Source organism: Rana temporaria, chromosome 12 (genome assembly GCF_905171775.1).
Source record: "Rana temporaria chromosome 12, aRanTem1.1, whole genome shotgun sequence".
Taxonomy (NCBI): Eukaryota; Metazoa; Chordata; class Amphibia; order Anura; family Ranidae; genus Rana; species Rana temporaria.
In genome coordinates, this window is record NC_053500.1 from 47,353,884 (window position 1) to 47,407,237 (window position 53,354).

The 53,354-nt window shown below is 44.4% G+C and overlaps 1 protein-coding gene across 1 annotated transcript; it reads right to left on the reverse strand.

Moving 5' to 3' along the window:
* Positions 1 to 17,962: 17,962 nt before the first annotated feature.
* Positions 17,963 to 52,797, reverse strand: LOC120919504 (membrane primary amine oxidase-like). The gene is made up of 4 exons (XM_040331702.1): positions 51,101 to 52,797; positions 41,612 to 41,897; positions 34,754 to 34,883; positions 17,963 to 19,308 (listed from the first exon to the last, which is right to left on the reverse strand). Exons 1-4 carry the CDS (start codon positions 52,758 to 52,760, stop codon positions 19,021 to 19,023), a joined length of 2,364 nt encoding a protein of 787 aa, XP_040187636.1. The 5' UTR covers positions 52,761 to 52,797; the 3' UTR covers positions 17,963 to 19,020.
* Between the last annotated feature and the right edge of the window lie 557 nt (positions 52,798 to 53,354).

The window sequence follows — 53,354 nt, forward strand, 5'->3', positions numbered from 1 at the left end:
AATTTATCCATGTATTCCCCTCCAAAAAGTCAACCACTTGGGACTCCTCAATTTCAAGTATTTCCATTCCTCTAGGTGGTTCCTTGGTTTTTCCAAAGAACATGAGTTTGAAATTGACTCGTCGTAGAAACAGACATATATCTTTATATATCTCAATTACCGTCTTACAAAAGCTTTTGAGGTTGGATTGTTGACCCAAAAGGAATTTTCTTTCCTTAAAGTTATCAACTTTAACACACCCACTTTTTATATCACACCCAAAGTACATAAAAATCTGAATAAACCTCCTGGTAGGCCGATTGTATCAGGGATGGGTGGACCTCTAGAAAGAATTGGCAAATATATTGACAAGAGAATTAAACATCTTAATCAAGAATTACCATCATATGTACAGGATTCGGCAGACATTCTGCGGAAATTAAAGGACCTGGAAATACCAGAGGACTGTCTATTAGCAGGCATTGATGTGGAATCTCTTTACTCATCCATCCCTCATACAATCGGAATTGATGCAGTGTCACAGTTTTTGGATATTAAACACCCTTTGGCGGGCCCACACAATGAATTTTTAATAGAACTCTTGGATTTTGTGTTAAATAACAACTACTTTGTTTTTGATAGTAAATACTATCGTCAAAAACGAGGTGTAGCAATGGGAGCCTCATGTGCACCCTCCTATGCTTGCTTACATTTGGGATGGTGGGAACGACAAGAAGTCTACCACCACCCTGCCTTTGAGAAACACGTAGCCCTCTGGGTTAGATTTATTGATGATGTCCTGGTGGTGTGGAGAGGTACTACAGCTGAATTTGAGAAATTTATGAGTGAACTAAATAACAATACTAGAAATATCTTTATCACTTTTAAAGTCGATAGGGAACAGATTGAATTTTTGGATCTAATGATCCGTAAAGAAGGAAGAACAATTGTGACCAATACCTTCAGAAAACCAACAGCTGGAAATACCCTCCTCCACGCCACCAGCCATCATCCATGGGCACTCATCAGAGGAATTCCCATTGGTCAATTCCTCAGAATTCGGAGAAACTGTACACAAATTAAAGAATTCCATAAAGAAAGCAAGGAGCTAGGTCAGAGATTCAGGAAAAGAGGCTACCCTAATTCTACAATTAGACAAGCAAAATTAAGGGCAGTGAAACAAACACGTGAAAAAATCCTGGGTCTAGAACCGGATGATGAAAGAAAAGGAAAAATGGACAGAGAGAGGGTAGGCCTAGTGACTACATATGGTACTCACTGGGACTACCTAAGACAAATTTTGGGTAAACATTGGCATTTGCTAATGTTAGACAACAAACTGAAACAAATATTGGGTCCTCGTCCCAATATGATAGCAAAACGTGCACCTACTATAGGTGATACACTAGTTCACAGTGAATACACTCGAGGAAGCATAAAGGGCCAAACAACACTATCTTTTGCTAAACATATTGGAGGGATGCACCCATGTGGACATTGCTCAATATGTAAATACGTTATGAAAACTAACTCTTTTAAAAATTCTTCAGGCAAAAATATATATAAAGTTAAACCCTTTGTCAATTGCTCTACAACTTTTGTGGTCTACCAAATAATTTGCCCTTGTGGCAAGATCTATGTAGGAAAAACTATCAGGGAATTTAGGAAGAGAATAGGCCAACACATATCAAGCATAATAGGCAAAGATGATACATCACCGGTAGCAATGCATTTTATGGACCACCATGAATCAGTGGCCACTGGAATGCAATGCATGGTGATCTACAAACTGGAACTATCAAATAGAAGGGGAGATTGGGACAAAATCCTACAACAAAAGGAAGCTAAATGGATATTTCTTTTGGATTGTATGATGCCTAAGGGGTTAAACAGCGACTCATCTTTGCAATGTTTTTTGTAATTCATGCATAACTGATAGAGACACGTCTTTTACTACACTTTGAACACCGATCCTGAAGGTGAGGTGCTGTCTGTGACCATTGCGATCTAATGCTCTATGTACTATATAAGTCTGACTGTGAAATAAAAATCGGAAGACTTGGGGACAGACCATGCGATATGGACAAGCATGGAACATAGAAAAGCCGGAAAGCCGGATGTAAAATGTGATTATTCGATCGGTATTATATGGACGCTTGAGTGTATGTATTATGCGCACACATGTAGTGAGTATGTTGAATGTCATGTTTGTGCGACCACGATCCATTTTTTCAATAAATACTATATGTGAAGAGTATATCGCATGCATATGCATTGTGTAGAATTGATAGTGATACGCCCTATGCTTTTGTAGGGAATATTGATCTACTATGGGATATGATATGCATAGCTATAGAAACTGACCGGGTGTTCCAGTCGCACTGGGTATGTATATACCCCTCACCTCTCTATCTGTGCTCCATCCATATCCCTTTTCTGGTTCCATAGAGATTCCAAGCAGTGTATTGCCTGGTGGTTAAATGCACTTGCCAGAGAATATGGAAAAGAATTTCCTCTGCGATTTGGATATATTTGTGAAATAGGAATCGGATGGTATGTGGATGGATCTTTTTGGATACGATATGTTTCAAATTTTCAAAAAATATTATTTGGACATGTACTATATGGATGCATGGATGCAGTGTGTATGAATGCGTTTTTCCTATTGGGAATAAATTGTATGTGACAGCGCACACCAACATAGGTTTTTTGGCTATGGGTTTCTTTTTAATTGTATATTTAAAATTGATATGTAGAGCACCAGGTAAACCTAATGGTTAAATGAGATAATGGGTTGATTACACCTGATTGACATCTAGGTTAATTATGGATAGCTCTGAATTCCCTTTTTATAGGAGGTAAAGATCAATAGCCCCCCAGTTCTGACGAAGTTCCTAGTTCTAAAGGAACGAAACATGTAAACTCTTGGGGTACAGGGACCCCCCGATGCACATTTTGAACCTCAGTGCTTTTTCTTCTTTTGGAGCTCGGTAACATGGTTACCTTGAGCCACTAAGCAGCTTAAGGAAAAGTATCACATGGAGACATGAACAGTGCAATCTGAACATTACTTGCACGCTCAAATTGGAGAGACTGACCCCATGGAGACCTAATACATCCTTTATTCTCAACTTTGGAGATTGGTATTTGCCTAACATCATTGAAGACACTGTATAATTGCAGTTCTATACTGGACATTACTATATCATTCACCTATCATTACTGCACTGATGAGGAGTGCTTCAGGCTCTGTGTGCTACACATGGATGGATGGCTCAGCTGCAAATCTCTCTGGCAGCACGTGAGTACAGATTTGATGTGGTAGCTACAACTCTGAGCTACACATAACAGCCCAACAGTGAGTACAACTTCAGCCGTTTATTTTCTGTGGAATGCTGATCAATTATCTGCTCACCAACAGTGTATATATCAACACATCCAATATTCATGTAAGCCTAATTGCCACTAGCAGTTCAACAAGATTTCAATATCTGATGGACATATCTACTTGATATATTAGAATGGACACTACCCATAAGTAATGGGAACCCGTCAATTAATTGTGGCTACATTGTTGCATAGTCCTCTCAAGTGCAGCATAGGTGAACTCTGATACTTAATGATCACTACTACAGTGTCTCAAATATATATTCTTGTTGAATGCCTCCTTATCAGTTACTATCTGATGGAAATTGAACAACTGTTTACGCCAGATGCGGCGACCCATCTGAAGAGCAGAGACATATATATATATACCACTTTTTTTTTTTTTTTTTTTTTTTTTTTTCTTTTCTCCAGCCTAGTAGAATTGTCTGCGGTCCCTGGGACTATATATCTCTCTCATCTGATTTATCACTTGCCATTTATCTCCAATTGAGCAGTATTACTATACCACTATATAGTGGATCCCTCTCATGTCCCCATTTTTGAGCTTTTTCTTTTTTGCAACTTTTCCCACTTAGACGGTGGTACTTTCACCTGTAGTTACAGGGAACCACCGCATGGTGTGGAAATCTTTAGGATTATTGATAGCAGTGAGGGTTTTATATGTGCTTGGGGTGGGGGGTCTCTTTGTGTTGTGTGGAGGGTGAATGGGTGAGTTATGGACTTAGATCTCCTTATTGGATGATCAAGCTCCAGTTTTCAATTTGTCACTGATTTTTGCCGTCTCGCTTTTGTGAGTGTATTCTCAGGTCACTTCTAGGGTACTATACCATTATTGGTTACCTGTGTGTTTTTAATGCCTTTTATGCTCTATTTTCTGATATTTAATAAAACGTAGTAATAACTCTTAAGGGTGTGCAGCAGTCATTTTTCTTTTTTGTTTTTTTTCTCTCTTGGTACATTATATTTTTGATTGCACCCCCCGAAAATATCGGTGAGTACTACATATTTGATAAATAGGTGGGATTCCCATATCCTTCTCTCCTTTGTTTATAGCCGTGGAGATTGGGATATCAAGTAGTAAATAGGTGGCGGGATTTCCTCCAAGTTCCACGTCTATAATTTCTTTTACCGTGTCCGTGACCATTTTCCAAAATTCATTTAACTTTGGACATGTCCAGAATACATGTAGCATAGTACCCTCCTCTTCTCCACACCGCCAGCACCGATCCGATACTTCAGGAAATATCCGATTTAATGCGGCAGGGGTTTTGTACCATCTAGTTAAGATCTTATATCCTCCTTCCTGATATCTGGTAGCTAAAGAGGCTTTGGGCCAGATTCACAAAGAGATACGACGGTGTATCTACAGATACACCATTGTATCTCTGACGTAAACTGGTCCTATCTATGCGCCTGATTCATAGAATCAGTTACGCATAGATAGGGCTAGATCCGACAGTGTTACAATGTGTTACACTGTCGGATCTTTTTTTCAATTTAAAAATGGCGCCGGGGGCGTTCCCGCTGATTTACGATAAATAATATGTAAATCAGCGAGATACGCAAATTCACGAACGTACGCGGACCCGTCGCAGTGTTCTTACGTCGTTTCCGGTGGGGTTTTCTGTCGTATACTTACCCCTTCTTTTATCAGGCGCAGCCAATGTTAAGTATAGCCGACGTTCCCGCGTCAAATTAAAAATTTTTAACGTCGTTTGCGTAAGTCGTTCTAGAATACGGATGGACGTCAGTGGGAGCAATGCACGCCGGGAAATTCCCCGGACGGCGCATGCGCATTTAAATCGGCGCGGGAACGCGCCTGATTTAAATAGTACACTCCCCTAGCCGCGGAATTTGAATTCCGCCGGGGGATTTAGGATCCGCCGTCGCAAGTTTGGAGGTAAGTGGTTTGTGAATTAGCCACTTGCCTCCTAAACTTGCGGGAGCGGATCTTAATTCACGTAGAACGAGCGGATCTATAGATCCGCTGCGCTACGTGAATCTGGCCCTCTATGTGTAAAGTTAAAAAATTGTGTTTTCTGAGTCTCTGAGAATTCAACCTCCAACTCTCTTTCCCAAGCTTGTATGAATGGTAATTCCTTCGGGGCTTCCGAGTCCACCCATAGACTGTACATTAAAGAAAGACCATGTCTCATCTCTTCTCCCTTCAAACATATTTCCTCAAATCCTGAAAGGTCTCTAAACGGTCCCCCTTTTGGGTTCATCGCTCTAATAGCAGCTTTTAGTTGGATTTGTCTCATTGGGTCCAATTCTTTTCTCAGTACCTCTTCCCTTTCTCCCCCCTTCGTGCTATGGTTATCACCATCAAGGTGTATTAATCTACTCCATCCTAGTCGTCTTACAGTGTTAAAAAATGGATCTGCAAGCCCTATCTGAAACTTAGGATTTCCCAGGACCGGGGTAAGTGGGCTTGGGTATGTCAAGATTTTAGTTTTCCTAAATAGTTTTTTCATAACTCGTAGAGTTGCTCCTATTGTTGGATGTTTTTTTACCCCCGGTGGTATATCTACCTCTTGAATCCACGCCATTCCCTCCAGGGGAATGTTCGTGATTTTTTGCTCCATAAGGATCCATGGTTTTACCTTCTGAATTTTTTTTTACCTGGCAATTTTGACAACTTTTTTTTTGGTGCTGAACAGGTTAAAAAAAAAACAAGAGGAGGTGATACTCATCGTATTTTGCCTAAATGTGAAGTGTGGTGAATCCATATCCTGAATACTAGAAAACAATATGGCTTGAATGATAGGATGGACATAAATCTTTTCTTAACATAATTACATTGTTTTGTTATATTCGTTTGAGTAATGGCAGAACATGTTTTATTTGTTCATGATGTGTCCTTCATAGGCTTGCTGTGTCCCCTTTCCCTTTTTCCCCGTGTGTTTTTAATTGATTTAATTGTTTCTAATCAGGATGTACACGCCCTTTTTAAGGGCTTGTTTTCTTATAAATATAATTTTTTTAATCAAATATGTATGCTCTGATGAAGGCTTCATAGCCAAAACACGTCGGCATTTAGACTTTACCCGTGTATCCATGTAACAAATAAAATACTTTTTTATTTAAGAGCATCCGAGTTGCCAGCTTTCCCGATTTAAGCATTGTATTTGTGGGGTCTGAACGCGCTGGCTAGCACTGGATCACAGTTCGTTGACTCTTATATTGGCAGTGGAGGCGGAGCTGGGGTAACATTTTGGTTCTTTCTCCTATTGTCTATCTCCCTGGTAGTTCAGGGAAAATTATGGAAAAGAGATAGCCAGAGGAAGGAAAAGGGAGAGGAAAAGGAGGAGAAAAAAGTAAGATAAGAAAGAGAGTGCATTCCGCAACTTTATACCTGTCTCATGATGACCAATACTTTACAAGGGTGCTGATAAGTATTTAATCCAGGGTTCCCAGATTTTTGTCAAATATGTTTTTTTTGCCAAGTAAGGTTGCCGAGAGGCATTTATTAACCATGACCCATGACAGCTTTGTTTTCACCAGTCAAAGGGTATCGTGGACAGAGACGGCTCTAGGCTTTGCGAGGCCTTAGACAAAACCTAGACATGAGGCCCCACTCGCGCCCATAAGGGAGAAAGAAAGACGAAGGAAAAAAAAGAAAGACGAAGGGAGAAAGAGAAAGAAAGGAAGGAATGAAGAAGGGAAGGAAAGGCATCCATACATCAGTGTACTCACTTGGAGGCAGGAGGGACTGGATGGATGGTTGGATGGATCAGGCTCCGTATTTCTTTTCCATTTACTGGGCTTGAGCTTGAATCTTCCCGCCCACACATCCCCTTATTGTAGGCAGCAGAACACTGTTGGGGAGATTGGGTGGGGCAGACACAGGAGGAGAGGACGGGAGGAGTAGAAGCAGCTCTCTCCTGTGTCTGGCTGTGCGGGCAGCAGGGGGAGGGGGAAGTGTCAGCGTCGGCTCTGAGCGTCCCTCTCTGGCTGCGATCTGGAGCTCTTAGTGAGCGCCGATCCCCCAGTGATTTGTCCCACTTGCAGCCTGTTTTCTCTATGTGTAGCAGTGAGTGGACTCTGTGCTGATGGCGGGATCTCTGCTGCTAGAAGAGGCGACTCTGCACTAAGGTAAACTAGGCGGCCGCTAGGGCCCTGTGCGTGCAAGGCCTAGGGCGATGCCTAATTTGCCTTATTAGAGAGCCACCTCTGATCGTGGAAGACCTCCAGGACCTGGCTATAGCAATCCTAGCTGCTGTAAAAATAAACGCTATGGGGCAGATCCACAAAGAAAGTACGCCAGCGTATCTTTGTTTTGAATCCTCAAAACAAGATATGACGGCATCTGAGTTAGATCCGACAGGCGTACGTCTTCGTACGCCTTCGGATCTTAGATGCAATTCTTCGGCGTCCGCAGGGTGGCGTTCCCGTCGTATTCCGCGTTGAGTATGCAAATTAGCTATTTCCGACGATCCACGAACGTACGAGCAGCCGTCGCATTCTTTTATGTTGTTTCCGTTCGGCTTTTTTCGACGTATAGTTAAAGCTGCTATCTGGTGGCGTACGCAATGTTAAGTATGGCCGTCGTTCCCGCGTCGAATTTTATATTTTTTACTCTAAAGCCTCGTACACACAGTTTGATTGTTGGACGATCGAGCATCTGATTTTTGTCAAAAGGGCGTTGTAACGGTATGGCCCGTGGGACCCAGAGGCTCTTGAAGGATGTGGGGTACTCCTGTGTTAGCTTCACCAATGACTCTTGTGTCTAGGGTCATCCTATGTCCTCTAGGGGCATAGGATGACTGAGAACTGATATCATGGATTACATGAGATGGGACAGTAGTGATAATTCATGTATTGCAGGATATCTTGAAATATTACAAGTTGTTCATTCTGAACACAACAGGTCAATAGAATGTCTCCTTCAATGTGGAACATAGACTGTTGAGATGTTAATTGATGTTAATCACCTCCAGCTACCTGGCTGTAGTGATGAAAGCTTGCTGTGATTGCATTCTATTGTCTATTGTGTTAATTAAGCCTGGCTCCTAAGATATTTCATGGTGCTATGCTAACTAACCCTGTATTGTGTGAAAGTTCTATTGATGATAATATGTGTTGTGAGTTAACACACTCTAAAGGTCAGACGTCTGACTTACGTTCACTAAAGGAATGTGTATTGTGTAGCAGGTGAGAATAGCTTATCGAGGAGTCAGACAGTCTGTCTAAGATGTGGATTGAGGGGGACTCGTTAGCACCCATTGTGTGATGTTGTGGGTGGAGTGTGTCATTGTCCCTTTGATTCCTGCAGCATGCTTTCTAACTGTATATAAGAAACCTGAGTTTATTAAAGTGTCATTCTGTTTGGAACCAGAGAACAGAGCTGTGTGTCTCGTTTGTCTGGGGAATTCTTATGGATCCTGTCTGCCGGATAGTGGAGTGTCGGAAGTTGTTGTGGGTTGGTGGAATGGAATATCGTAACGGCGTTAACCCCTGACCATTACAGGCATGTGCAGGATTTTGTCTAGCATACTAAGTATCCGCAAATTGTCGCTTGACAAACACGAACGTAGTGACGTACTACGAGAGTATAAAGAGGAAGTTAATTTCTCAAGCGCCACCCTTTGGGCCCCTTCTGTTAATTTTGTATTAGTATAAGTTTGGTGAGCGTCGATTCGCGATTTACAGATCGTACAAAACAAATGCCTTTTAAAATACGTTTGGCATAACTACATACAAAGCAGCTTCATTATTATCCCATTAAAGAAGATGAGAATTGTGACATTTCATCAATTGCCGCGTCACAAATGTTAATTCTAGATTACAAAAACAGTTGTTTACAAGACCGAACTCTTCCCAGTCGTTCCTTGATTCCGATCATGCATGTTTGTACTTTCGACTTTTGTGTGACGGATTTCTGTACTGTTCGAAAATCAGATGTTGAGTTCACATCAGACAAAAATTGTATAGCCTGCACATCCAACTTTTGTCTGATGTAAAAGAGAAATCGTCTGTCTAAGGCTGGGTTCACACTGATATTACACGACAGTCATTCGACTTTCATCCTACTTTGCTCTGCGACATCAGTCCTACATTGGTCCTACATCCATCCGAATTGAATGAACAGGATACTACTTTGATCCAACTTTGTGATAGTCTGACTTGTCCTTTGACCAATCAAAACAATCCCACTGTGAGATAAATTCCTTTTACTGCTGCTGTAATCACCATGTCGGATGTCAAAAGTCGGATGGTAAGGACAAGGATCCTACTTTGATCTGACTTCAATGATATTCAATGGGCTGAAGTAGGATCAAAGTCAGACCAAAGTAGTACAGGGACCATTTTCAAAGTCGGACCGACGTGTGTCGGACCAGTTAAGACGTCGCTCATAGGGAAACATTGATTTTCACTTGTCATGCGACATGAACTCCCAATGTCGGAGCGTTTGTCGTACCAGTGTGAACCCAGCCTAATACACCGTAGTAACAATCCGATAATCCACAGATAGCTCGTCTTCAGACTTTTCCCTTCTGATTTTCGTACCGTTTGTACGAGGCCTTAGGCCGGGTTCACACTGGTACGACACGACAGTCATACAACTTTCATCCTACTTTGCTCTGCGACATCAGTCCTACATCAGTCCTACATTGGTCCGACATCCATCCAACTTTCATGAACAGGATACTACTTTGATCCGACTTTGTGATAGTCTGACTTGTTCTTTGACCAATCAAATTAATCCCAGTGTGAGATAAATTCCTTTTACTGCTTCTGAAATCACCATGTCGGATGCCACAAGTCGGATGGTTAGGACAAGGATCCTACTTTGATCCGACTTCAATGATTTTCAATAGGCTGAAGTAGGACCACAGTCGGACCAAAGTAATACAGGGAGCATTTTCAAAGTCGGAACCGACTTGTGTCGGACCAGTTAAGACGGCTCTCATAGGAAAACATTGATTTTCACACGTCATGCGACATGAGCTCCCAATGTCAGAGCGTTTGTTGGACAAGTGTGAACCCAGCCTAATGCTACACAAGAAAGGATCTTCCTGGATCTAAAAAGCTGCAGATTGACATTGCATGCTTTTAATAAATCTATGATGTATCAAGACACACAGATCCTTCTCAATCATTAACTCACCCAACTTTATTTCCCCTCATTTTTATGAAGCACGATCAGCCCGGGTTCACACTGGTCCGAAAAACGCTCCGACATTGGGAGCTCATGTCGCATGACGTGTGAAAATCAATGATTCCCTAAGGGAGCCGTCTTAACTGGTCCGACACATGTCGGACCGACTTTGAAAATGGTCCCTGTACTACTTTGGTCTGACTTTGATCCTACTTCACTCCATTGAATATCATTGAAGTCGGATCAAAGTCGAAATGCCGTCTTGCATGATCCAACTTTGGCATGCGACTTGTGCTCTGCTGATCTTGAGGGGGAACTCCACGTCAAATTTTAAATAAAAAAACGGCATGGGTTCCCCCTCCAGGAGCATACCAGGCCCTTGGGTCTGGTACGAATTTAAAGGGGAACCCCTACGCCTAAAAAACGGCGTGTGGGTCCCCCCAAAATCCACACCAGACCCTTATCCGAGCACGCAGCCCGGCCGGTCAGGAAAGGGGGTGGGGACGAGCGCCCCCTCCTGAACCGTACCAGGCCGCATGCCCTCAACATGGGGGGGTGAGTGCTTTGGGGCAGGGGGGTGACCTGCAGCCCTCCCCCACCCCAAAGCACCCTGTCTCCATGTTGATGAGGACAGGGCCTCTTCCCGACAGACCTGGTTATTGGTTGTTGGGGTCAGCGGGCGGGGGCTTATCGGAATCTGGGAGCCACCTTTAATAAGGGGGCCTCCAGATACCGGCCCCCCACCCTATGTGAATGAGTATGGGGTACATCGTACCCCTACCCATTCACCTGGGGGAAAAGTGTCAAGAAAAAAAACACACTACACAGGTTTTTATAGTAATTTAATAGTCAGCTCCGGGGGTCTTCTTCCGACTTCAGGGGTCTCTTTTGACTTCGGGGGTCTTCTTCCAACTTCGGGGGTCTCTTCCGACTTCCGAGTGCTTTGGGGCGCCCCCCTGCCCCAAAGCACTCACCCCCCATGTTGAGGGCATGCGGCCTGGTACGGTTTAGAAGGGGGGGCGCTCGTCCCCACCCCCTTTCCTGACCGGTTGGGCTGCGTGCTCGGATAAGGGTCTGGTGTGGATTTTGGGGGGACCCCCACACGGTTTTTTAGGCGTAGGGGTTCCCTTTTAAATTTGTACCAGACCCAAGGGCCTGGTATGCTTCTGGAGGGGGAACCCATGCCGTTTTTTTATTTAAAATTTGGCGTGGAATTCCCCCTTAAGATTCATATCAAACACAATACCTGGTTTGGCAGGGATCCAAGTCGGATCCCCGTTCATTGAAAGTCGGACGTATGTCGGCTTCAAGTCGCAGGGCAAAGTCGGATCCAAAGTAGTACTAGTGTCGTGTCGCACCAGTGTGAACCCGGCCTCATGTATACAAAGAATAACCTAATTTTCTTTATTCAGACTCAGCACGGAATACGAGATAAAGTTCTTAGTGCTTGCATCCTGTACTGATTGGGAAGGAAGGAAAAAAGTTAGATAGACCTTTATCTTGTATCCTGTACTGATTTGAAATAAATGAAAGAATTTAGAGGTCTATAATAGATATTGTGCTGGCTTAAAATAAAGAAAATAAGTTGCAATCTTCACACTGATACTACATGACATTCATACAACTTTCATCCTACTTTGCTCTGCGACATCAGTCCTACATGGATCCTACATTGGTCCTACATCCATCTGACTTGAATAAACAGGATACTACTTTGATCCGACTTTGTGATAGTCTGACTTGTCCTTTGACCAATCAAAACAATCCCAGTGTGATATAAATTCCTGCTGCTGCTGCTGCTGTAATCACATGTTGGATGTCAAAAGTCGGATGACAAGGACAAGGATCCTACTTTGGTCCGACTTCAGTGATATTCAATGAGCTGAAGTAGGATCAAAGTCGGACCAAAGTAGTTCCACAAGCATTTTCAAAGTCTGACCGACTTGTGTGGGACCAGTTAAGACGGCTCCCATAGGGAAACATTGATTTTCACACATCATGTGACATGAGCTCTCAATGTCGGAGCGTTTGTTGGACAAGTGTGAACCCGACCTACTTCTCCACCTCTGAGCTGGCTCAGCTGGCTATGTATGAGCAGACACAGAGCAGGTGTTATATCACATACTTATTAGCAATGTGGCTGCCCACTCAATAGGTTTACTAAAACCAGGTGATAGAGACATCTTGCAAGGATTGTACTCACATAGATATCTTTCTTTATCGTACATCACGGGACACAGAGCACCATAGTGATTACTATTAGCCAGATTAAGGGAGACGTGCCTAACGTTAGGCAGGCGTAGCGTATCTCATATACGCTACGCCGCCGTAAGTTAGAGAGGCAAGTGCTGTATTCACAAAGCACTGGCATCCTAAGTTACGGCGGCATAGCGTAAATGTGCCAGCGTAAGCGCGCCTAATTCAAATTGTGAAGAGGTGAGCGTGTTTTATGCTAATGAATCGTGACCCGACGTGATTAATGTTTTGAAAAAACGGCGCATGCGCCGTCCATGGACGTATCCCAGTGTGCATGCTCCAAATTACGCCGCAAAGACTCATTGGTGTCGACGTGAACGTAAATTACGCCCAGCCCCATTCACGGACGACTTACGCAAACAACGTAAAAATTTAAAAATTCAACGCGGTACCGACGTCCATACTTAACATTGGCTGCGCCATCTTTTTGGTGGTTTATCTTTACGCCTGAAAACGCCTTACGTAAACGGCGTATCTTTACTGCGATGGGCAAGCGTACGTTCGTGAATAGGCGTATCTCGCTGATTTACGCATTCTAGGCGTAAATCAGTGTACACTCCCCTAGCGGCCAGCGTAAACAGACAGCTAAGATACGACGGCGCCGGTGGTCGTATCTTAGCTACATTTAAGTGTATCTCAATTTGAGAATACACTTAAATATACGTCGGCGCAGATTCGGAGTTACGACGGCGTATCTACTGATACGCCATCGTATCTCTACGTGAATCTGGCTATATGTGGGTTATACGCCACCTATAGGTGAATGGACACTCAAAACAGGAAGTGCCCCTTATATAACCCCTCCCCTACAGGGAGTACCTCAGTTTTTTCACAAGTGTCTAAGGTGTTGTCATGGATAATGTTGTGCTAAGAAGAGCTCCACTAGATAATCCCTGTCAGGATCAAGGGTCTATGCTACCGGATCCACTCAAATCGCAAAAAAAGGGCCAAAGTGAATGGTACCCGAGCCTCGAGAAAGAAGATCGAGGTCCAGCCTGTAACGCTTCTCTCTTGAGGGCTGGACCCTGGAATCCAGCTCCTTAGGTCACATATTCTATACCAAAAGGTTGCTCTGGCAGGGTGCTGTACAGGTCCAAGGGAGAGGACTCTCTATACAAGGGGACCAGGTCCTTGAAGGTCTATCATGGCATGGTCCGCCATGATGGGTGAAGATTGGGTCTGTCTGTTTCACCAGCAGTATGCTGCGGCGAGAATGGTAAGTTAGGAAGATCCAAAAGGGATCTAGGTTCACTTTTTGGACTTCCTATTTTGAGTAGACTGTGTCTTGCCTGTTGTCTCCACTTGACGGGGTAAAAGTGCATATGTGTGAATGTACATTACCATGCTTCTTCAGTTTCAGCTTGTAAAACGACCTGGCTCTGGTGGCAGCCATCAAAGGTATAAGGGGACTTTCCTGCTGGGTTCCCCCTGTATGAGCTTTGAATTTCCCGCAAGCTCCGTGACTGTGCCCGCGGGACCTGCAGACTCGATGTCCACCGTTGTCCCGTGATCGTGTCACGGAGCTGCAGAATGGGGGGATGCCTGTGTAAACAAGGCATCTTCTTGTTCTGCCTTGTGACAGGACACTGATCTTCTGCTTCCTGTCATCTGGAGAGGTAATCAGTGTTGTGTCACCTGTAGCCGGTGGTGCTTTAGATGTTTTTGCACTCATTCCTTAGTGTCGTGTCTAACACTTGAACATATAAGTGTAGCTGCTGTTTTTTTTTTTTTTTATATATATATAAAGACGTAAAACATATGAAAGAATCAAAATGACAACATCACAGGGTGTACACAATTTACTATTAAAATGAGAAATTCACATGAACTGGATTATTACAAATAATATATGATTTTTTGTTTTTTAAGTAATCAGTTCTATGACCACGCTTAATACTAACTAATCATGAGTTGTTGCAGATAATAAAAAAATAACATAAAAGCCACTTCCATTTTGTTGATCACAATGTAATACAATTGAAAGAAATTCTTAAGTGATATATTCTACAGCACAAGATAGACACCTTTGGGTAATTAAACTTTGGTTTCTTTTTCAGCAAAGGCACCCAGGGGGCTTGGAATGCCCAAGCGCACGGATACGCACTTTCTTTCTCAGTTGATAGGTCAGACTGTTACGCTAGCCCTTCCTGTCTCGCTATTAACCAAGGGAAGTGTCCATCACTGTCATGGGCCAATAAAGAAGCTTAGGAAGGTACGAGGCCTGGTTTTTGACCTATCAATCCAGGAGAATACCTGCATATTAGAACACTTGAGCATTTCGAGCAGCCAAGGTTCTTACACTGACATTAAAGGGGTTGTAAAGGTTTGTTTTTTAATTTTCTAAATAGGTTCCTTTTAACAACTTAAGCCCCGGACCATTATGCAGGTAAAGGACCGGGCCCCTTTTTGCGATTCGGCACTGCGTCGCTTTAACTGACAATAACGCGGTCGTGCGACGTAGCTCCCAAACAAAATTGGCGTCCTTTTTTCTCCACAAATAGAGCTTTCTTCTGGTGGTATTTGATCACCTCTGCGTTTTTATTTTTTTGCACTATAAACAAAAATAGAGCGACAATTTGAATGAAAAATTCAATATTTTTTACTATAATAAATATTCACCGGCGGCGATCTGGTCCTCGGGTCCCGCGGGTGCGGTCCTGGAGGACAGGACCGGGTCGTGAGTGCGCCGCCGGAGCGGTGCGCTCGCGACCCTCGGCTGGACATATTAAAGGCGAAGTACCTGTACGTCCATATGCCCAGCCGTGACATTTTGCTGATGTAAATAGTCGTGCGGCGGTCCTTAAGGGGTTAAGCTAGTGCATGGTTGGTTCACTTACCTTTTCCTTCGATCTCCCTTCTAAATGTTTTTTTTCTTTGTCTGAATTTCTCACCTTCTGTTCCTCCTCAGTAAGCTTGCCCCCATCAACCAAACCGTTCTGGCTGGGGGTTAGTCAGCGTGCTGGCCCCCTCCCTTGGGACTACATCCCTGCAGGGAGACGCTGTGAACACAGGGACTACAAACGCAGGGATGTAGTCCCATGGGAGGGAGCGAGCACACTGACTAACCCCCAGCCAGAACGGCTCAGATGATGAGGGCAAGCTTACTGAGGAGGAACAGGAAGTGAGAAATTCAGACAAAGAAAAAAAAAATTAGAAGGGAAATCGAAGGAAAAGGTTAGTGAACCAACAATGCACTAGCTTAATGGAACCTATTTAGAAAATAAAAAAACGAACCTTTACAACCCCTTTAAGTGCAGGCATTCAGAGGGGGCTGCTATGTGCTGGTAGCACTAGATTAGGTGGCTATATCACTTTAGATTTGCTGTAAATCTGTGCCCATTTTGCCTGCTTGTGCTCATGAAAAAGGGTGTACAGTATAGGACTCCCCAAAAATTACCTTTCTGGTTCATCATAAATACAATGAGGGCACTTAATAGTGTTGATAAATGACCCATACTTTCCAACCCCGAAACTTCCTATTGGATCTTACAGACCAATAGGCAGGAACAGGAGGGGTGAGTAAGATAAAAACATTGCTAGGAAGTGCCGAACTGTGCATATGAAGGTGTCTCAAAAAGTTATATAGAGAGCATAACACAATTTTGTATGACAGTAACAACATTTCCAGGAACAAAGCTAGAACATTCTTGGAAAGGAGGGCCTTTAGCAACTATGGATTGTTGGGCATAGGTGACATTCTGGTGGACTACAAGATGCCTGAGAGACATCTAGATGAAAAGGTTATTGTTACAGTGAGTGGTCACCAGTGGCGGCTGGTGCTCAAAAATGTTGGGGGGGGCGCAAACAAATGAAAAAAAAAAAAGACAATTGCAGCCTCACTGTGCCCATCAAAGGTAGCCACTGTGCCCATCAAATGCAGCCACTGTGCCATGCCATCAATTGTCGCCACTGTGCCATCAATTGTCGCCACTGTGCCATGCCAAACGCAGCCACTGTGCCATCAAACGCAGCCACTGTGCCATGCCATCAATTGTTACCACTGTGCCCACATCAATTGTCGCCACTGTGCCCACATCAATTGTCGCCACTGTACCCACATCAATTGTGCCCAATGTGCCCACATTAATTGTAGCCACTGTGCCCACATCAATTTTCCCCACTATGCCCACATCAATTGTAGCCACTGTGCCCACATCAATTGTCCCCACTGTGCCCACATCAATTGTCCCCACTGTGCCCACATCAATTGTCCCCACTGTGCCCACATCAATTGTCCCCCACTGTGCCCACATCAATTGTCCCCACGGTGCCCACATCAATTGTCCCCACTGTGCCCACATCAATTGTCCCCCACTGTGCCCACATCAATTGTCCCCACTGTGCCCACATCAATTGTCCCCACTGTGCCCTGTAAAATGCTGCCAGTCAGATTGCCCCCCCCCCCTGACCGGCACTTACCTTTCTGGGGTTCGCCATCCTCCTTCCACGGTCCCTCGATGTCCTCTGCCACCCTCGATGACGCTTTAGCCAATCAGGTTACTGATAACCAGAATCAGTGAACCCGATTGGCTGAGACGGCCGTCAGTCTTATCCAAGGGACATAGTCAGCCTACGTTCCGAAGATAAGACATCCGGGAGCTGAAGAGCTGAAGGGCTGTACTCTGGCTCTGATAGGCACTTCCGCACAGCCAACCAGCTGCCGTTATTCAGATAGCCGGCGCCCTATGTCCGGTTATCTATGTCCGGTTATCTGAATAGGCTGGCCACAATAACATACACTCATGCAATGCATGAGTGTATGTTATTTGCGCGGCGCTGCAGAACAAAATCTTAAAAGCCTTAAAGGGCCCGTTTTTTTTTTTAATGACTACAGGAGGGGGGGGGGGGGTGGCGCCCGGGCACCCCCTATGGACGGGCCGCTACTGGTCACTAACTGCAATAGGTCTCAACATTAGATTTATTTTATTACTTCGCATTGCCTTATTTCTATCTGGGTCCAAAGGCTCTAGCAGCCCGTGTATATCCACTTTGTCCCCAACCTCACGAAATATCTCTTGCTCTGTGTCCAGGAGCTGTGGAAAGGAATGGCACTAAGCCAGGTGTAAACCCTGACTACCTAAAAGTCATGAAACCTTTCAAAGTGTCAAAGTACTTGCTTTACCCTTCAGTCCTGAGCTGTCCCAACCTTGCAAACCTCCCATCCACGGTAATAAGTGGCATCAGCTTCAATAAGTGCCAGTGTTACTTAGATAAAAATAACAATTCATGGGAACTGCATTTACACTTTAGTTTTTTTAACATGTAATGCATTTTGTGGTGTTAAAATACATGTAAAACATGACAAAATGCATTCAAATAGGCATCCATGTGGATTATGGGTAGGCATCCATGTGTAAATGCATTCAAATAGGCATCCTTGTTGATTATGCAGGGCTGTCTTAATGCCTGGGCACACTTGGGCACTGCCCAGGGGCCCCAGGTGCATGGGGGCCCCATGATAGTCTTGCATTACATCATATTTGCCAACTGTCCCATATCTACTAGGATAGTCATGCATTTTACTAAGTTTTCCCAGGATAATGGCCCTGTCCTGAGCAGAATCCCAGAACTTGCACTTTGCCCTCCTGATGCCCTTCTGCCTCCCCCCTGTGCTCTTTGTGCTGAATCAGTCTTTTGATTTATTAACATGTTTTCTTATTGTTTAAAATCAATTTAATTGAAAGTACTAATATATATATACTGTATGTTTAATTCTATCAACTATTGATACTTTAATTCTTAAATAGGTGCGTAAATTTGGGGACGGCCCTGGGATTATGGATGGGCATCCATGTGGAAATGCATTCAAAAAGGCATCCATGTGGACTGCACTAAAATACACAGTTTTTTTTAACAAAGGGTTTTTATATTTTAACTTTTACAGTACATGTTAAAAATACACGTAGAGTTATACAATGTAACAAAATGCAGCAGTATTAGGCTCCGTTCACATCTTGGCGTTCCGAATCACAGGCGGAATCGGCACGATTCGAGATCGTGGCAAATATTGGGGCGCTCGTGCGATCCCTGTCACTTCCAATGCCCCCCCCCACCCCGCCGATCGTGAAGCGATTTTGCCACAATTGTCGCCTGACGAATCGTGGTAAAATCACACAAACAGAATCGTGGGGCACCTGGCGCCCAAAAGAAGTACAATTTTGTTTGCGTGATTTTACCACGATTGTCGCTCGACCAATCGTGGCAAAATCGCACCGCGATCGGGGTGCCAATGCCATTAGCTAAAAGAGATAAATCTAAAACCACATGTCACAGTTTCTGAGCATATAACAATTCAGTTATAATATAATGTAGGTGTTATCGAATCCATTATAGGTAAATGGTGGTGCTTTGGGAGCACACGATGCTTTTTCGGGTATACAGGCTAAAGGATTGACACTACAAGAACTGAGGTCTTCTTCGGGTAAGAAATAGGCAGCATCCTCTGAGTGAACCGATGGGTCTTCATCAAAGTAGTTATAAGGTCGGAGGAAGAATCCAACTGCATTTCCAGCTGTCACGGTGTTTGGGATGTCTTCTGAATGTGGAATGTGTAGGAACCCAGCTGTAATCCAAGCAACCAAATCCTGTGTATAAAAAAATAGAAGTTTATGCTTGAAATATAAATGTATCCTGTGTATTGCTGTACAGTATGTAATAGGAAAGATGTAGATGTTGTAATTTCAGCAGGCAGTAAGCAAACACTTACTACTGAGGTCTTAGGATTGGTCATGCCTAGGGATGAGCGCAAGTGTGTTCAGATCCAATCCAAACCCACCTGATCAAGCCCACAAGGAAGTTGTCACCATATTGGACCAATCAATCCCAAGTGGAGTTGAGCGGACACCTGGATGTTCGGGTTTGACGGGTTCGACCGAACTTCGGAAAAAAGTCCGGGTTCGGGACCCGAACTTGACCCCGAACCCGAACCCCATTGAAGTCAATGGGGACCCGAACTTTTCAGTACAAAAATGTCTCTAAAACACTAAGGGAAAGGGCTAGAGGGCTCCAAATGGCAGCAAAATGTCGGTAAGGGCATGGCAAGTACTCTGAAAATAAATGTGGATAGGGAAATTACTTAAAATAACATAAACAAATTAAAATAAATAACCTAGGAGGACGAGGTCCATGTGGAGTAGGAGGTTGAGGTGGCGGTGGATGTGGCGGTGTAGGTGGAAGCGGCGGTGGAGGAGGACGAGGTAGCCAACACAGCAGGTTTTGGTTTTTAATTGATTTATTTTTTAAATTAGGGTACACCCCAAAAGAGTGAGAAAGATCTAGGGTTGCCACCTCATCCCTTTAAATCCGAACACATAGTAATTACACACGTCCTGGGGCTAATTTAATGTCGATAATCAGCCAGAGAATCTGTGTAATTATTATGTTTTCGCTTTTAAAGGGATGAGGTGGCAACCCTAGAAAGATCAGAAAACAAGAATGGCTGGGTAAGGCCGGTCCGGTGTTTATTCTGCACAAGGTACAGACAAGTCCTGTGGTATCCATGCCTGGTTCATTTTAATGAACGTGAGCTTGTCCACATTGTCTCTGGACAGGCGGCTGCGCTTGTCTGTGATAACGCCCCCTGCCGTGCTAAATACACTTTAAGATAATACACTGGCTGCAGGGCAGGCCAGCACCTCCAAGGCGTAAAGGACAAGCTCAGGCCATGTGCCGGTGTAGATTTCTGAAGCAGGATAGTCCTATCTAAATCTCTCCCTCAGATCAGCAGGAACCTTGCCCTAAACTATCTAATGCAGAGTATCTCACAGAAAGAAATGCAGTGCTGGTGCAATTTGCAGAGTATCTCACAGGAACAGATGCAGTGCAGCTGCAATTTGATTTGTGAATCAGGACTGACTCCTATATAATTCTCTCCCTCAGATTAGCAGGAACCTTGCCCTAAACTATCTAATGCAGAGTATCTCACAGAAAGAAATGCACTGCTGCTGCAATTTGCAGAGTATCTCAAAGGAACAGATGCAGTACAGCTGCAATTTGATTTGTGAACCAGGACTGACTCCTATATAATTCTCTCCCTTAGATCAGCAGGAACCTTGCCCTAAACTATCTAATGCAGAGTATCTCACAGAAAGAAATGCACTGCTGCTGCAATTTGGAGAGTATCTCACAGGAAAAAATGCAGTGCAGCTGCAATTTGATTTGTGAACCAGGACTGACTCCTATATAATTCTCTCCCTCAGATCAGCAGGAACCTTGCCCTAAACTATCTAATGCAGAGTATCTCACAGAAAGAAACAGTGCTGGTGTAGATTTCTGAAGCAGGATAGTCCTATCTAAATCTCTCCCTCAGATCAGCAGCAGCCCTACCCTAGCTAAAGCAGAGTGACGAGCTGTGCTATGTGCCTCTAGCTTATATAGAGGCTGGGTCACATGCTGGGTCACATGCTGCACTGGCCAATCACAGCCATGCCAATAGTAGACATGGCTGTGATGGCTTCTAGGTAAAACAAGTAAAACAAATGGTGATTGGCTGCCCTGCAGCGCACCATTACATTGCCGAACACCGGACCCGAACCCGAACTTTCAGCAAAATGTCCGGGTTCGTGTCCGGGTCCAAAAAAAAACAAAGTCTGTACCGAAACCGAACTTTACAGTTCGGGTTCACTCAACCCTAATCCCAAGGAATACCCCACCCTACACGTATACTGTATATGCCCCTGGAAGATAACTGGCCCAGTACAGGTGACAGCTTCCTAGGGGGCTGGCTCAGTTGGGTTTGGATTAGGATCTGACCACGCCTGAACTCATCCCTAGTCATGGTTTACATTAAACCTGTGCTTTCCCCTGCAAGTTCACTTCCATACTGCACCCCGTAGATCCCCCGTTTTCCAGCTTATTATACTATCCTTCCTTTCACTTCCTCGCCATTCCGTTTAGGAGAGAAATTCCTGTCTGGAGGATAGGGATGAGCCGAACACCCCCCCCCCCCGTTCGTTTCGCACCAAAACCTTTGAACGGACCGAACGTTTGCGCGAACATTTAGAACCCCATTGACATCAATGGGACTCGAACGTTCGAATTCAAAAGTGCTCATTTTAAAGCCTAATATGCAAGATATTGTCAGAAAACGGGTTTGAGAACCCGGGTCTTGCCCCAGGGAACATGTATCAATGGAAAGAAAGGTTTTAAAAACGGTCGTTTTTTCTGGATCAGTGATTTTAATGATGCTTAAAGTGAAAAAAAAATCCTTTAAATATCGTACCTGCTGGGTGTCTATAGTATGCCTGTGAAGTGGCACGTGTTTAGAACTGTCCCTGCACAAAATGAGATTACTATAAGAAAAACGTTATTTAAAACTGCTTGCGGCTTTAATGTAATGTCTGGTCCCTGCAATATGGATGAAAATCATTGCGAAAAATAGCATGGGTTCCCCCGCCCCCCTCCCCCCAGGTCATTACCAGCCCCTTTGGCCCTATATACTTTGAACAGCAGTATACAGGCGGTGCAAACAAGAAAGGGACTGTAGGTTTGTTGTTAAGTAGAATCTGTTTGTAATTGTGAACTTTTAAAGTGTAGCTCCAGCCATACAATCTATTTTTAAGCTTTTCTGAAAACATAGAGAAGGGTTATGACACCTGTAACATTTGTTTTGCTGTCTGTGTGCATCTGTTCAGAAGATTGCAATTCACTTTCTGTCCCAATGACAAATAATTTTAATTTTTTTTTACCGAAACAAGGATTGGTGATAAAGCATCAGTGGACAGGAGACACCTCTTACAGAAGAGAATTTCCCTTCCTAGGGGTAGATTTCCTCTCACTTCCTGTTGTCTCCATCCGTTTGCAAGTAGGAGTCGTTTGTAAGTTGGATGTTTGAAAGTAGGGGCCTGCCGTATATACTCTGCATAAATTTGGGCCCTAGGTGTTGGTGTTGCCACAACACTATAAGCCCTCACAGTTAGTCTTGGTGGGCGGCGAGCGCTGAAACGCCCTGCTGTGTGAACTATTATATCAAGAACTCTAATTACATGCCATTGTTGAACAGTGGTAGAAAAAATGGGCCTTTGGTGCTGGCACTGGTGCCACAAAACTGTAAGTCCTCACAGTTACTCTTGGTGGGTGCAGGAATGGGCCCTGCTGTGAAATATTAGATCAAGAATTGTAATTACATGCGCCTGTTGAACAGGGGCAGAAAAATTGGGCCTTTGTTGGTGATGGTGGTGGTGCCTTAGGCACTGGTGCTGGTGCCACAACACTGCAACACCTCACAGATACTCTAGTTGGAGTGCAGAAATGAGTCCACTGCAAAGTATTGCATCAAAAATTGTAAGTACACGCCCATGTTAAACAGGGGCAGAAAATTGGGCCTTAGCCACTGGTGGCGGTGCCCAGAACCAAAAATGTTCTTACAAGCTATCAGCATGATCATTGAGGAGGAAAAGGATAGTCACTCAGCATAACAGGATAGTCACTCAGCATCAGCATAGGCAGTCTTGAAGGGATCTGACATTTAAAAAAAACATTATTCACTTCACACATCAGCATCAGGTGCTTGGTAGCTGGTGGTGATCCAAGCCCGATTAATTTTTATGAAGGTCAGTCAATCGACCGAGTCGGTGGAGAGGCGCACCCTGTGATCGGTTACAAAGCCTCCAGCAGCACTGAATGTGCGTTCTGAAAGAACGCTGGATACAGGACAAGACAGTAGCTCAATTGCGTACTGTGCAAGCTCTGGCCAGTGATCCATCCTCAAGATCCAGTAAGCCCGACGATTTTCGGTGGGAAAGGTGTCCAAGTCTGATCTTGCCCCTAGGTTTTCCCGCACCATGTAAAACAGACGCTGGCGATGGTTGCTGGAACCAGTCATACGTTGGGGCTGCGGACTAATAAATTGTCTGAACGCTGGGAGGAGTAATATAATCAAGATGAACATATTGCCCAAAATATTGTATCTGCTCCAGGCAATTCCGATAACATTACCAAGAACATTTTTTAAGAATTTACAAACAGTATTTACAAAGTTCATATGGGTAGAAAAGCAACCAAGGATAAAGAGGTCACTGCTATCCCTAACAAGGCTCTATGGAGGCTTAGCAGTACCAGATATTTATACATATTACCAGGCAGTACATTTAGGTCGAGTACTTGATTGGTGTAGACATAAGAATACAATGTAAAGAACTATTAAGTAGAGCCCCCTGGTGCTATAAAGCGGCCGCAATTAACACAAAAAAACACCCAACAATAGGTACAACTTTAAAGATTTGCTATAATTTGTTTTCTAGGCAATTGATATCTACGGATAATTCGCCCCTTACACCTATACTGGGTAATCCGCAGTTTATACCTGGCATACAGAAAGGCCCTTTTACGGCATTGATTGAGAGAGGGACATATCAGATTTCCCATTTCAGAAACAATACCAAACAATACAGAACTTGATGGATAAAAATGGACCTTATCAGCTAGAGTTATGGCAAGCAGCTCAATTAATAAATTTTTTAAATTCTCAAGTTGTGTCATGGTACCGGGAACGGGAAATGTCACAATTTGAGAAATGTTGCATGGAAAAAGAACCAAGTACGCATACAATATCTAAAATGTATGCAATACTGAGTAGTCCATCAGGAAATTTTCAGTTGCCTTTTATCCAGAAATGGGAATCAGACTTGGGTAGGACTTTTGAGGAAAAACAAAAAACTAAAATGATAAAAGCTATATTTATGAAAAGACTTGTAGGAATGTTATTGTTTAGTTCCTTTTTTCTCTTTTTTTTTTTCCTTCTCCTTTCTCTCTCCTTCCTCTCTCTCTCTTTTGAGAAGAACGGATAGAGAGATTGCACTGTGATAAGTTTTTTTTTCTTTTTGAATGTACTTGGATTTATTTACTTATATTTGTTAGATGATTGTTATTTCCTATGTTTTGTATAAATGAAGAGGAAAATTTATTTTGAAAATAAAGAAATAAAAAAAAAAAAATTGTCTGAACGCATCGGTCAGATGGCCACCTTCTCCACCGCTCCTTCTGTGACTGACCGAAGCCTCAGCAACACGTTGTCCAGGACCAGGATTTTGTAACCTCCCAGTCTCTGGGAACGCGTTGCACAGACCTTTCTGCAAGGGCAGTACACACCAAGTAGCTTTAGGTGCAAACTGCAGAGGACAAAGGCAGTACACACACCATGTAGCTTTAGGTGCACACTGCAGAGGAAACAGGCAGTAGACACTACATAGCTTTGCAGAGGACACGGGCAGTACACACCAAGTAGCTTTAGGTGCAAACTGCAGAGGATACGGGCAGTACACACCAAGTAGCTTTAGGTGCAAACTGCAGAGGACAAAGGCAGTACACACACCACGTAGCTTTAGGTGCACATTGCAGAGGACACAGGCAGTACACACTATGTAGCTTTAGGTGCAAACTGCAGAGGACACGGGCAGTACACACCAAGTAGCTTTAGGTGCAAACTGCAGCAGACACGGGCAGTACACACCAAGTAGCTTTAGGTGCAAACTGCAGAGGACAAAGGCAGTACACACACCACGTAGCTTTAGGTGCACACTGCAGAGGACACAGGCAGTACACACTACGTAGCTTTAGGTGCAAACTGCAAAGGACACGGGCAATACACACCAAGTAGCTTTAGGTGCAAACTGTAGAGGACACGGGCAGTACACACCACGTAGCTTTATGTGTAAAACTGCAGAGGACAAAGGCAGTACACACTACGTAGCTTTAGGTGCAATCTCCAGAGGACTAGGGCAGTACACACCACGTAGCTTTAGGTGCACACTGCAGAGGACACAGGCAGTACACACTACGTAGCTTTAGGTGCACACTGCAGAGGACACAGGCAGTACACCACGTGAGATTACTGCAGCTAGCACAATCACCTGCCTGCCAATAAATTAGGAAGAGTTGATCTAGCTAAACTATAACACCTGGGATGCATATATATCCTCTACACACTGTAACTTTAACTGACTAGCCTGCCTGCTCTATCTACCTAGAAAAAATGACACTCTCTCCCTCTCTCTCTCTCTGTCTCTAACCACCGCCACAACACACTACACAAGGCTGACCTGCAGGCGGCCTTTCATAGTGTGGGGCGTGTACTAAACCCCTTGAGCCATAATTGGCCAAAGCCACCCTGGCTTTGGCCAATAATGGCTCTCCGTTTTTTGCGTGCTGTGATTGGCCAATCATCAGCCAACAATGCACTGCGATGCCGCAGTGAATTATGGGCCGTGACACGCCACTCAAATTTGGTGCGAATGGCCCGTAACGTTCGTAATTCGACGAACGGTCGAACATGGATTCGACTCGAACACGGAGCTCATCCCTACTGGAGGACAAAAGAAGGTCCACACTTGAGCATACACAGGACTCATCACACCCCATGTTATACTGTCAAGCACCATTCCCGTCATTTGTGAAAGAGGAATGAACCACATGGCCTTCATACCTGTAAGTACCAAGTACACCACTTCCTTTCTGTTTCTGTCAGATGAATGTATGGAAAAGAACAAAATAAAGGTGAGTAATTGTTGACTTTAACTTCCTCTTTAATTACTTCAGCCCTGGAAGTATTGGCTGCCCAATGACTGGGCCATTTTTTGCGATTCGGCACTGCGTCGCTTTAACCGACAATTGCGCGGTCATGCAACGCTGTACCCAAACAAAATTGAGCTTTCTTTTGGTGGTATTTGATCATCTCTGCAAATTACATTTTTTGCGCTATAAACAAAAAAAGTGTGTACATTTTGAAAAAAAACAAACAAACACATTATTTTGTACTTTTTGCTATAATAAATATGCCCTTTTTTAAAAAAAAAAAAAAAAGCAATTTTTTCTTAATTTAGGCCGATATGTATTCTTCCACATATTTTTGGTAATAAAAATCGCAATAAGCGTATATTGATTGGTTTGCGCCAAAGTTATAGCGTCTACAAAATAGGGGATATATTTATAGCATTTTCATTATTATTATTTTTTTACTAGTAATGACGGCGATCTGCGATTTTTATCGGGACTGCTACATTATGGCGGACACATCAGACACTTTTGACACAATTGTGGGACCATTGGCATTTATACAGCGATCAGTGCTATAAAAATGCACTGATTACTGTAAAAATGTCACTGGCAGGGAATGGGATAACACTAGGGGGCGTTCAAGGGGTTAATTGTGTTCCCTAATGTGTGTTCTAACTGTAGGGGGATGGGACTGGCCTAGAGGAAATTACAGATCGTGGTTCCTAGCTGTTAGGAACTCACAATCTGCCTTTCCTCACAGAACAAAACAGCGTTTTGTGTGTTCTGCCTTTCGCTCCTGCGATCGCTTGCAGGTGGCGGTCATTGCGACCGCCGCCAGCAAGCGATCGCAGGAGCGAGAGGCAGAACAAGGACGTGTGTGTGTAAACACACAAATCGCCACTTTGTTCTGTGAGAAAAGGCAGATTGGCACCCCTGCGATGCAGCAGGTGCGTGCCTCCAGGGCGTGTGCACCTGCTAGCCCACTTAAAGCGACCAACGTACAGCTACGCCGGTTCAAGCAGCGGAGCCAACCTGCCTCCTAACTGCAGTGGCTGGTCCGTAAGCCGTTAAATGACCAACATTTTTGAGGTTTACATGCTTTTGTCATGTACAAATATAAAGCTTTTTACCAATTTACTCAATATATAAATAAACAGACATGTTTTTTACTTCTTTGTTTAATTGGGTTCTTCATATCTAGTTAGTTAAAAATAGATCACTTATCTCAGTGGATAAGCATGAGACATTCCTAACGTTTTAATCTGCATGGACAGCCTGCTTACAACCTAATCAGAGAGCTCTAGGCCTGGCTTATGACAAAAAACAGAGGGTTGGCTAACCCCCCCAATGTCCTTTTCCCATCCACCCTTTCACTGCACCATAGTAGTGGTACAGAATTTAAATAAACAATAGTGCAGCGCTGAAGGATAAAAAACATACAGGGGCAGATCCACAAAGAGAGTACGCCGGCGTATCTACTGATACGCCGGCGTACTTTCAAATTTCCCACGTCGTATCTTTGTTTTGAATCCTCAAAACAAGATACGACGGCATCTGGGTTAGATCCGACAGGCGTACGTCTTCGTACGCCTTCGGATCTTAGATGCAATTCTTCGGCGTCCGCTGGGTGGCGTTCCCGTCGTTTTACGTTGTCTTTAGTCGGTTTTTTTCTACGTATAGTTAAAGCTGCTATTTGGTGGCGTACGCAATGTTAAGTATGGGCGTCGTTCCCGCATATAATTAAAAAAAAAAATATTTGTTTGCGTAAGTCGTCCGTGAATCCTGCTGGACGTAATTTACGTCCACGTGAAAAAAATTATGCCGGCTGCGCCGGAGCAGATCTTTGTGGATCTGCCCCACAATGTCTATGGTGGTCCAAACGTGATAATCAAATGGTAGTGAAATGCAAACGAAAGTCTTGTTGTGGGAAGATGAGTCCCATAAACGTTTTTGTAGCGGCCTGCAACTTTCTAGCTGGCGCTGCTTTAAATTTAGAGGGTAGTCTGAGAGTTAGCCGACTGTATGATTTTTCACCAAATTCGGGTCTCTGTTCCAGCAATGGCTGTACTGTGAGTGACCACTATTGTTGTCTGGGGTGTTGTTCTCACTCCAGGCCGAGGGTGGCAGCAGTCAGGTCAAGGTGTTCCCCTTCAACAGCCAATCAGAGGGAGTTGATTGTCCCGCTGTGCATGCTGGGAAGGAGTACTTAAGGGACAGACTTCATTAGTTCAGGGTCGTCATCACCAATCCTGGTCTGTCGTCTCACCACCCCCTGTGTGTGGCCCTCCTGGCCGGGGGTGCGTGTTTCAGTGTTCCTGGGTCTGGGACCACATTGGTCTGGTGTTGTAATCGATGAACTTCATCGAAGGACGCACTATTACTGAAAAGCTGAGTGATGGTCGCCTGTCAGTTCTGAGTTCACAAGATGTAACGGCACTGGTAAACGGGAGTAAACCACAACTGCGGTTAGCAAGGATTTCAATGTACTACTCTATGTGAGAATTCAGTATTGGACCCCAGGCGACACTCCACACAAACAGGAGTTTGGGGGTTCTCTACATCATCTCTCTCTCACATAAAGAAAGGCGTTGAGCTACTAGGGGAGGACGTATTACAACATGTGTCCAAACCGTAGCGTTAAAAGAATATGATGCACGTGAAGATTCCAATGCACTTCTGTATGTAAGTGATTATCAGTATCGGACCCCAGGCGTCACTCCAATCAGGGAACAGGAGTTTGGGGGTTCTCTACATCATATCACTTTAACGTAAAGAATGCATTAGGTCACTAAGGGAGTAGGTATGAAATACCTCAACCCTTAGCATAGAAGAGTTAGGGCGAATATGTTCAGTAACTTAGGACATAGGCCCATAAACAAGTTATAACTTATGTCAGGTACGTAGCATATGAGAATACCGTATGCAATAGCAGTTTACTTTAGAGAGACAACTTTAGCGTAAATGAATTGAAAGTGTATGTCCCTTTAAGATATTCTACAGCGACAGCTAAAGACACACCAGTCAATCCCAAGAAGTATGTTAATAGTTAGCAAGCTAGAGTAGTTACAATAATTGTTTAAGAGCAATTATATGTAGCAGGTTTTCCTGTAGAACTACAAGTGAAATAATTGCTACTTATCCGTTTTGTAGGGATGAATGGCTGCAGTAGGTTGGTAGCAGGCCTGGGATTCCGTAGTGTAGGGTGTCCCAGCAATGGCAATCTGGATTTGCTTTGTTATGGCAGGCATCCAGGGTGGTATGGGTTGCAGGCTGAGGATTGATGGTAATTGAAAACAAGAGGGACTATTTAAAGTTTTTTATATAGTCCCTCTTGTTTTCAATCACCTTGGATTGGAATATTTTTTGTATATGCAGTCAGGGACTGTAACCATTCATGGTATATATCCTTAGCCTCGGTTTTCCCCATCTTGTTTATGAGGATTGATGGTACCTGTAGTTCATTAGCCAAGTTGGCTACGGCCGACAATAGAACGGTGTGCAGTCTGCACACCGCTCTGTTTATAGGGTAGAGGCAGGTGCAGTGCATAAGCGTTCCACGGTGGAATGCACGCGGCGCCGGGCGATGACGTCATCACGCGGTCGCCGTATACGTTCCAGCGTGGAACGCATTTCGACGGCGCGAGGAGCGCCAGTTACACTAGAGTGGCTACAAAAGCTACGTTGCTGGAAGCAGGAGTGTTTCCGAACAAAAGTTATACACCTGAACCTGTTACCTATTACCCTTCCACCTCTTCAACTACTTATTTTATTCCTTTTACTACGTTGAGTAAATAAAGCAAAGAAAAAGACGCCTAGGCCCAGATTCTCGTAGATGAGCGCAAAAATGTGCGGGCGTAACGTATCTCATTTACGTTACGCCGCCGCAAGTTTTTCAGGCAAGTGCTTTATTCACAAAGCACTTGCCTGTAAAGTTGCGGCGGCGTAGCGTAAATCACCCAGCGGAATTCAAATTTGGCGGGTAGGGGGCGTGTTTCATTTAAATGAAGCGCATCCCCGCGCCGAACGAACGGCGCATGCGCCGTCCCTAAAATATCCCAGCGTGCATTGCTCTAAATGACGTCGCAAGGACGTCATTGGTTTTGACGTGGACGTAAATTACGTCCAGCACCATTCACGGACGACTTACGCAAACGACGTAATTTTATAAATTTTCGACGCAGGAACGACGGCCATACTTAACATTGGCTGTGCCTCATATAGCAGGGGCAACTTTACGCTGGGAAAAGCCTAACGTAAACGTCGTAACTTTACTGCGTCGGCCGCGCGTACGTTCAGGAATTCGCGTATCTAGCTAATTTGCATACTTGACGCGGAAATCGACGGAAGCGCCACCTAGCGGGGGAAAAAATTGCAGTTACGATCCGACGGTGTAAGAGACTTACATGGATATCTATGCGTAACTGATTCTAAGAATCAGTCGCATAGATTCAACGGCCCAGATTAGGACTTACGACGGCGTACATCAATCTGTGGTCCAACACCAATGTGTAATGCCAGCGCGCTTACCGGAAAATGTGGACTCCATATACCGCAAGTATGGAGTCAAACGTGCAGTTACAGGAAATCACTCCAACCATATCCAACACTTCCTGATGGTTGTTAGGGATATCAAATTGACCCAAAAATAGGTAAAAGGAATCAATTTACGAAGGACAGGCTCCCGACACATGGCTAGCCTCATCAAGCAAATTGGCAGCTCACAGATACATGTGGAGGAAACAGCAAGCATCCGCACATAGTGTAAAGCTGTTTAAAACCATTTATTTAAAAGATAGATGTCCAATTGACCTGAAAATGGGTGGCGTTTGTGACGCCACTGCAATCCTTTTCTACACTCCATGGATTTGATGTTTATCCTTTTAGTGCTATTTAGAAGTGGACCTATGTAAGTGTGTCTATCTTTAAAAAAAAAAATGGTTTTAAATAGTTTTACACTATGTGCAGATGCTTTCTGTTTCCTCCACATGTATCTGTAAGCCAATTTGCTCTGTACTAACGAATCTGATTATCGTACGATCGTTTCGAAAGCGGTATTTTTCATACGATTTTTGGATCGTGTGTATGGGCCATAAGTGACACTTTTTGGGGACCAGTGACAATAATACAGTGATCAGTGTTAAAAAAAATGCACTGTACTTATGACACTGGCAGGGAAGGGGTTAACATTAGGGGCGATCAAAGGGTTCCTAGGGAGTGCTTGCTAACTGTGGGGGAGGTGCTTTGTCTGGGGGAAGACAGAGATTCGTGTTCCTGCTTAGCAGAAACACAAGATCTCCATCTTCCCCTCAGACAGAACAGCGATCTGCTTTGTTTACATACGCAGACCACCATCCGTCTGCCTCAGGAACTGCCGGATGCACGCCCTCGAACCCGATAAAATAAAACATATTAAAGGGCCATCCTGCTGCAGTATATATGCGTGGGGCGTTCCTGAAGCAGTTAAAATGCCAAGCTAAAGATATGCTCCTAGAAACACTTCACTTCACTTTGCAAAATCAGCTTACACCAAAAGCAATAACAATCATTGTCATCATATGGATATTACATATGTCCAAAGATTCTTCTCATCTCAATCATCAACTCACCCAGTTTTACTTCCCCCTCATTTTTATGAAGCACAAATGTTATTTTCAATATATACAAAGAATAACCCAATTTTCTGTATGCAAACTCAGCACAGGATACAAGATAAAGTTCTTAGCGCTTGCATCCTGTACTGATTACGAATGAAGAAAGGAGTTAGACCTTTATCTTGTATCTTGTGCTGACTTGGAATAAAGCAAAGAGTTTTGAGCTTTATAATAAATCCTGTTCCAATTTGGAATATAGAACATAAATTGCGGTCTTCCCTTTTTCTTTGTAGAATGTTGTCAGGTCTGGGAGAGAGTCTACACCTGAGTTACCCCTGGGCTGGCTAGTTATAGACGAATGTTTCTCAACCAGTGTCCTCAAGGTCGACCCAACAGGTCATGTTTTCAGGATTTCCCTCAGATGAAACAGCTGTGGTAATTACTAAGGCAGTGAAACTGACCAAATCACCTGTGCAAAATAAAGGAAAGCCTGAAAACATGACCTGTTGGGGCACCTTAGGCCCTTTTCACACTACAAAATAAATCCGTTTTAATAATCCGTTTTAAAATCCGTCAGATAATGTTAAAAAACGGAAGTTATACGTCCTTTATAAAATATCATTAAAGTCTATGGGATTTTTTTATGTTCCGTAAAGATCCGTAATAGTCCGTTATAACATACGGACGTTAGTTATAACGGGTCTTGCACTATTTTTTGTAAATTTTTTGTCCGTTGCAAGTAACGGATATATTAACGTCCGTTATATTTTAACATTGAAGTCTATGGCACACGGACGTTAGTAAATGTCTCCGTAAATGTCCGTTATGTTAACGGACGTTAATTTTACTGAGCATGGATATTCAGGGGAACCCCGCCGTCAATTTAAAACAAAAATGACGTGCGGTTCCCGGTAAATATCCATAACCAGACCCTTCAGGTCTGGTATGGATATTCAGGGGAACCCCGCCGTCAATTTAAAACAAAAATGACGTGCGGTTCACCCTAAATATCCATGCTACGTCACTGGGTAAGCCCGAGAAGAGGAAAGGTCTTTCCTCTTCTTGGTCTTCCCCAGTGACGTAGCAGAGGGTACGTCAGAGGGGGCGGGGTCACGTGACGGGTGGCTCTGCCTCCTCTATATAAGAAATGTCACAGCTTCAGCCGCTCATTCGCTGGGCTGTGCCCAGCGGTGAGAGGAGGTCCGGGATGCTGCTGCGCCGGATGGATGGATCTTCTCATCGCCGGAGCGGAGATCACCCGACGCTGGATCTTCTCATCGCGGGAGATCACCCGCACCCGTCACTGGATCAGGACAACGCAGGAAGCCGGGAACGAGTGGATTTTTCAGCGCTGGAGTTTTTTTTTTTTTTTTTAATAAAGGACTTTATTCTTTTGTGTCAGTGTGGTTTTTTTACAATACTTTTTACTTCCTTCGTGAAATGGTAGAGGTACAGTGTACCCCATTACCATTTCACACAGGGGGGGTCCAGGATCTGGGGGTCCCCTTTGTTAAAGGGGTCTTCCAGATTCTGATAAACCTCCTGCCCGCAGACCCCCACAACCACCGGGCAAGGGTTGTGGGGATGAGACCCTTGTCCCCATCAACATGGGGACATCCTCCCCATGTTGAGGGCATGTGGCCTGGTGCGGTTCAGGAGAGAGGGGGGGCCGCACTCTGTCCCCCCCTCTTTTCTGCGGCCGGCCAGGTCAACGTGCTCGGATAATGGGTCTGGTTATGGATATTTAGGGGGAACCGCACGTCATTTTTGTTTTAAATTGACGGCGGGGTTCCCCTGAATATCCATACCAGACCTGAAGGGTCTGGTTATGGATATTTACCGGGAACCGCACGTCACTTTTGTTTTAAATTGACGGCGGGGTTCCCCTGAATATCCATACCAGACCTGAAGGGTCTGGTTATGGATATTTACCGGGAACCGCACATCATTTTTGTTTTAAATTGACGGCGGGGTTCCCCTGAATATCCATACGACTTCTGGAGCTGGACTTCAAGAAAGGGTGAAATGGTTTTTATTAACGGACGTTAGAAAAGAATGATATAACGGATGTATACGGATATATACGGATAAACATTATCCGTTTTCAATAAAGGAAGAATGGTAAAATATTTATCCGTATGTATCCGTTATTAAATCCGTTAATAAACGTCCGTAGGTGTAATACGGATATTATAAAACGGACATACAATCCATAGTGTGAAAGAAGCCTTACAGACTGGAGTTGAGAAACACTGGTATAGACAGACCTGGAGCAGGTGATACATCACCTACTCATTAGAAATGTGGCTGCCCACTTAAAGTGGAGTTCCACCCATTTTTTTATGTTTGTCTGTGCTGCATGCCCTAATCTCATAGTGTTCAGAATGGACAATTTTTATTTAATTTGTTGCTTGTAAATACCTTTATTTTGTAGTCCTTCATTACTTCCTCCTCCTTATTAGCCTAGGCTATTAAGTCACAAGGCTATTTGCAAGGGTTTCTGGGATAGGCATCATGTTTCCCAGTAGTCCTTGCAAACCTGACTGAAACCTATTACATTGCTTGTGCAGCACTGAGCATGTGCGAGATATGCAAAGCTGAAATCCAGGAAGTCATACAGTCTGGCTTCATGATGCCCACACTTAAGATGGCCACGGTCTATTTATAGATTATAAACTATCTAAATGCTGTAACAACCTATATTTATATTTAAAAAGTGAAATTGTGGGTGGAACTCCCCTTTAACAGGTTTATTAAAATCAGGTGCTAATTTGTAGACATCTTGCAAGGTTTGTGCTTAGCTACATAGATACTGTACCTTTCTACATACATACCATTGAGTCATCTGGTATATTTTCCATTTTATTCCACATTCTAAAATCAGTAACTTATAAATAGTGTACAGTCTTTTTTGGAGTGGATTTGCATTATCTCAACAAAAACTCACCTCATCTTGAATGTTTTCGTTATTAATATATTTAGAGAATGCCACTGATGGTGACCATGGATCATTTTGGTTGTAAATGCTGCTGCTCTGCTGCTCATTGTCTTTGTATTTTGTAACAGCCAACTTGTATCTAAAAGATATACATATGAACAATTCAGTGTTATATAAAAAATAAGATTTTGTTTAAAATTTTTTAATAATAATAATTTGTGAGGGAGAGATGGTAACCTCAGATTATTTCAGTCACATTTACTGCTCTCCCTATCCCCAGTGAAATTATAAGTTAGGAATACAATAGTTAGGCCAATTATTCATGCTTAAAACTGTTCTTCACAGAACAAATAGAGAAAAATCTCAGGCACAGCAAACCATACAAGCCCAGCATGTAATAAGTTATAGCAGCCTCAGCCTTACTCCATCTAGGCCATGCCCCCAACATGTTTCGTCCCACCCACGGGGCTTAGTCATGGAGGTAAGTTTACCTCCAAGCTGGTTCATGCGTATGACTGTATACTGCATTGACTGACTCAGTTCTCGGAGTTTGTCATTTCACCACATGCTGAATACCAGGGTACCAGCAGTATACCACTAGTATCGGTTTAGGGTTAGGTCCCTTGGCCCGGATTCACAAAGCACTTACGCCGACGTATCTCGATATACGCCGCGTAAGTGTAACTATGCGCCGTCGTATCTGTGCGCCGTGCCCACAGAACTAGATACGCCAGAAAATAGGCTTCATCCGACCGATGTAACTTTCCTACGCCGGCGTATCGTGGGCGCATATTTACGCTGGCGGCCTCATTGCAAATGAGGGATATACGTCGATTCACGAATGTAGTTGCGCCCGGCGCATAATATACGCAGTTTGCTTAAGGCTTACGTTCGGTGTATAGTTATTCCCCATCTATGAGGCGCAACTCATGCAAAGGTATGGACCAGGAAACAGCCATCGTATTTTACGTCGTTTACGTAGTAGTACGTGAATAGGGCTGGGCGTAGGTTACGTTCACATCGCAGGCAGTGATCCGTCGTATCTTAGGGAGTAGTTTCGACGTGATTCTGAGCATGCGCACTGGGATACGTCCACGGGACGGTGCATGCGCCGTTAGTTTTAAGTACTCCTATGACGCTTGGCCCATCATTTGCATGGGGTCACGCCTCATTAGCATGGCTCACGCCCGCTTCCACCTACGCTGGCTTACGCCGAGGAAACCCAGCGTATCTTTAACAGCGACTGGGAGCGAGTGCTTTGTGAATACTGTGCTTGCCGCTCTGCGCTGTGCCGGCGTAGCCTAAAAAAGATACAATACGCCGGCATAAATATGCGCCAATGTATGTGAATCTGAGCCCTTATGTTTAGGTCATTTGGTAAATCTGTTTAGTCACAAAGCATTCCATGCAGAGGGTTTCAGCTTTGGTACAGCATGTGCACTCCATTCGTCCATACTAAGGTGTAGTGCCGGCTATACTATTGCTTGAACGAGTCACATCTTTCCACTTGTGATAGGTGTGAGTAGCAGGCTATTCCTCAGGGGGGTCTTGAGGGGTGGCCCATCCCCAGCTCGGCATCCATTTTTAGTGGAGGGGGTCATTTGGCCTTGTGTTTGGGAGGGTAATGATAGGTGGGGGGTGGGTTGTGAGGGGTAGGGGGTGATGTTGGGGTATATGTGATGCTGCTTATACTTTTGTGACTCATAATACATTTTAAGGAGGTAGCCCTTGGGTGTGTGTATATATATATATATATATATATATATATATATGTATTTTTTGGATTATTGATATTGTTGTGATCCCACCCTCCCTGTATTTTAGGGGAGCACCACCTCCACTAATCTGTACTATTTTAGGGTTCCCAGGACCGCCAACATTTTTGGAAGCTACAGTTAATTGCATAGAAAGTGAAAGTGACGTGCACAAGTCAGCCTTACGCAGGGAGTTTAATATGGGCTGGTACTTCAACATACTTGAGAAACGTATTGTTCCCCATGCTTTTACCGTATATTAGCAGAACTATATACATACATGCTTCCTGAACATTAGTCACCAAAACGTGTTGGCATACCCAAGATGTGGCCAAACAAGGCATACCCAAGATGTGGCCAAACAAGAGTTTTGTAAAGCAGTAGGATCAGTAGTGGCTGGTGTTCCCCCTCCCCTGGAACTCGCTTAATTGATTGGTCTTTCATAATTACATGTTGGTTACAACAACAAATATAACAATTTTCACTGGCAAATTCTTGAATATTGCCGGTTATCTTTACTTAGTACTGGGTAGAATTATACGCCTGGCCCTTTTGGTCAGACCATGCGTTTTTGGTGGTGGGGTGACTTTTGATGACAAAAGCAGTCATTCATTTTCCACTTCAGAGTTCTTTTCATGTTTAATCTAAAAGGAGAATTGCTTTCCATGGTGCTGTACACTGTGCTAAATGTTGCATTTTCCAGGCTACTGCAGTTTGTACATCACATTTTTTAATGGGTGCAAACATACACACATTTGCTAGATGCGTGGGGGTGTCAATAAGAAATAATAGGACCCACATGCGACTACAAAAGGCAGCACATTTTTGTGAGTTAGCGGAAAATGTGTGATTTTGCACGTGTTACCTCCCTGCACATGGTGTGAAAAAGCCCTAAAATGTAGCCTGTGAGGCAAAGTTCAGTGATCTCCTCCATATTCCCCCTTCTAGCACTAATCCTCCACCAAATCCCTTCTCCTAACAACCCCCCCCCCCCCCCTCACAATTTCCCCTCCTAGCACAAATTCCCCATCAAATCCACCCTCTTAGCACAAATCCCCCACCAAATCCACCCTCCTATCACAAATCCCCCACCAAATCCACCCTCCTATCACAAATCCCCCACCAAATCCACCCTCCGAGCACAATCCCCCCAAATTCCTCCTCCTACCGCAAACCCTCTCAAATCACCCCTCCTAGCCCAAATTCACGACCAAGTCCCCCTACCTAGCACAACCCCCTCTCCCCAATTCCTCGTCCTAGCATGAACCTCCTAAAATCCCCCCTCCTAGCACAAGTACCCCACCAAATCCCCCCTCCTAGCACCCCCCCAAATTCCTCTTCCTAGCACAAACCTCCACCCGACATGTCCTTAACAACCAATGGCCTCATTGGATGGCTCACACAGCTTTCTGCTTTTCTGACAATAGTACACATATATTTAAGGCTGGATGTATTATGTTTAAGATTATGAGAGGCCTGGCCCCAAGCTATCTCTGCTCTCGTTTCCATAAACAAGCTTTTGTGAAATCACTCAGATCTACCGGCAGAGATCTTCTTTACATCTTGGTGCCCAAGAAGATCCGGCATGGTGGCCGGGCCTTTTCCCACCAGGGTGCTGTTCTATGGAATAGCCTCCCTGTCGAGCTCCAGGAGGCCCCTACTATTTCGGTCTTCCGTGGGTTACTGAAGACTTGCTAAAGTGTGTAAAGGGGGAGCTATAGAGTAATTAATAATTACACAACTATTCCTATAATATACAACAACAAATAGATTATTAGAAATGTGTCCTATTGTACGTGATAAATAAATCAATGAATCAATATTAAATAATAAAGTCCCAACTATGCAAACAAAAATACGACATCAATGCTCGAATATCCTCTAGATATATTTCTTGCTGTGATACAAAGCAAAAACGTCTCCAATCATGCAAAATTATTAATCTTCCACCACCTGGTAATTAGTACGACACCCGATGTGCACAAATAGTAGATTGTGGTTACCAGACCTGGTTGACCTCTTTAATAAAAAAGACGGTCAGATGCGCTTGAGCAGGATAATGCCTGCAAACATATGAATGGACAGGAGCATGTACGGTGCCTCACCCTCGGAGTGTTGAGATTTTAGAACATGGAACACAAACAGAGAGCTTCCACAGTGCAACACTATTTTATTTAAAATGAGATAAAAACAACAGCCAATTGGCTACTTGCATAAAAAGTGCCCTTATCCCGGCACTGGGGCTGCAGGCTTTGATAAAAGACGCTGGCTCTCCCACCTTCGTGGCGGCGTGCGTTCCACCAGCCGCTGACACTATTCAGACAATCCAGAAGTGACGTAGGACATAGTACACGTGACCAGGTACCGCCGCCGACGTACGTTTCGTATAGTTACGTTTTCAAGGGGCGTCAAGACCCCCTTTGAAAATGTAACTATACAAAACGTACGATGGCGGCGGTACCTGGTCACGTGTACTATGTCCTACGTCACTTCCGGATTGTCAGCAACACTCCAAGGGTGAGGCACCACACATGCTCCTGTCCATTCATATGTCTGCAGGCATTATCCTGCTCAAGCGCATCTGACCGTCTTTTTCATTAAAGAGGTCAACCAGGTCTGGTAAGCACAATCTACTATTTATGCACATCGGGTGTCGTACTAATTATGCAGGTGGTGGAAGATTAATAATTTTGCACGATTGGAGACGCTTTTGCTTTGTATCACAGCAATAAATATATCTAGAGGATATTCAAGCATTGATGTTGTATTTTTGTTTGCATAGTTGGGACTTTATTATTTAATATTGATTCATTGATTTATTTATCACGTACAATAGGACACATTTCTAATAATTTATTTGTTGTTGTATATTATAGGAATAATTGTGTAATTATTAATTACTCTATAGTGCCCCCTTTACACTCTTTAAAGCGGAGGTTCACCCATACCCTACACATTTTCCCCTTCGCTTTATGCTCGTTTTGTCTAGGGGAATCGGCTATTTGTATTAAAATATGATCCGTACTTACCCGTTTTCGAGATGCATCTTCTTCCGCCACTTCCGGGTATGGGCTGCGTGAATGGGCGTTCCTTCTTGATTGACAGTCTTCCGAGAGGCTTCCGACGGTCGCATCCATCGCGTCACGATTTTCCGAAAGAAGCCGAACGTCGGTGCGCAGGCGCAGTATAGAGCCGCACCGACGTTCGGCTTCTTTCGGCTACGAGTGACGCGATGGATGCGACCGTCAGAAGCCTCTCTGAAGACTGTCAATCAAGAAGGAACGCCCGCTCCCGAAGACCCATACCCGGAAGCGACGGAAGAAGATGCATCTCGAAAACGGGTAAGTACGGATCATATTTTAATACAAATAGCCGATTCCCCTAGACCGAAGAGACCGAAGAGACCGAAGAGACCAAAGAAATGGTTGAACTCCCGCTTTAACACGTATTAGATAGAAGTTACTTACACTTCATCCCTTTTCAGGGGAGCAGCTTAGCACATATTGTGTGTTTGGGACCTCTATATTGGTACCCAAATTATTGTTTAAAAATATATTTTATTTTGGCGCGGACTTGTTTTTTATATTTGTACTGAAGACTTGGCTTTTCACTCAAGCCTTCCCTGCGTAGCCTCTCTCTTCCACCCTTTCTGCCGCTCTGTGCTGCTTCTGGTTCCTGGGTCCTCTTTTTCCCAGGAACTCTGCTAAGCGCGTCGGGACCGTTCGGGGTAAGACTGCTCTATATTAAGATACCTCTCAACTCGACATAGCTGCAGGGAGTAGGAGAGAGCCGTACAGACTGTGCTCTCTCTCTCTCTCTCCTTGCAGAGTTGCACTGCACAGGAGTTAACACAAGTAGTGCTCAGACCAGGATGTGGCGCAACATCCCTGAGGACTCTTTGTGGCACCCCGATTGAAAAACCCTGCTCTAGACCACATACCTCTGCACACAGTTTTTTTTTATTGTTCTGTAGATTGCAAAATTGAGGCTATGGCACTTTGAAGGCTCTGAGTTATATTACATTTTACAGATGTATGTTATATACTATAGATCATTCCCCTTTGTGTGACTACTGCAGTCTGTACACTATGCTGTACATTACATAAAGTACTCCAGAATGCTACAGTGTTTTTGTACCACAAAAAATATTCTCCAAACTGCTGCTCTCTTTATGCTTGGTTATACCTCCCCATCACTCCACTCTGTATGCATTACCATACACACTACAGGCACATGGGCGTCCGCTTCATAGGGCAAGGGGGGGTCGTTTGCCCCCCTGGGATCGCCAGGGAGAGCCAGGAGCGGAGCCGAACTGGCCCTGGGACCACTTTAAGTGGCGACTGCAGCGCTCCCCTCCGGCGCTCGTATTGTATGTCATGGAGCTGGGTCCGTGTGCAAGGTTCCGCGCCCCTAGTTCGGCTCATCTGATAGTCTTCTAGTGTTCTGCCTATCACACGAGCCGAACAAGGGGGGCGGGACCTTGCATACAGACCCAGCTCTGTGACATACGATACGAGCGCCAGAGGACAGAGGGAGGAGAGCGCCGTTTTATATCGTTTACCAGGCCTGTGCTTTGTTTGTTCCAACATCTGTTGCCACAGGTAACACTAGACTATTTTCTGATGTGTTTTTAGCAAGTCTGGAAACGCAGAGCAAACACAACACAGAGATGTAGCCTACGGCATAGTTTCTAGTTATTTAGTTAGTTTAGTTTAGTTGACTTGTTTTAACATTTTAACGTGGGGGGGAGGGGCTTTTAACCCCTGCTAGCGGTCAAAGAAAGGGTAAAATGTGACTGTGTATTGCCGCTGCCAAAGCGCGCCCCCCCTGAAAAAATTTCAGCGGACGCCCATGTACAGTATAAACAGGACCATTAAACTTTGTAAGCTGTATAGAGTGTTGTCCTCATACAGGGAAAAAAATGTCTACTGGACAAAAGATTGCAACCTCCTGAGTCCTGACACTTAATTATGGTAGCCATGGATAATTTTGACTTGGCCAATAACCTAAATACAGAGAAGGTGTTATTATTCCTGTAGGCTTTCAACAAATGACAGCTAAGAATACATTTACTGCAATGCATTTTATACTTTACCACACGTAGTACACTTACTTTGCCCAGCTCATTGAATCGTGTAATCTGCTCTTCTCTGGTAGATAGTCCCCTGCAAAACTGACTATCTGGATCCTATAGCCTCGATTGTGGTTCCACTTATTCTTCTGCTTGCTGGCAAACTGTATATATCGTGGCATTGGTCCATGCAAGGTAAATGCTGACTGATCTTCAGTTTCAAGTACTTTCTTTGTAATCTTTGTTTGGTCCAACTTCCATTCAGGATTCCAGGGAGCAACCACATCCTGAAACTCCATGTCAAGGGCCACCACAGAATTATTTATTCCTGTAAATACATAATTATTTTTAAAAAATATGAATGTGTGAAAAGGAAAGTGTCCTATAAGGAAGTTGTCATCAACCCTGTCCTTAGGGCCCACTAACAGGCCAGGTTTGCAAGATAACTGAAATACATTACAGGTGATATAATTTGCTGCTCATTGATTGCAGTCTTCTAGTCTGCCCCCCCCCCCCTAGGCTGCGCCCCAACCCATTTCGCTCCACCCCCTGGAGCTTAATCATGGGGATCATCATAATTAACCACTTACTGCCAAATCACATACCTGGTACATTATTTGACTTCAAGTGGTTTTACCCTGGTACAGTTTTTTAGAGCCGACAGTGGGCTCTCGTAATAACAACCAACCAGAGTGACTAAGCAGCCACTCAGTTGTTATTACAAGCAGTGGGAGGGGAAGTCTGGTCTACTTTCTAAAAAGGGGTCATTTTGGGGGTATTTCTACTTTCCTGGCTGTTAGACCCCTTTCACACTGGAGCGTATTGCAGGTGCTATAGCGTTAAAAATAGCGCCTGCAATACGCCCTTAAAAATCTGTCCCTATTCACTCCAGTGTGAAAGCCCGAGGTGCTTTCACACTGGAGCGGTGCGTTAGCAGGACGGTAAAAAAAGTGGGGGGGGGGGGTAAATGCGCCCCGCTAGCAGCCAAAATGCGCTGCAAATCCGCCCATAGCGTCAGCGGTAAAAAAAGCAGCGTTTTACCACCAACGTTATCGGCGGCACGGTGTGAAAGGGCTCTTAGTGTCTCAAGAACTGAGAGGCCATCAGTACATCAGGTGTGAGAAATTTTCAATGATTGGCACCATAGCTTGTAGATTCTATAACTTTCACAAAGACCAAATAGTATACACTTTATTTGGGTTATTTTTACCAAACATATGTTGCAGTATAAATTTTGGCCAGAAAAATCACTAATTTGCTAAATTTTATAACAGAAATGAAGAAAAATACATTTCCTGACGCATTCATGGCAGCACACACTGGGTTGTGACTCCGCCCCCACAACCTGACAGGATTGGTTAGCTATAAATTCGAAGAGGAGACACCTGGCATCATTCTCTTTTTTTATCCTCACCTGACAAGGACGTGGACGTACAGCTTGCCTCCTACCGCTATCGCCCCAGCAGGTTCAGCCTCTCCTGTTTGGAAGTCCCCCCTGTACAGTCTCTAATAGAGCTATATGGGGGGATCCCCGCTCTGGTGGTCTCAGGGGCTAAATCCCGGCAAAATTCCTGGCATCACACAAGCTCTAAATGAGCATAGAAGTCTGGCAGTGGGTCTCACTATTTTTCAGGTATTTGTGCCTAGCCTTCTTCCTGTATGCCTTTTCATTGTCTATATGCCTGTATGTGTGCCTTCTATGCATTGTATGGATGCTTGCAAATCGTTTTTAAACATTTTCTACCTTTTTGCCCTCGGAGGCTTGCTGGGCTGTGTTGTCCCATGCTTCCCCTCCGCTCTCAGCGCTTCCTGTCTGCTCTGTGCATGAGCGCAGCGCTCTGATGATGCGGCAGTCTCCAAATCGCCCTCATCCAAGATGGTGACGGGACGCGCGCGGCACTACTGCGCATGCGCGATGACATCAGCGCCGCGACGGCGGCGTCAAATTTGAAAAGTGACTTTTTTTGTTTTTTTCCCTTTCCCAAGCTGCTGCTCTGCCATTTTTCCTGAAAATTTCTCCTCAAGGTACCTAGCTCTTCTCCTCTGCCAGGCTCACCTCATCTTATCCTTTCTACCCTTTTTAACCATTCTTTTGCCTTTCCAGCTGCCCATATCTGCTGCTGTTTTCTCCATGGAGCCCACTGCCCTAGCAGACCACTACCAGCAAACGAGGTATGGAGGCCATCATTTGACGGGTAAGTACTGAAGAGAAAAAAGAGAGCCGGCCACTGAACACTGCTTTGTTTTGCAGTCCCACCAGGCCTAGAGACGCAAGCCCACGGCGCAGGGAGAGATCCAGGCATGTATCGAGCAGGAGGTCTCACAAGAGTCGGTCAAGATCATCCTCCCGTTACCACCGATCAAGGCATAGCCGATCACGCCACAGCCGTTCCCGTCGCAGCCGGTCCCACCGCAGACGGTCTCCATCATCGCACCGTGAACGCTATCATGCCCGTCCTGCAGCAAACGCCTGCTGGGTATGCGGTGCTACTGCAATGCCAGGGAAGCTAGCCTGTCACTCTTGCTTTAATGAAGCAACGAAGGAAAGGAAGATGGATGTTAGAGTCGCTTCTGACCGTCCAAGAGAGCCGGCACAGGAAGCAGCCTGGGCCGTGGCCCCGCTAGTCTGCGATGACCCCACTCCGGGCACCTCTTCGGCCTTTAGCCCGTATTCCCAGCTAACAGGAGCCCTTCCCGATCTTGAGGAACAGGAGATGATGTCAGGGTTCGATTTTAGCTTGGTCGAACCCTTTGCACGCTCTGTCAAGGATGCCATTGGCTGGGAAGAACCTGTAGCGGATCCCCCGAAGGTGGGGAAATACTTTCCAGAATTAAGGAGGGACCCCGAGCTGTTCCCCTTCATCGAGGAATTAGAGGACCTCATCAAAGACGAGTGGGAAAAACCAGACAAGCGGCCTGGTCTGTCCAATAAACTAGCTAAGTTATACCCTCTAAGGGAGTCTAAGGTTTCCTCCCTCATCAACGCTCCCATCGTTGATTCATCTCTAATGCGACTTGCTAGGCATGTCACGCTGCCCATAGAAGACGCGGTCTCGTTCCGAGATGTCCTTGATCGCAAGATTGATTTGGAGCTAAAGAAGGCATACTCTACGGCAAGGGGAGCATGCAGACCAGCCATTACCACGGCGGCTGTCGCCAGAGCCATTTCCACATGGGCAACCAATGCTGAGAAGGCCATCCTGGAAGGTACCGATCAGGGGGAGGTGATATCCACTTTACAGGAAATCAGACTGGCTGGCGACTTTGTGGCAGGGGCTTCGGTAGACGCCATTCGCTCCTCGGCTAGATCCATGTTAGCCTCAGTAATGGCCCGCAGAGCCTTATGGCTGAAGCCCTGGGTCGCCGATACAGCATCGAAGTCAAATTGGTGCAAAATACCATACGATGGCACAAACCTGTTCGGCGTTAAGTTGGACTCAGCGATCTCCAAGGTCACTGGAGGAAAATCGGGGCTCATTCCCTCGGACAGAAGGCCCAAGCCTCAGAGGAATCCCTCCTTTCAGGTGTAATCTGCCTGAGAGATACAGGGAGGCCAGAACCTATCGCCCCGGCAGGGAATTTAGGAGAGATTGGAGAACTACTCGCCCTCCCTTTGCAAAGGCCCAGAAGACCAAGGCCATTACCGCGGGGGACCAACCAAAGTCTTTTTGAAGCTTCGCCTGCCCACCCAGCTCAGGTGGGCGCCAGGCTCAGGGCTTTTGCGCAAGTTTGGTCAGAGCACATAAAGGACCCATGGACTCTTTCCACGATCGATCAGGGGCACAAGTGGAATTTTATGGGGGCATTGCCTCACACCGTCTTCCAACCCACCAAGATTCCATCTTCTCCGGACAAAAGGAAGCTTCTCGTCCAATATGTTTCAGAGCTGATTCTAAAGGGAGCAGTCATAGAAGTTCCTTCACACCAAAGAGGCAGGGGATTTTATTCCCCTCTATTTTTGGTCCGAAAAAAGTCAGGGGACCTTCGGCCCGTTCTGGACCTCAAGCGACTCAACAGGAGTATCCAGATAGAAGCTTTCAAGATGGAAAGTCTTCAATCTATCCTTCTGGCAGTGAATCTAGGGGATTGGATGCTGTCGGTGGATCTTTCCGACGCCTACCTCCATGTGCCAATTCATCCTGCGTTCCAGAAGTTTCTACGCTTCTCCATCAGCCAACAGCACTTCCAATTCCAATGCCTACCGTTCGGCATCTCTTCGGCACCCAGGACATTCACAAAGGTCCTCCTACCTCTCATAGCCCTCCTCAGGGAAAAGGGACTTCGCGTGCATCACTACCTGGACGACATTCTGCTTTTAGCAGCGAGCCAGGAGACTCTGCTCCTCCAGCGGGAGATCCTGATCTCTGCCCTTCAGGGTTTCGGCTGGCTGATCAATTGGCGGAAGAGCAGCCTTCAACCTTCACAAGTGATGATATTCCTGGGGGCAGAATTGGACACAAAACGGAACAGGGTACAGCTTCCCCTAAAGAAGGTGGAACCTCTAGTTCAGAGGGTACGGAACCTACTGTCCTCCAAGCTCGTGTCAGCCAGAACCTGCCTCAGCATACTGGGCTCAATGTCTTCAACCATTCCTATGATACAGTGGTCCCAATGGAACATGAGAGCCTTCCAGAATATCTTTTTGAGACAATGGGACGGAGCTTCACCAACGCATCAGGATTCCCAGCCGAGTGAAACACGCTCTTCTGTGGTGGACTTATCCTTCCAACCTCAGGAGATCCAGACCTATAGCTCCTCCGAGCCCGGAGATCGTGACATCAGATGCCAGCGAGAAGGGCTGGGGGGCCGACTACCAGAACCAGACAGCCCAGGGACCGTGGCTCTTCCCTGCTCGGGGCACAGTTTCAAACATACTGGAACTCCGAGCTGCGTTCCAGGCCCTCTTAGCCTTCGCGCCTCTGCTACAGGGGAAGTCCGTTTTAATCCGGATGGACAACAGAGTAGCGGTAGCATATGTCCAGAGACAGGGCGGTACCCGAAGCCACACTCTGCTAGAAGTGGTTCACCCCATAATGGAATGGGCACAGGCTCACCTATTAGACCTGAGAGCAGTTTACGTTCCAGCGGCACAGAACACGCTAGCCAACTTCTTGAGCAGGGAACTTCGTTCAAACAACGAGTGGTCCCTAAACCTACGGGAGTTTTCCATTCTGACGAAGGCATGGGGGACTCCAGAGATCGACCTAGCGGCAACACCAGTAAATGCCAAATGTCCAAGGTTTCTTGCCAGAGTACCCTTTCCGACAGCAGAAGGGACAGATTGCCTTCTTCATCCATGGGACTTCAATCTGGGGTACATCTTTCCCCCAACTCCCTTGATAGCAAGGTTCCTATCCCGGCTCCGAAGGTCATCGGCCACAGTGATCGCAATAATACCATTCTGGCCAAGGAGACCGTGGTTCACGACTCTCCTGCAGCTCAATACCCGACCTCCAATCCACCTACCGGTCTCAGCAGACCTCCTTCATCAAGGTCAGCTCCTCCATCCGGCTCCGGACAGACTCCACTTGACAGCCTGGAGGTTGAGAGGGCTAGGCTTAGAGAACAATGATGTTCCCAGGCAGTTATAGCAACCTTAATGCAGGCCAGGAAGATCACCACAAACACGGTCTACACCAGAGTTTGGGAAAGATTCGCCCACTTGGCACAACTCAAAGGTTGGAATCACGCCTCTCCGGATCCTTACCAAATCCTAGAATTCCTGCAAACAGGAATTGACAAAGGCCTGAGCTCAAGCACCCTGAAAGTACAAATCTCCTCTCTGTCGGCCAAAACGGGCACTAGATGGGCCCTACACCCGTTGATAATACAGTTCATGAAGGCATGTATTAAGATTAGGCCGCCCAGAAAACCATCCTTTCTGGCTTGGGATCTTTCAGTAGTTCTGGAGGCGCTGTCCAATCCTCCCTTCTTCCCACTCAACTCAATCTCCTTATGGGACCTGACCCTGAAATTGACCTTCCTCATTGCCATTGCTTCGGCTAGGAGAGTGTCGGAGTTGCAAGCTCTCATGTCGAAAGAGCCATACTTAGTTTTCCTGCCCGACAGGGTGATACTAAGGCCTTCGGATCGCTTCCTTCCCAAGGTTACTTCGGCCTTTCATTACGGCCAGGACATCGTCTTGCCATGTCTTTCTAACGAAGATGGTGAACCGCATGCCTTGGACATTAAGTCTGCAATTTCTAACTACCTGTCGGCCACTATCCACCTTCGGTCAACGGACGCCCTCCTGATTATACCTCACGGAGCCAGACGAGGTCAGGCAGCCTCCTCTCGAACCATCGCCTCTTGGCTAGTTAAAGCGATCGGGAAAGCATATTCCACTCAACAGCTGGAGATCCCAGAGGGCATCAAAGCGCATTCAACCAGGGCAGTGGCTACCTCTTGGGCAGCATATTGTGGAGTTTCTTCAGAGACCATCTGCAGAGCAGCAACCTGGTCCTCCAGGCATACCTTCATCACCCACTATAGGGTGGACGCCGCTCTGTTGGCGACTTCCGAGTTTGGCAGATCTATCTTCAGGGCCAATTCTTCGGCTCTATAAGAAAATAAAAAACTTTTTGCATTGAACCCGCCCGACTAGCGAGTTATTTCCCAGTGTGTGCTGCCATGAATGCGTCAGGAAAACGGAAAATTGTATACTCACCTTTCCGTAATTTTCCTTTCCTGACGCATCTTCATGGCAGCACACAGCTGCCCACCCTGTTGTTCAATGATGATGATATTTACGGAGAATGATGCCGGGTGTCTCCTCTTCGAATTTATAGCTAACCAATCCTGTCAGGTTGTGGGGGCGGAGTCACAACCCAGTGTGTGCTGCCATGAAGATGCGTCAGGAAAGGAAAATTACGGAAAGGTGAGTATACAATTTTCCGTGTTTTTTTTTACCAAATTTTCGGTCTTTTTTAATTTATACCGCAAAAAATAAAAACCCAGCGGTGATTAAATACCTCCAAAAGAAAGTTTTGAGGATTGCTGGTAATATTCATGAATATTAAAGTGGTTATACCCACTTAAAAAAAATTCCTACAGGCAAGCCTATAATAAGGTTTACCTGTAGGTATAACGGAGGTTTAGGAGATATTCACTTTGCATGCAGCCGCTGACATCAGCGGCGCATGCGCTGTGAGTGCCCGGCTGAAGGTCCGGCAGACGCTGTCGTACCTTGCCGGGAAGAAAACTCCAATGTGCATAGGAGTGACGTCATCGCAGCTCCGGCCACTCACAGCGGCGGAGCTGCAAACCCGGAAGACGCGCTGAGGGCAAAATGTCAGTTCCCTCGGCGTGGACCGGAATGAGATACCGACGCCTCGTTCTAAGGTAAGAATTTCATAATGAGCTAGTATGTGCTGCATACTAGCTCATTATGCCTTTGTCTTACAGGTTGTTGTTTTTTTATCCTGCGGGTATACAACCGCTTTAAGGATTTCAATGACACCCTTTATTGACTAACTTAAAGTGATTGTAAACGATCACCTTGTAAAACAACCCATTCCGTTTGAAATGGAAATGAAAGGCAACGCATTTTTGTATTGATATAAAAAAAAACATTATAAATACCTTTTTTTCCCTTTTTTATAAGTCATCACATTCCCTCTGTCCCCTCTGTTCTCAGCTGCATAAGAGCTGGGAGGAGAGCATTGGAGGAGAGTAGGCTGAGTTCCCAGCAAAGCTAGAGAACTGACCACAGTGTGCTCTCCTGCTTAGTGTGGTTAGTTTTTAATAAGAAAGCAAGGGGACCGGCAGGAAGACCAGGGATTTCACACAAAGGAAGCAATACAAAGAGAACGGGAGACTTTCTCATACAAATACATGGTACAGCAGACTCATATCAGGAATATGAAATGTTGGGGTAACAAACGCTTTAAGTAAATTAGGATGCATTTTTTTGGGGATACCTTTTCTATGCTTTATGAATTGTATAAACCCTACAGAAGGGATCTAAGTCATCTCAAAAACATGCATCTGTAATAAATTAGGCTTCAACTTTCTGCATTAAATATGACTATCCGAGGACAATACTCTGCTACTGGTAATGATCATTAAATGTTGATTACAGGGAATATCATGGCTGGTTAACCAAGGGGTCCGTCTGTGTAAACTTTTCCCAATAGGAACTAATCCTTAACGATTTCACTTTCCTGAGGACATATGAAGATTATTTCATTGGGCATACCTAATTGGGGGAAATTATCACAGCAAATCACAAGAGATGTAGCTGTATATATTATTTGCGTAGAATGACGTCACCGTCGTAAACATTGGCTGGTTCCGGTTTAATTTCAAGCATGCGCACTGGGATACCCCCACGGACGGCGCATGCGCAGTTAAAAAAAAACTTTTTTTACATCGGGTCATGACGTATTCACATAAAACACGCCCCCATCACAGAGATTTGAATGGCGCGCCATTACGCCGCCAAAGATACACTACGCCGCCGTAACTTACGGCGCAAATTCTTTGAGGATTCGAAAAAAAAAATAAGTTGCGGCGTAGTGTATCTTAGATATGCTGCGCCCGGCGCAGAGGTACGTGGATCTGGCCCTCAGTATTTAAACTAGGAAGGAAAATGCATTCAATAGTCTGCACAAAAATATATATATATATATATATATATTTTACCCCAAGTTCTTTATTAACCAAGTAAAAAAAAATATATATATATATATATATATATATATATATATATATATATATATATATATATATATATATATATATATATATATATATTTTTTTTGTGCAGACTATCGGATGCATTTTCCTTCCTAGTTTAACTACTAGCCACCAACTAGTACTTGCTTTGCTGATAATCAGCTGTAACACATTATTATTACAGATAAATATTTTACTGCCAAGTAATAAGATATTTTAGGGGTTAAATATTTCCTAATTATCCCATTACCTCTCCTCTTGCAATGGCAGCATGGCCATTGTACTCGCTAAATACATAAGCATTTCTCAAGTCACTTGGGACTCTAATAACAATTATGCAGGGAGGTCTGTGTAAAATATATCTCAGGGTCTTTATTTAATGACGAAAAACTAAAGGAAAATGTTAGCTGCTGACTGGATGTAATAGTGACAGGACTGAATCCCAATTTGATTTCCGATTATCTGCTTACTAAATAAAATTTATAAACCCAAACACGATCAACATACGTGTTTGCGTTTCACAATTTTACAGCCCTTCTCCTTCTTCTACATACAATCCTAAGAATTTAAAAAAAATTATTGTTTTTAAGTTACAGCTTTAAAACATTATCTTCAAATCAAATATAGGAAAACTAGAGAAGGTGAGAATATGGAGGCAGTTGCTGATGCTGCCCAACCACACATAACCACCTACAGGGGGAACGTAATGGACTATCTCAGTACTGATACAATGACAAAATTGATATGGTAAAGAATACTGTTTAATACATATAAAACATACAGGAGTATTCATCAACTCAACTCAAATACATGCTTCTACCACTTAAATTATCATGTGTACCGATGCATGCTTACCTCCAACATCCAAGTCGACCTTGTAATTCATAAAATGCGTGTGAATAGTTCCCAGCGTATGGGGCCCCACTCTGTGTCCATGTTCAACACCGTTTTCCATAAAGAACGATGTACTTATATATCCTGTTGCATGAACTTTTGATTCTATAGCCCCATTTTGATAGAAGACATAATCAAACACATAGTCATAGTTGCCCAGTGTGGCAATAGTTCTTATGACAAGAACAGTGTTGGCCAAACCGCCATAAAAATTAGAACCTAAACTTGAGAAGTGACGTCTCAGAGGAGTGCCAGTGTTGAGCTCAAAGACACAGATGGAGCCTTTGTTTAAGACTGTTGTATCTGAATCAAGCAAGTAATGGGTGTCTACATAAGTAGCAAAGTAGGGACAGTCAACGCCACGGACCAGTTGGTAGACAGAACGTCCAATGCCAAAGTGTGAATCCATATATCTTGTTGACATCCCAGTTGGGGCATTGGAACCGTAAATACTAATTGCTTCTTGGAGACCAAGCTCATAGACAATTCTGTCACCCTTGAATTTAATATCATATAGCCTGAGTCCTGTGTTTACATTAACCCCAAATGCGAAACTCCAGTGTTGGAATAACACCTGATTGTTTCTGACACTGTAGCGGGCACTTTGTGGTTCATATTGCATGGGCATATCAGATGGCACACGTTTTTGAGGCTTCAGTGAAGCTATGTCATCTTTAAGATGTGGCTTTTGCATCTTAACTATCTTTAAACTCCCTCTTTTATATTGCTCCTCTAATTCAGAAAATGTGTCAAAATACTGACCATTGTAAAATACTTTATCCACTGTCCACTTCTTTACGTCAAGGGGTTTGTGGTTAAAGAGTAGTTCTAATCCAATTGGGTGTAGGAAATATCCACTGCCCTGTGTGTTATAGAAAATAGAAAACCAGGTGCTCCGGTCTCCAGATTGTGATCCTCTTGGAGCACTGGTTAAAGCAGTGAAGTATTCATTATCAGACTCATTATGGCCAAACACTTCTTTGAGGAAACTTTTTGCTTTGGGAAACTCCTTGGAATGTACATGGTCTCTTATCTGAGTGTATTCATTGCCAATTGCAGGTCTACGATAATAAGGTAGTTTGCCTTTGAATTTTTTGGCAGTAATATCACTACAGTCCGTTGGTTTTGGAAGGGGTCCCACTACATATTCTTTAATTTCTGGTTCCTGACGGCTTCCAAAATAAACTATGACCAATGCTTCTCTTCTGGGTTTGGGTCCTCCCTTATCCAAATACAGTAAGGCATCTTTTTTCGTTGGTGGTACGAGCTCCACTGAATATATGCAATTGGAAGTAGGTTCAGCCGTAGAGATGTCCACCAGATTTTCTTGGAGAGTTTTCTTTAAATAGCTTACCACTACATCGTATTCTTCAGGTGTGAGATCCGCAAAGACCAAACTCTTATCATGGTGCTTTAGGAGCGAAACTTTTTCATTTGCCAAACTGCAGGATTTTTGTTTTGGATCAAACAAAATGACCAACACCAAAGCTAAAATTGTTAGAACGGCAAGAATCAAAATTGCTGTAACAACTTTCAAATTCATGTTTAGTCGTAGTAAACCAGCTCCAGTGCAGAATTGTGAACTTCCAGACTTGGCACAGAAAGAATTTTGCTTACTCATTCCCAGCCTTTTTAACTTGCTGGATAAGAGAAACCTGGAAAACTGCTGAAATGGGAGGGGGGATGAATTGGATGCACTAGGAAAGGAGATCATGTGATTTATATTGAAATGTTTCAACTGAGGCCCCTTGAGAACATCTAATACATCATGACTGTTTTTTTTTTCTCCTCTCAAATTCCACATATTTAGAAGCAATTACATTTTAGTGGTATACTGCGAAGATGTTGTATAATGCCTTTATTGTTTTGTGAATGTTATGATCCTTTAATAAGTAAATAAATATGTTTTTCAAATGAAAATAATCTAATTGGTTAGAACACCATCTTTCACTGCTAAATGATTTCTAAAAAAATTTTTTTAAGTTTTAGTGCTAGAATTTCATACATTGTACCTGTTTATCTGCTCCCCTCTTCTCTATAGCCTCCCAAAACACACATATCAAAGGCTTTTTCTCAGCTCCAGGAAGCAGGGGGTTGAGGGAATAGGCATACCCCTGTACTAGAGCTGCACGATTCTGGGCAGAATGAGAATCACGATTCTTTTGCTTAGACTAAGGCCCCGTTCACACCTTGGCGTATATACACCTGTAGTGTG

Coding starts and splice junctions, on each gene's coding strand:
- LOC120919504 (XM_040331702.1), bottom strand. CDS start 52,760: ATGAGTAAGCAAAATTCTTTCTGTGCCAAGTCTGGAAGTTCACAATTC. Junction 41,898..51,100: donor GGTCGACTTGGATGTTGGAG/GTAAGCATGCAT, acceptor ATGTATTTACAG/GAATAAATAATTCTGTGGTG. Junction 34,884..41,611: donor GATTCAATGAGCTGGGCAAA/GTAAGTGTACTA, acceptor TATATCTTTTAG/ATACAAGTTGGCTGTTACAA.